Source organism: Lissotriton helveticus, chromosome 10 (assembly GCF_964261635.1).
Source record: "Lissotriton helveticus chromosome 10, aLisHel1.1, whole genome shotgun sequence".
Lineage (NCBI taxonomy): Eukaryota > Metazoa > Chordata > Amphibia > Caudata > Salamandridae > Lissotriton > Lissotriton helveticus.
In genome coordinates, this window is record NC_136071.1 from 327216747 (window position 1) to 327288835 (window position 72089).

Consider the following 72089-nt stretch of genomic DNA (forward strand, 5'->3'; position numbering starts at 1 on the left):
ACTCCTTCCACCATTTCAAACACTCCTGAATGGGAGTTTGAATCTTATGCCCTGGGGTGCAGGGACATTTGGGCCTCATTTATGAGGTTTTACCATAGATAAGTGCCACAGCCCTTCCTGCTGCACTGCCCTATGGTAAAAAAAAGGGCAGGAATGTGCTATATCTATAAGATGAGGCACATTCCTACCCTTTTCCCCTCTGCCAGCGCACAATGTGCAGTCGTGCGCCAACGCAGGCACCTTTGCACCATGGTGCAAGAGTCCCTGCGTTGCAGGGATGATTATTTTTGTGCAGGAAGTGAAACGTTACTGCACAAAAACAATAAGAAGAGGCTTTTTCCTCTTTCTATGTGTGCTGTATTCTGTAGCACACATAGAAAAAGGAAACACAAGGAGAAATAAAGATAAAGATATTTCTTTTAGTTGTGCCTCCCTACATTTTTGGCGCTGCCTCAGATTTATGATTTCTCCTAAACCTGGTGAAGTGTCAAAAACTCATGGATGTTGCTGAGAAGGCCCCCAGCAACACCCATTGCAAGCCCCTTTAACACAGAAAAATGTGTTAAAGGGAACCATATTCATGAAGTAGTATTAAGCCAAAAAAAGTGACTTAGTGCGGCCTTGTAAATATGGAGCAGGTTCCTGCGCCACGGAACGTCAAAAAAAGTGAAGTTCCGGCAGCACAAGAGGCCTCATAAATGAGGCCTTTCTTTTTATGGCCAAGCACTGCTATTCTAAGTGAAGAATATCCAAAAATAACTACACTGTCTAAAAAATATTAATGGATTCAGGGCCACTGACTTCACTTACATATGATTATTAACTATGCCTTTTCCAGTACAAAAGATGGAAAATTCTTTAAAGATGTGAGACAGTCCCTTCAGAGTCTTTGAAATGATAGCTGGATCATCAACAAACAGGAGCGATGTCACACAATAGCCTCTACTTTTAGGTGCTTTGCCCATCAGAGCCAAAACTAGAGGGTTGGTCCTTTAGGGAGAGACAGATCAGGGATGGCTTATGCAGATAGTCCTGTGTGCCTTCAATGCGGAGGACAAATGCTTGGTGACTTTTCCATTGGAGCCCCGTCTTACCCTACCAAAGTTATCTCTAAGAGCACTCTTATTGCTGCAAGTAACGATGGTGGAACTACCACATATTCTAATGCTGCCCATAATATTGTTTTAGGAATACTGTCAAAGGTGCTTTTCAGGTTCTCTAATGAAGGGCCAGATTTTTCACCACTTTGCGCCACTGAAAAATCACCAAATGTGGGGAGAAGGGCTTCAATACCAGCCCCAAATTGATGTTAGTGTATTATTAGAGTGCCAATTCAAAATGCCAGTGAGCAGGGAGGTAGGGAAGAGCACCTTTCAGCTGACATCCAATGCAAAATCCTTTTCATTACTTGTAGTGTCTTGCGAGTTAATGATGGTACCCTTTTGGCACCTGATGACCTCTGTAGAGCTATGATGTAATGGATAGAGGTTGCTTTAGAATGTTGAGTTCTCAGTTACACGCTGATGAAAAAAGACTTGAGACCAAGCTCCGTGTGTGGAGTAGTCATTTACAGGTACCCCGGCTTGGAAGACTCTCCAAATGGTGCCAAGATAGGTGAAAAGTAACCCACAGACTGACAGTGCTCCGTCAGAGGATTTGCCGTGGTCCAGGCATCTGCTTGTGCATGCCCTACGTGCTGTCGAAGGATAGTATCGACGTTTAGTGCATGTGGAGTCAAAGAGCAGTTCCAGCCAATGTGAAACAGTTGGAAACAAAAGCATCATTGGTCATTGGTCGAGAACCTGTTGGTCAGGCCAAACATAAAGGTATCACGCAGCCATCCATAATACAGAGTGATTAATACTCTGATTACTAGTGCTGACAAGTAGACATCAACCAGGTGTCAAGAAAAGTAAAAAACGACAGCCAAATGCACAAGAATGCTCTGGTTGGAAGCAGACAATCACATACTTTCAATGTACTTACCAGAGCCTTGAAAAGTGGTGGTGAAGAAACCCAAGAAGAAGCACATGAGTTGTGCTTACTGAGCCATCTAATACCGGTAGTGGCACAGTATCAAAGCTGCTGGATGCAGCTGAGAACAAAGCCACAAGTCTCAGAGAAAGTGAAGTGCTCCTATTGAGAAAAAGAGAGAGGTAATCATTCCACAGACTGTCCATGATGACCCAGATGCCAGCACATTACAGGGCCTCAGTGATGGTGCGGATAACCCGGGTCCTAATGGATGGCAGGCAATGTCAGAGAGAACTCCATCCTCTATGCCAGCTGCTCCCACAAATGGTTACAATGCTGCCACTTTCTTGAAACCCCACCATCATCATTCGATACTGCCAAAAAGCAAAATATTAGTAACCAATGGACTACGTGGATAAAGAAATTTGAAGATTTCATTGATGCACTTGAAGAGACTAATAACAAAAAGACTATCAACTATGTCAAAAATCTTGCTGGCATGAAGGAAGTCAAACAGAAAATGCCACAAACTGATGAATAAATAACATACCATCAGATTTAAGAAACTTTGAATCTCAAGGTCATTGCAGCGCTAAATGTTGACTGTGAAAGATATATTTTCAGTCAAAAATGAAAGAAAGTTGCTGCAACCATCAATGAATTTATAATAAAGACTTGACACACTCTTCAAACAATGTAATTTCAATAATTTAATGATGAAGAAGCCATATGTCACAGGGTCATTGGTTGATGATTGTCTAATTCATTTGAACAGCAAATGCTGAGAGAAACTCTGGAATCAGTGTTAATGGCTGCTAGGGCTGAAGAGTGTGGCAATCAACAAGCAGCTGACATGGAGGCTTCAGGTGCCTAGAATGAATCAGTCATGGGTGTGAAAAGCAAGTCAAAGTTCAAGACAAAAGGACACTAGGGGATGTCTACAAGTAAAAAGACGTTATACTTAGATGTGGATTTTCTTTACCACATGACAACATATTTCCACCATTGGACAGATATGTAATGGCTATGGGCAGGAAAACCATTTTGTAATAGTGTGAAAATCAAAATAAAAGACAAGTGCATCATGGCGTGAATCCAAATGGCTGCCGGAACGTTGCAGAAGCAACATTTGACAATACCCACAAGGCCCAGTGTAGACGTCAAGTATGACAAAGCATCACCAATAGTTTCTCTATATCAGTATCAAGTGAAAATCAAGAAGATGGGTTTGCCATGTCAATGTTTACTTCAGAAAAGCGTCTGCATATTGGACTGGCTGCATATGAAGAAAAATGTCAGTCAAAAAAAAGTTGATATGCCAAAGCACCAAATTCATTTAAACATTGTCCAAAAATTACAATGAAAAGAAATGGTATTTTGATACCTTTCATCATCAACAGTGGTGCGCTGATAAACATTGTGCATGAGGAAAAATATAATGACTTGCATCCCTTGCCACAACTTATGCTGATGAAATCGAAAGTGTGTACAAGGGCTGTATCGACACCCTTAAAGTGTCAAGATTAATTTGTAAAGATGATGAAACACAAGAAAACAAAGGTGCAATCAACCATCCATATGCTTCACGGGACAGAGTCAAATACCTGTCTACTCAGCTTCAGCACAGCTGCTGATATGAGACAGATTTCCGTGAACTACAACATAAATGCTCACTATGAAATAGTAAGTCAGTTCCCTTCAATGTGTCATGGTTTGGGAAAGGTGAAGACTAAGAAAGTAAAGTTGCAGAATAAAGAGGACGTCCGTTCTGTTGCTCAGAGACATAGGCGCATTGCGTGTTATTTACAAGATGCTGTTGAAAAAGAATTTGAATCGTTACTTAAGCATGATATCATTGAGTGCTCTTGTGGTCAAACGCCATGGGTTTCTCCCAACATGGTAGTGCCCAAAAAGGACAGTGAAGAAGTGGTTTGCAAATGTGTTGACAGGTGCCAGGCAAACAAGACAAATGAAAGAGAACGACATCAAAGACCACACATTGCTGATATGATAACACAATTAAATGGTGCAAAAGTTTTCTCTTGGCATGATTTGAATAAAGGTTATCATAAGTTGGAACTTGAAGAAAACTGCAGGTACATTGCAATCATTTCAACACATGTTGGACTGTTTCAATATAAAAGGCTAAGCTTTGATGTGTGATCAGCTACAGAACTTTTTCAAGACGTCATTCAACGTCTCACGCAGCCTGTCATGAGTGCTTTTAATGATAGTGATAACATATTGGTTTGTGGTCTTAACCCAAAAAGAGCAGGACAAGGCTCTTACACAAGTATGTAATTTAGTGGCTGATGCAGGTTTGAATTTGAATGCAGATAAATGTGAGTTCCATAAGACAAAGTTCAAATTCTTAGGCCATATATGTTTATGACACCAGATCCTGCCAAAGTATAAGTGCTGTCAAATTCTGATCCCCCAAATGGTGCATTCATTTCTTGGCATGGCCACATAGTGTTATAGATGTATATGAGACATTGACACTGTTAGTGCTCCATTGAGAGAGTTGACGAAAAAGAATGTTTCAGTTTAGTGGTCACATAAATATGAGAACAGTTTTAAGAAAATCAAACAAGCCATTGAGATTGCTACTGAAATGGCTTATTTCAATCTGAAACTTCATACAGAGGTTTTTGCTAAAGCTATACCAGTTGGGTTATGTGCTGTCCTTGCAGAGCACAGCGGATACCCAAATGCTCAAACACACATTGTGACGTATGCATGTAGGAGTTTTTTCCAACCAGAACGTACTTACTCACAACCTCAAAAAGAAAGTTTAGCCATGATATGAGTGTGTGAACACTTACATTTATTCCTGTATGGTTAGCCTTTCATGCTGGTAACTGATCATCAAGCTTTACTAACAATATTTGGCAATCCAAAGACCAAGATTCCCCTCGCATTGAACATTAGGGACTATGGCTACAAGAGTAAAAATATAACATTGTTCTTCATCGAGGAATGGATCAGAACCCTGCTGACTACTTTCCAAAGGGCCCTTTCAAGGTCATGGCACTCCAGCAAAGTCAGCTGAGCCTTCTATCAACTTTATAAAAAAATCACACACACCAGCTGCCATTTCGTTAGCCCAGATAGTCGCTGCCACAAGCCACTTTAGTGACATGCTAAAGTTGAAAGATATAATTACACTTTAGGTGTGAAACCAGCACACTCTGCCTCTCACCAGTGAGGGTGAATATAAAAAATACAGCAATGCCAAAGATGAACTGTGCATAACTCAAGAGGGAGTTATATTGCGAGGGTCAAGACTCTTCATTACAGAGAGTGTGTGGCAGAAAATGATTGAAGTGGTCCACGAAGGACATAGAGGAATCATTGCCACAAAACGAGCTCTCTGAGACTGAGTCCCATTTCCTTATCTTGATCACAGGTTTGAAATGGAATTAAAGGCTTGCCATCTATGCAACTACCTGTCTTCTAAAGTTACTGAACATACCCTAAACATGTTAGAACTCCCAAAGCATGACTGGGAGAGAATAGCCATTGACTTTCTCAGTCCACTTGATATTGGACATCGCCTGATGGTGATTGTGTATTATATATCAATGGGGATACCCAATAGGCTACTAGACCTGGGTTACAAAAGCGGTATAATACAAAGGCGGTCAAGTAGCAAGAATTGCTTATAGTACACACACAGAAAAATGTTCTTGCATTCACAATTAAGATTCTGGTAGTCACTGTTGCAATTTTATGCAGTTTATTTGCATTAGATTAAAGATTCTAGTTAGTGGGAACGCAGTTGCTCCTTCATATTGAATGTAATAAAAACATTTGCAAAAAAGAGATCGGTGCTCAGGTTTAAAGAATGAGGGATAGAAAGTGATGGTGATTAAGGTGTGGGGGTAGTGGACCAGGACAGGGTAGTGTGACATATATACATCAACATCACATATTAGTACTGGTCCGGCCTTGGAGCAAGGTCAATTGTTCCAAAGGGAACACATAGCAGTCTATGGACACTATCACATTAATTTATAGTTGTCCTGGCTTATGTGTTCATTGAAGTAAACGTTTCGACCTCTATTGAATACACTAGGTAAGTCCAACCTTAGAGTGGGGTCTTCATCAGGACTAGCAGTGTAAAGAGTACCTAAAAGTTAAATGAATAAATGGCATTATATAAACTCCAAAGGGTTACAGGGATGTTGAACGCATGTAAAAATGGGGTAATAGGATTTACCTAAATTGGCCTCCAGCCTAACGGGTGAGTAGTGTGCTTTCCAAACCCCTGGTTGATTGATTGATTGAACCAGCTCTCTTCCAGGTACACTGCTCTGTAGTCCAGGAAGCCTTCTGGAACAGGAGTAAAATAAGCCCATGATCACCCAAATCAGCCCAATGTGGCCTTTTTTATGGCTATTTGTATGTTGGTGACCTTTAACGCCCCTGGCAAAACAGAGCATGTAGTGTCCTGCCAATTTCTTTAAAATTAACCTCAGTCTGGGCAAAGGGCCTGGGTTGGATTTCATTCACATGGGTCACCCCCAACTCCGGGCCCACACTTCTGCAAAAGAAGTGTTGAGCACCATCATGCCTCTGAGAGTCGAAGGAGGGTCCTGAGATCCCCAACTCCAGGTCCCAACAACCAAGAGGAGGAAGGGGGAGCATTTCTCCCACCAGCTGTGGTGAGCTTGCCCGCTCCCAAGTCTTGGAGGAATGGCGGCCACCACCAAAGGTAAGCGCTCTACCCAAAGGACTAGGCAGGAGAGAAGAGCTTCCGGCTCCTGCAACAGCAAGAGAGAGAGATGCAGCATGGGAGCCAGCGGGGCAGTAAATAGTGGGGTCCCGGGACAGCCCCCATAGTTGGAGGCACCTTGGGGTACCCGCTTGGTACCAGGCACCCTAAGAAAAAACAAAGTAAGAAAGGAACAGTAGGCATGCAGCTTCAAAATGGAAAAACAGCTATCCCTGATGCAGTGAGATAGTCACTCATATGATATTCACTGTTTCCCAGCAGGAACACTTCAAAATGCATTGCCAGACTGACTTGCATATGTTTTTCACTTCTTGTGGTGGCCACAGGTGAACAGGGTAACTACCAACAAATCGAGGAAGTGTTGTGGGAGGCTGTAGAAGTTACAGCAGCCCCCCTCCCCAAGTACTGTCGGTAAAATTGACCCTATATTTGTTGGGTCAAAATATCCATGACTAGGATTGTCTCACATTTTTAAAGCACTCCAAGGATGGAGATTTTGCCCTACAGCTGAGAGTGCAGCACACTTTAGGGGCTGGTTCTGTGGCTGTATTTTATGTGGCTGAGGTGTCTAAAGAAGCTATATAGAGCGCAGCGCTGTCTAGGGGCTGAATCTATAGTTGCATTTTATGTAATCAGAAAGTGGTGTCCTCTACGGGCTGTTTTTATGATTACATTGTACATAGTATGTAAACATTAGGCCTGGGTGGAACTTGTCTAGATTTGCTCCGTGGAATTCTGCAAAGTTCCAAAATAAATGCTCAAGATTCCATGAAACTCCATGAACGGGTTGAAGGTTGCTTGCCTGCCCATTTACACTGCTTTTCGAGGACAATATAGTGTTCTGTGTAGAAAAATCTGTGCAAATGGCACCACACAGTCCGCATTCCCTGCTGTTTTGTGATGGTGCTGGGCCTATCTCTCAATCTTCCTCAATCCTCCTCCAATCCCACCCATCCACCCCTCAACTACAATTTTCTTTTCAGTGTGTGTTTTTCTGTGTGTGCATTTTACATTTTACATTTTTGTCTTTTTCTTTGACTTTTTCCGTTACTTTTAGTACTTTTTTGTTTTGCCTTACTTCCTTGTGTTCCATTTCATTTGGTTCTTCCTTTCTGCAGAGTTCCAAAATAACTCTGCAAGGTTCCATGAAACTCTGTGAATGGGTGGAAGGTTGCTTGCCCACCCAATTGCACTGCTTTTACAGGCCAATACAGTGTTCTGTGATAAAATATCAGTGCAAATGGCACTACGCAGTCCACGTGGGCTCGGCCATTTTGTTTTACCTGCTTTCCCTGCTGTTTGGTGCATGGTGCTGGGCCTATCTCTCAGTCTTCCTCAATCCTCCTCCTATCCCACTCATCCACCCCTCATTTACTTTTTTCTTTTCAGAGTGTGCTTTTCTGTGTGTGCATTTTACATTTTTGTCTTTTTCATTTACTTTTTCTTGTACTTTTAGTACTTTTTGTTTTCTCTTTCTTCCTTGTGTTCCACTTCCTTTAGTTCTTCCCTTCTGCATTGCTGTTTTGTTTTTCTTACTTTTTTTCACCCAGTGCCATATCAGTCAGGTAGCAAGCAGCAGCACCATTGGAGCAGCAAATGTAAGGGACACACCTTATAGTCACCGGCGCCATCAAGGGGTGCCACCCTCCCCCATTTTATCAGAGTTGGAGGTGGCAGTGCTTGTTTTTTTGTGCAGCGGCACCTCCCCTACATGCTGGTAGCAGGCCTGGTACAGGGTATGCCCTGTGGGAACATCAGCTGTTGTGGGGGAAAATGTGTGGTGCGTGTGTCGTAGCACTGGGGTGCAGCACGTGACACAGCAGCTAATGCACCGCTAAGAGGACCTCATAGGCCACATACAGGACCTTCTGGGTGTCAAGGTTGCAGAGCTCAGTAAGTCATTTATTTATTTTTTCTAAAAAGGCAAATATTTTTTTTGCAAAATACATGCTGCTCACACTCAGAAGTAAGTTAAGTTTCCATTATGAATAATATCTGATCCGCTTGAGTTAGCCAGGTGCTGGGCGCTACCTACTGGTACTCGCCAGCACTCGCTTGGGCTGATTATTTTAAGAAATCGTGCAGACTCCTCTGTCCTTTCTCTAAGATAGTAGTAGTATATCAGGGAGTTAGCTTTCTCTGTCCCTTTCTTTATATAGCTCAGGCAGTCATAATCTCCCAGTGATGTGTAGTATATATGCATTGAAAAGGGAGAGTGAGTTAAACCTTCAAAGGGGGGTAGGAAGCAAAGATCATTTGTTGCAATGCACTAGTAGTTCAAAATTTAATTTAGGTTTAAGAAATTAGGTCAGGGCTTAGGTTTAGAAAATTAGAAACAGGTCAATACTAGTATTGTAGGCAATCTGATTTAGAAAGGTACAATACCCCGGCATATGCCTGTGAAAATATTTTTGGGGAGATTATCTGTCCCACTGATCTGTATTTTTTAAAATCTTATTTCTTACATTAGCATCCAAAGGCAAGATGACATCACAGGTGGCTGAAGGGGCTGCCACCACCACTACCAGTGCAACAACAGATGGTTCTGCTGGCCCCAGTAAGTCCTATTATTATTATTTCCCTAGCATTTTGTCTCGCCCCACAATTAGAATAATTTTGCCTTGATTCTTGTATTATAATGTCTCCTTTATTTTCAACTCCTCTATCTAATGTTTGTTAAGTTCTTGTTATCCCTGCATTATCTTCTTGTCTATATTTCTTGTTTCTGTAGCTGACTTCCTCCTGACTTCCTTCTGTCTGTACTATGTAGCTGTCTTGTGGTCCTGTTAGACTCAGAGAACAGATGTTTGGTGCTGTGAAGATTGCAGGCCCAAGTTAGCTATTATGCACCACACATGTTTGTTAATAAGGCTATCTTGCTCATGCTCAAACAGTCATAACACCAGGGTGGCCATGGACCCGCAAATGTTGTCTTATCATTCATTTATACAGTATACCGGAAGTTTCCATGATAGTGTAGCAAGGCAGGAATTTATGAGACCCCATTCCATTTGTCAGCCAAGACCGTATGTCCTTCATTGACCATTCCACCCCTTCAATGCACTTCAACAACTCAGAGTCATAATAGATCTACCCCTCCAGTGTGAAACGTTTTTGGTTGGCTTGACTACCTGGCTTTTCTAACAGTGTCAACCAACACAACTCGCAAAGTAATAGTTTCAATAGAAGATACTGCTAACTAAACTGTAGTGAAATATTGTGGTTGTACTTTGTTCAAAAACAATAATAATTACTTTGGAGGCGAATCCGGCATCTAAAATGTGTATTTTGTTTACTAGTCACACAGACCACTAGTGCCGAGGCTGGCAGTGTCAGTACCAGAGTCATGGAGGCAGCTCAAAGGGAGTTGGAGGGGGGAGTCCCAGAGGTGGCAGGGACAGTAGGTGGTAAGTCACATTGCTTGCTTATTGACAAATTAAGTATACTGTATTTGTTAAGTGAGGCAGATATCCGTCATCATCATTCATCACCTACCTGCCCCATGTATTTTACCACCCATGACCTAACTTGCAGCATGGTTAAATTTGGCACTGCAGTGTTGTCTGTGCAATGTGCGTCTGATCAGTTAAAGTGTCATTACAAAATTTTCAAAGCATTACAAACCGAAAGCAAGGTGTGTTTCCCAGTGCCCACTCAGTCAGTGGCCTACTAGCACGTTGCTCCATTATTCTTTCCTAAGTTCTGTCCCAACCTACCAAAAAAATATATATATATATATATATATATATATATATATATATATATATATATATATATATATATATAAGCTCGTAGTCCCTTTCACCTCCAGGAAAGAAGAACTTAAGCACTCCGGGTGCGGTAACAGGAAAATTTATTTCAGGTCTACAACAAAGATGACAAACGCGTTTCCGACAATAGTCCTTCCTCAGTGTCAGCACCATGTTGCTTGCAACTCGTTTAAGTAAACGCCCTCGTAGAGATTGAGGGCGGACATGATTTTAGTACATATACCTTGTATGCACAACACTGGTAAAACGTGGCGGCCATATATACATATTTACAAATGCGGTCATTCAATTTTACCTTTCTTCATAAAGCAAATGCATTAAGTTCATGGTTACATATTATCCAGCCTACCAGCCACTGCCAGAAATTAAGAAAATACCGCCGTGTATCGGCACTTTACTGGCTAAATTTACCAAAAAGAGTCATTATTTTTCAAATGTCAAATCTATAACTCTTTGCACCATAAATTTAAATGAAATTTAATTAAACCGGAAGTATTGTACAATCTAGCCGTGTATCGGCATAGCTCCGAAAGAACACAAATACTGTCTTCCGGAGATGATTTTTCCACAGAAAATACATAGAATCAACTTCTGGAATAAATCCTATTTCAGAAAAAAGAGCATGTTCACAGTTGTATCCCGACATGACATAAAATACCAGCTATCATCACTCTATCTGCTATAGACAGTCTACATACTGTTGCAAACATATCATCCTCAAAAATTGGTCTGTGATATAGGAAAAGAATTGATAAAGAATTAGAAAATTGTTCAAAGAGATTGAATAGAAGGTTCATCCATGAGCCAAATTAATTACGGGAACCAGAAAAATGCATTGATTAATGTGACATATCAGTTCTAGTAAGCCCCGATTCAAAATGACATTAAGACATTTCATTATGGCAATAAATCATCGGACATAGATCCTGGGTTATTGCTAACAGAATATTCCTAGTATCTGATTGAAATCATGATCAGTATATTCAGAGTACATTGAATCATCTCCCCAGATGCACTGTTAATTCTTCTCCTATGTTGAGTCCAGATGGATTCCTAGTCTGCAAGTCTATTATAAATCTTGACTCTAGTCTTCGAAGACTCAACAGTCTGTCTCCCCCTCTCGGATGTAGGGGCAAATGGTCAATGCCATAGTATCGTAATAATTCTCTGTTACTGCCATGTGCTTTGGCAAAGTGCCGGGCAACCGGATAGGTTGTATCTTTATTAGTTATTGCCCTTTGGTGTTCCAATATACGGAGCTTAACATTATTGATTGTGCTACCGATATATTGTAATCCGCAGGGGCAGACCAGACAGTACACGACATAGGGGGTCGTGCAGGTTATGAATTTGTTGATCAATCTAGGTTTACTTAGACCAGGAACATTGTAATTCAATGTCCGTCTGCTATTCTCACATGCACGGCATTTCCCGCAAGGAAAGAACCCCCTCATGTCTTTTAGGGTCCCCGTAGATTTAGGGCGAGGTGGCATGAGGTGACTCTGTACAAGATTATCCCTTATTGACTTGCATTTTCTAAATGTCAACAAAGGTTTTTCAGGGACATCAGTGCCTATTATTGGATCCGTGCGGAGTATATGCCAGTTCTTAGTGAGAATTTGGCACTGCGGTGTTGTCTGTGCAATGTGCGTCTGATCAGTTAAAGTGTCATTACAAAATTTTCAAAGCATTACAAACCGAAAGCAAGGTGTGTTTCCCAGTGCCCACTCAGTCAGTGGCCTACTAGCACGTTGCTCCATTATTCTTTCCTAAGTTCTGTCCCAACCTACCAAAAAAAAATAAAAATAAATAAATATATATATATATATATATATATATATATATATATATATATATATATATATATATATATATATATATATTCACTGAAAAAAACCATAGGTTTTACACCCGTTATAGTTAGGAAGTAGCATTTACAAAACCTATGAAATTCACTGAAAAAACCATAGGTTTGACACCAGTTATAGTTAGCTGGAAATTTTACTGATATAAAACCAATGAAATTCCACGTTATAGTTAGTTGGACTCACTATAACTTGCGCGTGTAATGCACTGCTGATGACGTCACATATTACATCACTCATGACATCACTGATGACACCATCCAGTGAATGTGTGTCTTTCTGAAAATATATATATGTTATATATGTATATATTATTGAATATCTTAGTGAATACATATATTAGTGAGTAATGCTTAAATATTTAAATATATGTATTAGTGTTTCACTTTGTGTATAAGTGGCTGCATGGGTTGATGAGTAGGTACATGTGTACGTATATAGGTTATTAGATGTTTTTCTTAGTATCAGTATAAGTGTTTGCATGGTTTGGTGGGGGTATTACTTAGTACATAGATGCAAGAATGACTGAGTCTCTGTTTGTATGTGTTTTGAAGACAGCATATGTGCAAGACTGTATGGGAGTATTAGTGTGCATATGTCTGTGTTAGTGAGTGAATGACTGTCTTATTAGTGTCTTTATCAGTAACTACATATGATTTAATGTAGTATATGTGAATATTGATGTATATAAGTGACTATATGTGAGAGTGAGGGATTATAAGAGTTCCTCTTTAAATTAGTATGTGTTTCTATAAGTGATTTTTTAAGAGAGTAAGTATGTGTAAGTTTCCTTGAAGTAAAGTGGTAGTGTGTGTATAGCTGTTTATGTAAATAAATGGATGTTCAATAGTTTATTTGCATGTGTGAGTATGTGTGTGAATAACTTTTGGATGACTGTCGGTGTGTAACAGGATGTGTAGGTGTATCACTACATATGATTAGTGAATATATGTATGAGTGACTATATAGAACTGTTGGTGAATTAGTGCATGTGTATATAGATGGTGGAATTATTGAATTGGTTGTTGTAACTGGTATGGGTATCTCCATTTTTTTCAAAATTTTAGTTTCTATTTTTGAATGTGTTTCAAGGGTTAGATTACAGTGAAAGGAGGTCTGTCACTGTGTCACAAGGATGGTGTCATCAGTGATGTCATGAGTGATGTAATATGTGACGTCATCAGCAGTGCATTACACGCGCAAGTTATAGTGAGTCCAACTAACTATAACGTGGAATTTCATTGGTTTTATATCAGTAAAATTTCCAGCTAACTATAACTGGTGTCAAACCTATGGTTTTTTCAGTGAATTTCATAGGTTTTGTAAATGCTACTTCCTAACTATAACGGGTGTAAAACCTATGTTTTTTTCAGTGAATTTCATTGGTTTTTAAAATGCTAATTCAGAAATATCTCGTGTATACAACCTATATTTTTGTCAATAAAGTTCTGGCAATATTTTTTTCGGAAACAAGCCGTTTTCTTCACTGTTCAAGTTGCATAGAGACTCCTTGTAAAGCGATACAGAATTAGAAAGTCTGTACCTTGCCTTTTTTTCAACGCATTAAAATTTGTCTGTAAATAAAAATAGCCTTTCTAAACTTTCGTGCACGACCCGGTGTGCGCACTCTCGGCAACAGTTCTCAATAAAATGGATAGCGCATTTCCAGGCTTTCGTGCGTGACCGACTGCGCGCACCCGCCTATATATTTCGTGAAAACTTTGCAATCTGAACTTATTGAATTTCTTCATAGACCCATCAAAGAACTTAGAATACGTCAAAGAGACTAAACCTAGGCTTCTTTTTTAATATTATGAAAATTTTCATTATATGGAGCCGAATGTCTTTATAAACTTTCGTGCGTGACCGAATGTACACACCTTGTTATTTTAAAAAAAATTTATAAAAGGTTTTATACTTTAACAATTGTATGCTTGATTCGAGCTCAGAAGATATATTAAATCCGGATGTGTTTGGATTTACTCCTTTTCACATTTTGAACTTTGCTGAATTAGACCGCTACTTCCAAATGGCGTACGTGACCAGATACTATCAACGCGTACACGTCCTGAGACGCGCATGTGAAGTCATGTGACTTGAAAACAACACTTCCAATTGGTTCTTAGTAGTTTCTATTCTGCAATTTACACGGAGCACTCCACCCACTTCACACACTATCTTTTCTACTCTCAAAAGAGAACAACGTTCAACACCCTTCGGAAGACTTTGCTGAAATGGCTGCCACCCCGCATTCATCTTCCGAATCTGAAGAAAATGAGCGACTACCTTTAAAAAGAAAAAAGGAATCTTTTATTTGGCAATTTTTCACTTATCCTGAAGAACAAAAGAAAGTGAATGCGCCAAAAGTTACCTGCACGATATGCAATTCGGTTCTCTCAAGAGGAAATCCAAGAAAAAAATATTCCTTTTTCATACATACCATGGTGCGGCATGTCAAACAAGTGCACCCTGTTGAATTTGCAAAGGCATCGACAAGAGCCCTGGCCACGCTATTACCATCAGAGGTGGCCAGCATATCTTCTGGTGGACGACCTGTATCTCCATCGAGTGCTGTGATGGACTTGAGACCATATCTTGCAAAGGTGCACATGAAATGCAACGAGTGTGGAGAAATTCTTCTGTACGGAGAGCAGAGCCTCATTCTTACTAAACTAAAAATTGAGAGTCATAAATGCCCCGAGAAAAGATACATTTCTTCATTTTATTTCGATCCTGTGTCACACATGAAAATGTTGTTGCAAGTTTAAAAAATCAAAAACAACATAAAACTTGTTTTAAAAAAAAAAGTTCTTTTCAGAACTAACTCATTCTACCAAAAAGAGCTCCAGGAGCATATTATAAAGGGGATTTATCTCCGCTTTTTTGGCTGTCGTTCGTGCGCGACCGTGTGCGCGCACTCGCCTATATATTTCGTGAAAACTTTACAATTGCAACTTATTAAATTTCTTCATAGACCCATCAAAGAACTTATACTACGTCAAAGACACTAAACCTAGGCTTCTTTTTTAATATTATGAAAATGGATAGCGCATTTCCAGGCTTTCGTGCGTGACCGACTGCACGCACCCGCCTATATATTTCGTGAAAACTTTGCAATCTGAACTTATTGAATTTCTTCATAGACCCATCAAAGAACTTAGAATACGTCAAAGAGACTAAACCTAGGCTTCTTTTTTAATATTATGAAAATTTTCATTATATGGAGCCGAATGTCTTTTTAAACTTTCGTGCGTGACCGAATGTACACACCTTGGTATTTTAAAAAAAATATATAAAAGGTTTTATACTTTAACAATTGTATGCTTGAATCGAGCTCAGAAGATATATTCAATCCGGATGTGTTTGGATTTACTACTTTTCACGTTTTGAAACTTCGCTGAATTAGACCGCTACTTCCAAATGGCGTACGTGACCAGATACTATCACTGCGTACACGTCCTGAGACGCGCATGTGAAGTCATGTGACTTGAAAACAACACTTCCAATTGGTTCTTAGTAGTTTCTATGCTGCGTCAATACCTACGCCTGCTTCAAACACATGCACAGTTTTGAAACAGCATGGGCCTGAAAGTCACTGAGTGAAATATCATACATTACAGTCAGCCACTTTCAAGACGCATTCCTTCAGAGGAACACTTACCGTTTATTAGAGGTAGATCGTCCGACTCCACCGGAGGACACCCCTAATAAAAAAGACATATATATATAAAATGCGGACTAGCCGCTGTATCGTACTAGCAAACTTTAACTTAAAAATCGTTAGAGAAAACAAAAGGAATCTTGCAAAATCAGTAGGCCACTGATAGGATCTCTTTTTGACCTTGCTAAAATAGAAACATTAGGAACAACCCCTCATGAGAAATATGAAACTAGTGAGAGAAACCGAGCTCGACGCCATGATGGCTGCAACATAGCTCGGCGCCGCCGCCCACCCCGCCCAAAATAACGACAAACCCTATGCAAATATTATAAATAAATACAACACACCAGCAAAGTAACAGGGTAAAACGTTTTATTAAATAACTATTTACATGGCAGCCTGCTGCAACATGAAAACAACACTTCCAATTGGTTCTTACTAGTTTCTAATCTGGAATTTACACGCAGCACTCCACCCACTTCTCTCATTATCTTTTCTACTCTCAAGAGAGAACAACGTCCTACATTTTTCGGAAGACTTTGGTGAAATGGCTACCGTATCTCATTCATCTTCCGAATCTGAACAAAATGATCGACTACCTTTAAGAAGAAAAAAAGAATCTTTCATCTGGCAATTTTTCACTTATCCTGAAGATCAAAAGAAAGTAAATGCACCAAAAGTAACCTGCACGATATGTGACTCGTTTCTCTCAAGAGGAAATCCAACAAAAAAATATTCCTTTTCCATACATACCATGGTGCGGCATGTCAAACAAATGCACCCTGTGCAATTTGCAGAGGCATCGACAAAAGCCCTGGCCACGCTATTACCATTACAGGTGGCCAGCACATTTTCTGATCGACGACCTGTATCTCCATCGAGTGCACAGATGGACTTGAGATATTTAACTATATATGGTCTATAACCTATGGTTTTTTCAGTGAATTTTCAAGGTTTTCTAAATGCTAATTCCTAACTATATATGGTCTATAACCTATGGTTTTTTCAGTGAATTTGCTCCGCCGCCCACCCCGCCCACCCCGCCCAAAATAACGACAAACCCTATGCAAATATTATAAATATATACAACACACCAACAAAGTAACAGGGTAAAACGTTTCATTAAATAACTATTTACATGGCAGCCTGCTGCAACATCGATCCAAAATGCATGACACTGTTCCTGTCAAGGTAGCATAGCTGGCGGCCTAGGGGTAGAGGGCCGTTGTGCAAATACCCCGGGGAGGACTCTGGATATGCTTGGTCCCTGAGATTCTTCGATGTCACTGCCTTCCACAAATGGCATAAGTCCTGGATGTTCAGTGCCATACTTGAGGGTTTGACCTAAAGACACGTCCTGCGGTGCCCTAGTCCAACCATCACATATACCTCCACCAGGAGATGGCGTGGGGTACACTGGAAGGGAGAGGCGGCGCGAACGAGCCTCCCCCACCTCCCCAGGTGGAGGTTTCTCAGCTACACCCCTAAAGACACGTCCTGCGGTGCCCTGGTCCAACCATCACATATACCTGCGCCAGGAAATGGCGCGGGGTGCACTGGAAGGGAGAGGCGGCGCGAACGAACCTCCCCCACCTCCCCAGGTGGAGGTTTCTCAGCTGCACCCCAGCACTTCACTCGACATAGGCGGCTGGCTCCCGGGGTCCGGCGGAACTTTTAGCCTTTTGGTGACTCTTCCATTCTGGACCTTGTCCCACAATCCGTTTGACCTGAAGACACGTCCTGCGGTGCCCTGGTCCAACCATCACATATACCTGCGCCAGGAGACGGCGTGGGGTGCACTGGAAGGGAGAGGCGGCGCGAACGAGCCTCCCCCACCTCCCCAGGTGGAGGTTTCTCAGCTGCACCCCAGCGCTTCACTCGACAAGCTGAGTTGCGCCCGCTCCTGCGGCACAGTGCCTCGCTCGGCCAGCTCAATTACGCCTGCTCTTGCTATAACAGCGTCTCACCCGCCATCCGGCTGAATTGCACCCACTCTTGCAGTACAGCGACAGGCGGCTGCCACGGAGCTCAGGAAATGGCGGTCGGCTCCACAGACTTGGGCCTGGCCTGCAAGGATGGCTCTGGACAACCCTGGAACTCGGACGCTTGACTGCTACGGCATGGGCCCCATTCCCAAAAGCGTCCCATCAGTCTTGAAGATTCTACAAGAGTCACCGGGGCCCCCGACTCCCGCAGAGTTCCGGTGGGGAGCTTCTGCCATGATTGCTCGCAGAATGGCCACGACGTAGCCACGGGGTGCTCTCATGCTAACGCCAGCTTCAGTCTGAAACTTCCAGAAACACTGTAGACTACCAATTCAATCAGTTCCGGTGGAGTCCCAACGACGTATCGCGTTGTTGCATAATGCGTCATATGACACGCCGCGTTAGCGCACCCGGAAGTGCTCCGAGGCGCGAAGCGCAGCTTCCAGGAAGCAATCCGGGGCGCGGCGCGGAGCGCGTAACGTAAGCATAACAGGTCATGTGACTTGTTAATAAAACTTTTCATTGGTTTAGAAATATTTTTATGAGCATATTTGACTATTTTATTAAAGACACTACACATAACCTGTTTTCAAGTTATGTTTAATTTTAAATGAAACGGTTTACATTTTCACTTTTTATTTCCAGTAAATTTTAAAAATAAATGTTTATAGTTCCATATGCTGAAGCACGTCAGCTTGCCACCCTATGTCATACAATTCTGACAAATCGGCATCCTCATCATGTTCATCATCCTCAGGATTTAAATCATCTAAGGGATCCACTTCCACTGACGTTTCAATGACAAGTTCAACGATAAGATCGAGATCAACGGATTGCTCATTATCACTCATGGTTAATGTTGTCGTTATCTTTAAAGAAAGAGAACAACAATGAGATGTTGCAGACTAAGAGCCAAATCTCAGAGACTATAATAGTAAAATTGTTTAACAAGAGTAACATTTTGCAGCTATTATTTAGCCATGTCCAGCGATGCTGAGGAGGTGAGTCCTATGTCCAAGTTTTCAGTGAACAGGACTCATCTCTTTTTAACCTTGGATAAGCCTCACCAACTCTGTGTCCCCTGCTCATACTTAAATGTAAAGGGGCAGATTTATGTTAACTGGCGCATCCCCAGAGATGCACCAGTTAATGTGCACCGCTGCTCTGCCACCCATGGTGTGCCGCATTTACAATGTGCAGCACCATTGAGCAAAAACAACACAGATGCGTCACGCATCTGTGCCGCAAAAGCAGCACATTGCAGGAATCACGTCGTAAGCGCGACATGTCTACTGCAATGCACAGGAGCAAACCACACATTGCATGGTGCATCACTCCTTATGCCTGTTTCAAACAGGCGTAAGGATTTGATTCAGGAATGCTATAAAGCTGACCCAGTGAAATCTTCTAAATTTCACTGTGTTAGTTTTACAGGGCTTTCATGCAAATGAATGCCCACCCTGCAACAAAACGCCTATATGAAACCTGACGCAGGTTTCATGTGGTGTGGAAAATGAAAATGTATATGTACATAAGCGGCGTTCATTTGTGTTCACCCTCACCACTATTGGAGTTAAAGCGAAAGTCACGGCACAGTGGCCCCGCCATCTTGCCCCCTTTTAGGCCCCATCACGAAAATAGATATCAGCCATTTTTGTGTGCCATTTCCTCTCTGATCACTGCCAATAGCCTACATCTCTCTTTCTCTCTCCCCCCCCGCACCCCGACAGCCCCCGGCCTCTTCTAATTGGGCCCTAAAACGCACCTCCAGCGCGGCCCTGCTTCCGAGCGACATCCCGTGCGGAACCCCCCACACCCTTTTCATCTCATTCATAGAGCAGGCCCTTTTGGTAACCTCTTCCTCCCTGCCCGATTGCCCGGCCTGATCCCAGGTCATCACCTACTCCAACAGATGCAGTTTATTGCTCCCTACAGTTGGACCTCGCCTCACACTAGAGGAGCGGTGATTAATTAAGACCTTCACACCCCTAGATCCGACCGACACCCCTGCTTTCCTCCCAGGAACATCCTTCCTCTCTTCTGATGACACCCCCCCCCCCCGGCTACACCTGGCCTCTCGACCCAGCCCCATGTCATAAACCTAGGTCTCGTGGATGTACCCCCCCGGCCCCACATAGCAAAGCGTGATCTTATCGCCTGCCCAACTTCAGATCTGACCCCCCCCCCTTTTGCTCTCATGTCCTGTCGGAATGTCCGGCTGTAGATTACAATCACATGTTACATTTGGGAGGGGAAACGACATCAGAGCGACAAATATTAGAAATATACCACACGACAGCAAAATAACAGGTTAAAACGTTTTTATTCTTGAACAAAAATATTTTAAAACAACTATTTACATGACAAACGGCCGCAGCAACAAACCCACAATGCATTTCGCCGTCTACTTGACGCCGTCCCTGTCCCTCCTTCCCCAAAGTAGCAATGTTGGGCTACTTTTGGGCTGCTTTCTAGTAGGGTTTTTGAGCGTCAGAAAGTCTACAAAAGCCGTCGGCAACGGCCTGGGGTGGAGAACCATTACACGAATAGTCCGGAGGCGACACCACGCGCCAAGGCCTGTCCCCAGGATGAACCAAGGGATCCGTTCCTGGGGCCGTGGCAAAGAGCGGCCGACCGCCATCGGCCGGAGAAGGCATGGACCCAACCCGAGATGTAGTGTCTTCCCATTCCCTTCCTCTTTCGGTGCCTTGCAGGCCACGAGGGGGGGATGTCTTGCATATGACCTCCCCCCCTCTTCATCGCCTGGTCCGGCCATAACAAATGTCAGCAAGACGCCTTGGGGTGCACTGGGAGGGAGAGGCGGCGCGGATGAGCCTCTCCCGCCTCCCCAGGTGGAGGCCCCTCAGCTGCACCCCCAATGCCCAACGCTCCACGCACCCAGCAAAGGGTTCCTCCACTCTTGCGGTGCAGCGACGCTCCACGCACCCGGCAAAGGGTTCCTCCACTCTTGCGGTGCAGCGACGCTCCACGCACCCGGCAAAGGACTCGTCCACTCTTGCGGTGCAGCGACGCTCCACGCACCCGGCAAAGGACTCGTCCACTGTTGCGGTACAGCGACGCTCCACTCACCCAGCAGGGTCTCGTCCACTGTGGCGGTGCAACGATGCTTCGCCTGACAGGCTGGAGTCCATCTGCTCTTGCAACCCAGTGACTGCCGGTGGTTGCAGATCTCCTAAAAATGGCGTTCGACTTTGCAGGAATGGGCCTGGCGTGAAAAGTTGGCCTGGTCGCCTGTTAACCAGAAAATGGGCCCCTGTCCAGAGGCGTTCTCCTCAACTTTGAAGATTCTACGAGAGCTGCGGAGGGCTCTGGGCCTCCGACCGCCCCCGATGGGAAAGGACTGCCATGATTGCCCGCAGAACGACCAAAGCGTACCACGAGACGTTGGCGCTCTCATGCTGACGCCAGCCTCAGTTTGAATGACCAAAAATCCTGCAGACTACTGATTCGATCGATTCCGGTGGAACATCAGTATGACCCGGTAGGAAAGATTGTTGCCCCTCCCTTTTCTTTGATTGATGGTTCATGTCACCGGTCCCTACTGTTTCCCCTTAACGGAACTTCTGGACTGCCGAAAGAGATTCTGGTCCAACCCCGAGTTGGTGGAGACATTTTGACTATACTTGGGCCCGCCTGACCCCACCCAAAATGGCGCCGGTATAAACGAAACTCGCAATTCCCCGTTGTGTTCCGGATGCTCAGACTTCAGATCATGAAATATGGATGCAGTTCTTGAAGCACATGGCGGGAGGGGATGAGTATTGCTTGAACATTCGGACAATGAATTGATATTAAGTTCTGACGCATCATTAATTACAGCATTATTGAAAGGTCGATTTTTCAACACTGATGGTACTTGCCCACAATGAATTTTCGATATGATTCTATTGCACTTATCGTACCTTGATGAAATAAAATGACCACCGACTCAGTTATGTTTTCCTCAGATAAATATGCCCTCATATACAGCCCCAGTCTGCTCCGTGGCTGGCCCACGTGGTTTTAGGCCTGCATTTGTGCGTCATCACTTACGTGGTTGTATGCCTGCATTTGTACGTCATCATTTTTGAATAAAGATTTTGTGAAAACCAAATATAATAGTAGCTCTTGCATTGGTAAGTTCGAATACATAGCCATTGTTTCCGATCTACGTAAAATACAGGCGAAATAAAGCAAGTCGGTTACTGAAAGGTCAAAAAGCAAAGTACCCAGAAATAGTGAAAATGTAAATGATCCAAGTCTGTTACGTGTATTTTTTTCTTTTGTGCAACATAAGGCAATCGATAAAGGTCCCAGGGTTCTGTTTTACCTTGTATGCCACATATCTCAGGGAAATTGTTTCAGATGTCCCTAAACTAGACCCGGTACCACTGTAGACCGCCCCGCCTCCTCGAAGGAGAACACGAGTTCAACCCCACCCTACACTGACTGCCCTTTTGTGTCGAAGACCCCCCCCCACACAAGATCCGCAATACCACACGTGGACGATCTATGCAATGTACAGTCCATCAATGATTATGCCCCCCGCACTACCAGTCCCTCTAGGCTTAAAACGCCGAGATGGAAGGGACTGCACCCCGGGGAGATAGGTCGAGTACGCGGTAAGTAAAAACCTTTTTGGGTTTATGCAAGCGGATGTGTCTTAAAACGCTGCCCCCAGCCCCTCTTGTTCCCCTTCTCACTGCAGGTCACATCGGAACATCGACTAAGGTATGGAGAAGACCTAAGCAACGAGCCATGGTTCCGCGGGGAAAAATGATACATTATCCATGGGGACTGCCCCTGAGGACATGACGATTTTGGGTGATATGAATGCACGCATGTATGACCAAATGTGTACAACTCGACAGGCTATACGTTGCACGCGTTGACTCGATAAGAGAGATGTTTTTGTACGACTTGAGTGATGATCGAACGACCGATGGAATGGGGAAAGAGGGGGTCTGGACATGGTGCCTCTTTGTTTACGACGAACAAGCATAGATATAACACTCCCTTACTTAGAAACGACTCACTCTCTGAACCCAACACTGATTTGCGAACGATCCAACACATTACATACATGCACCTCTCGCCATTTTGTCGTTTTTGGCGCGTTTTTTTCCCCTTACACAATACCATAACAGAAACGTGATAGTGCTTTGCATGCAGAGAGCTCATTGATAAAGACATATTGTCTAACCACTAGCATTTTCATGTATCGTTCCTAAACTGAAAGGCCAGAGACCTTCATCCATTTATTAACATATAATGAGCCTTATTTATGTTAAAAGTGACGCACCGGCGGCGCAAGGCCTTCATAAATCTGCCCCAATATACTTCCTCATAAGAGTGTATAATTAATTTTGCTAAACCATATTCATTTTACATCAACTATACCGTTTGTATTTTATGTACTAGTGGCTATACCGATTACTTTGTTTTTTGCAATGTCTGCACTCGTATTAGATAAGAAACTTGCCTTGAAAACAGTGCATTTCTGAATAAACATTTCAAATATACACGTTCTCTCTTTTAATCCATAATCTCAACTAAAATGATTGTATATTGAAACATTATTCATGTGTTCCACGTAACTTCAGCTGTACTAACTTGGGCCCGCCTGACCCCACCCAAAATGGCGCCGGTATAAACGAAACTCGCAATTCCCCGTTGTTTTCCGGATGCTCAGACTTCAGATCATGAAATATGGATGCAGTTCTTGAAGCACATGGCGGGAGGGGATGAGTATTGCTTGAATATTCGGACAATGAATTGATATTAAGTTCTGACGCATCATTAATTACAGTATTATTGAAAGGTCGATTTTTCAACACTGATAGTACTTGCCCACAATGAATTTTCGATATGATTCTATTGCACGTATCGTACCTTGATGAAATAAAATGACCACCGACTCAGTTATGTTTTCCTCAGATAAATATGCCCTCATATACAGCCCCAGTCTGCTCCGTGGCTGGCCCACGTGGTTTTAGGCCTGCATTTGTGCGTCATCACTTACGTGGTTGTATGCCTGCATTTGTACGTCATCATTTTTGAATAAAGATTTTGTGAAAACCAAATATAATAGTAGCTCTTGGATTGGTAAGTTCGAATACATAGCCATTGTTTCCGATCTACGTAAAATGCAGGCGAAATAAAGCAAGTCGGTTACTGAAAGGTCAAAAAGCAAAGTACCCAGAAATAGTGAAAATGTAAATGATCCAAGTCTGTTACGTGTATTTTTTTCTTTTGTGCAACATAAGGCAATCCCAGGGTTCTGTTTTACCTTGTATGCCACATATCTCAGGAAAATTGTTTCAGATGTCCCTAAACCAGACCCGGTACCACTGTAGACCGCCCCGCCTCCTTGAAGGAGAACACGAGTTCAACCCCACCCTACACTGACTGCCCTTTTGTGTCGAAGACCCCCCCCACACAAGATCCGCAATACCACACGTGGACGATCTATGCAATGTACAGTCCATCAATGATTATGCCCCCCGCACTACCAGTCCCTCTAGGCTTAAAACGCCGAGATGGAAGGGACTGCACCCCGGGGAGATAGGTCGAGTACGCGGTAAGTAAAAACCTTTTTGGGTTTATGCAAGCGGATGTGTCTTAAAACGCTGCCCCCAACCCCTCTTGTTCCCCTTCTCACTGCAGGTCACATCGGAACATCGACTAAGGTATGGAGAAGACCTAAGCAACGAGCCATGGTTCCGCGGGGAAAAATGATACATTATCCATGGGGACTGCCCCTGAGGACATGACGATTTTGGGTGATATGAATGCACGCGTGTATGACCAAATGTGTACAACTCGACAGGCTATACGTTGCACGCGTTGACTCGATAAGAGAGATGTTTTTGTACGACTTGAGTGATGATCGAACGACCGATGGAATGGGGAAAGAGGGGGTCTGAACATGGTGCCTCTTTGTTTACGACGAACAAGCATAGGTTGGTTGATTGCTTTATTTCAATATGCATATATCATAAAAGCATTACAAAAGATAAAAAAGTAAAACAGCATGTCGAAAATGTGACTGTACATTAAAAATAAAAGGAATAAAAGCACAGTTGATTGGGATAAATTATCTAAGACAGAATTAAATTGATACGGACAGACTTTTTAGTCGAATCAACCAAGCCCATTTTAAAAACTTGGAAACAGCACAAACAATGGTGGGGGCTGTATTAGTTAATAAAATCCGGAGGGCGACCTTATGCTGGCGAGTGCCCAGTTCTCTGCAAATAGGTTTGAGCCATCGTGATCTAGGGCGCCCATAGTCCGGGCATTCAAATAGAAGATGTGGCACAGTCTCAGGTTTGTCAGAGCATAAGGCACAATAGCGTGATGCTGACTGTGAATTGTTCCACCTGGAGCAGAGGTCGGCAAGGGGTAAAGTTCCTAATCGGAATTTAATGTACAAAGACCGGTCCATGGCGATGGTGATTAAGTCCATGTAGGGCTCAAAGGCAACAACATCTTTTATTAGCAAAAAAGCTGCGGTGGCATTGCAATGCTGCTGGCTGCTGGAGCGCTTCGTACAGACCCATTCCCAATATAGTTTCTTTAGAGACTCCTTTGGGGGAGCGGAGTGGCCAAGCCAGCAGGATTCCAAACCTAGATTCCCTAGAAGTTGATTAATGTCCCTGAGCCATTTAATCTTTCGCCAACCAACAGAGCCCATCACCTCTGCTAGCCCGTCAGCATAGGGTTTTAGCTCCGGAACCCTCCACAGACGAGCCCAAAGCAGGAGAGGGCAAAGGCGTGCCTGATCCCCTATTGCTTTGCAGCCTACATCCATTAGCACCGGGACTGTCGGGGTGCTTATCGGGATAGCAAGGAGATCTTTTAAGAATTTGTTCTCAGCCTTGCTCAGGGAATCCAATTTGCCTTGGCCCCATAGTTCAGCTCCGTAAAGTGACGCAGAAACAGCTCGGGCTTTATAGATGTCTATTAATGGAGCAACACAATGTTTGGTTGAGTTACTGTACTCCTTGAGAAGGGCCCCCCCACCCTTTTATGGCCGATTATCATTTTGTTAATGTGGGCAGACCAATTCATCGAATCGCTTAAACGGATTCCCAGATAGTCAAATTCTGCCACTCTTTCAAGGGGGGTTGAGTTCAAAACAGGGGGACGGCCAAGTTTGCGAGGAGGGTGCATGACTAAATACTTGGTCTTGTCCACGTTAATGACAAGTCCTCTGATGGTGCAGAAGTGCTGGAAGCGATTCAGGAGTTTCTGGAGTCCTTGGGGGGTTTTTGAGATGAGGAGGGTGTCATCGGCGAACAGCAATGTTGGAATTTTTACGCCTCCCAAAGTGGGGGCGTCTGCTGGTTCACCGAGCAGGTGCTCTACCACCCCATTGATGTAGAGGGAAAATAGGGTGGGAGCCAAAACACAGCCCTGCCGCACTCCCCTCTCAACCCTGATCTTTTCGGTCATTTCCCCATTAAGGCCCCATCTAACCTGGGCATAGGTGGCATTATGCAATTTGATAAGCAGGTTTAGAATATACGGGGGCATCCCTAGACCGTGCAACACCCTCCAGAGTTCCTCCCTCGGAACCAGGTCAAAGGCAGTCTTCAGATCTATAAAGGCCAGGTAAAGACTGCCTTTGCCTAGTTCCACCACCTTCCAGTGCAATACCATAAGCCTGAACACTTGTTCTATAGTTCCAGTTCCTGAGCGGAACCCGGCTTGCATGTCAGACAGAATGTGGTTGTCATCCACCCATTGTAAAATCCTCCCCAAAATAGCTTTCCCCGCCAGTTTCTGGCTCGAATCTAATAGGCTTATGGGCCTATAGTGCCCAGGTAGGTCCCTACAACCCTTTTTGAAAATTGGGACTACCACGGCCCCTTTCCAGGAGTCTGGGACAGGTCCTCCCTTGATGATTGCATTAAGAAGGGCCGAGATCAGTACCCCCCATTCATCTGAGGAGGCTCGAAGAATATCTCCTGGCAGGCCATCCGGGCCAGCTGCTTTTAGAGGCACCAGGGTTTTGATCTGCTTTGTGACATCCTGTACAGAAAACAGGTCCAGGGCTCTATCTAAGGTGTATGGCGGAAGAATGAAGGGATCATTAAGCTGGCCTTCTATGGCGGAATTGAGTGTTTGAAAGTGGGTAAACCATGTCTGGGCGTTAATGCTACACGTCCTCAGTGTATCCTCGGGACGGTTCCTATTTCCCACCAAGTCCCAGAAGCCTTTAGCATCTCTCCCTTGGCTGGCTGCCAAAAGGTCCTGCCAGTAGTTGTTCTCCCACTCCTTCTTGGCGTTTTTTTGGCAAAGGGAATAGTGCCTTCTGGCCCCCCTAGTCCTAATGGGTATTTTGGATTTGACTGTTTCAATAAGGAGCGACTTCGCCTCCCCACACTTCTGGTTGAACCAGCCCTGTCTAACCCTTGAACGGGGATTCCTCCTGTTGGTACTAGCTGGGACTATGAAAACGTCACTAATAGCCTGGATTAGGGTACAGAATCCGATGGTCACATTCGACAACCCACCCTCGCAGGGGTCAAGGTTATCTAAAGCTGCTATGAGGAGCTGCCTTATGGCATTAGTCTTCTCCTCTGAGAGTAACAGCTTTGCCCACTTTAGTCGTCGACCGCAGTTAGAGACTGCTGTCAATTCCGGGGTGGGTTTGCAAGCAGTTCTACTCACAGTGCCAGATAGCCACCTATGGGACAATGTGAGCGAGAGGAGATTGTGATCACTATCCACGGAAGGTAAGATCACCATGTCATTAACCATGCTCCACAAATTTACGTCAAGAAGAAAGTAATCAATTCTTGACGAATGTCCAGGCCTGTTGTAAGTATGGGCTCCAGCTTTGTCGGAAACAGTCCTGCCATTAGCGGCCCTCAGACCAAACTCCATAGTTATGGAGTTAATCTGAAGGGCCACCTCTGTCCATTTTTTAATTGGGCTAAGTTCTAAGGACGGTATCCCCCACCCATTATCATGTGCCTCTTGATCTTGTAAAATTTCGGGGCCCAGGGGCTCGAAGGTGCAATTAAAATCGCCTGCCACCAGAGTGCAATACTTAAGTGGGGACGAACGAAGCAGGGCTTCCAGGCAAGCTATAACTGGGGATTCTCTACCCCCCTTCGTACCTCGGGCATAGATATTGAAGATGTTTAGAATGACTCGACCCTGAGGGTTTTTCAGGGAAATGTTGAGAAGGTCCGGGCATTTAGTGTCCCGCTCCACCACCCTACAGTTGAGTTCAGAGGCCACCCAGATGAGGAGGCCGCCAGAGGGGCGCCCCCTACCAGTTACTGAGTGGACGGCTGGTAAGTAATGGGTAGAGTATCCTGCCTTATGTAGTGGCTCCTTGCTCCAAGTTTCCTGGAACAAGCATATGGAGTATTGCTCCACAAGCGAGTTCCAGTCGGGCAGTGCCAACTTTCTCTCAAGGCCTGCCGCGTTCCAGCTGAGAACCCTAATAAGTGGGTCCGCCACAGCCGCAACGCCGCAGGTCTCGACAAGAGCAGATAGGTCCATGGCACCCACAGCTGGTGAGCCAACTGGAAGGTCAAATGGCACCCTCGCCTCCCCTGGTGCCCCTGAAATCTCAACAGTGACCTGATCTTCTGATGTGGGTGGAGGGCTATAGGTTTTAGCAGAATGGGGGGACACGACACCGGGACTCCTAATCACCAAAGTCTCCTTGGCAACGCCACGAAGTCAGCAACCCCAGAAGCCCCAATTCGGTGGAAGGGGGCATGTGTACGCCCGCGCAACAGTATTTCCTGGGAAGAGTTGGCCATGGGCGTTGATGTTATGAGGGGGGAGCCCGGATTGGATGAAAGGAGTAGTCGGAGTCGTCCGCGGGTAGAAGAATGTTAGATCAACTGCATCAACACCCGTGCCGGCCGCGGATCGCCCTTGGCCGCATATTAAGTGGGCAATTCTTGCGTCTTGGAAATTAACCACCACACAGTCACCTTCAAAAGGTTTTTTCCCGTGTCCAATCCAACCCACCCTACGTACGCCAAGAATCAGGCCATCCACCCCCAGAGGAAGGGGTCTATTGGTTTTCAACCAGTGGATGACCTTGTTCTTTAGCGCCTGGTGAGTTTCCTGCTGAGTATCTTTTATGGGGGGAACTTTAATAAGGACAGCAACATACGGGTGGCACTCAGGGGGAAGGTTGACCGGGGGGCACTTACGTGTTGGTTTCTGCGGGATTGCCACTGGAGAGGGATTTTTGGGCGGAGGGGTGGTGGGTTTGGCCTTGGAAGTTAAGGCTGCTCCGCTAGTTTTGACGTATGGAGCAGCCGGGGGTTGAAAGTTTGGGCCAGTCCCTCCCTTCTGTTGTTTCTTATGAGCAGGATTGAGCACGGGAATTGTCACTACTGGGGAGGGAGTAGCATGCACTTGATCAGCATGAGTAGAAGCACTCGACCTTGCCTGCCTCGCGCCGGCCTGGGAGGCTGGAATAAAAGCATTCCCAGTGGCCGGTGGCTTAGCTGGCAGTGTCGACTGATCTACCAGAGGTTGACTCACTAAAGCCCCTTTTACAACATTCCTATCTGTCTTGTCCTCGCTAGGCTTTGGCTGCAGTTTAAACAAGGCTTTCAGGGAAAGAAAATTGTCCCTGGTAACCTGTTCAAATCTGTAAAGCCTGTCCCCCAGACTTTTAACTTGGTCAATGAGTGGTACCAGAAGAGACTTTACCAGTTTCTCAAAGGGCTCAAGTGAGGAGCCCTCATTTATTGAGACAAGTATTGCTGGGACCAAGGGGGGAGGTTGCGGGATGTCGGCTACTATCTGTGGGGAATTGGGGTTCCCAGGTGATTCAGGCCCTCTGGAGTCTGGATGTATGAGACCCCCTTGGGGCTGAGACCTAGGACACTTGTAAAACATAGAATAACAACCCTTCCGGATGCTAGTCGCCCTTTTCCTTTTCCTATGCACCCGGATGGATCGAGTCTGGGACAGTGGTTTTGGATCAAGTGTAGGAACATTGGAGCCGGATAGAGACATAGAGCCGGGAGAGCTGACTATGGGATGAGCGGGGCGGGACTCTACTACCACAGTACAAGGACTGGTGGGGAGAGAAACAGATATCAAACTTTCTATCGTGTCTGTTCCAGCCTCTAGTGCTACAATATTTGGCTCCCCCAGAAGAGCCCCAAACGGAGGTGCGTGGGAATGGAGGAAGTTGAGGACATGACATGTGCCACAGCTCCCGGAGAGGAGCGATTGCAAGGGAGAAAGTCTAGTGAGAGGCGGCGTTCCGATATTGCAATCTCCTTGTCAATAACAGCCGCCACCCTAGTGATGAATTTGTCCATGGAGCCAATCATCATTGCACCCCCTGAGGCACTTTCTCCACCGGCCCTCAGAGCCTTACCAGAGCGGGTTGACATAATGGCTTCGGGGCCCGCAGATTAACTCCAAAGTCTTGGACCAGTAGCAATAGATGTAAGGGGGGAGGCCCAGCCCAGCCTCTGTCATCCCCTGACTGCCACAGACTGCCCGCCCTTTGCTCGGGCTTCGCTCGGCGTCCCGCTCGCGTCCCGCTGAGTGGTCGGCTGTTGTTTATGAAGAAGGCGTTGCAGCCGGGGGGCATGTCTTGCTGGGGGCGCGGCCGTGCACACCTGTGCAGCGCAGGGACTCCTGGTCTTGAGAGTCCCTGCGGCGCGCGCGCCCTCGGTAGACTTTCGGTGATTCCTCCTCCACTCACGGACTGAGCAGCGCCTCTACAACCTCGACCCCACGCCTCACGCCGCGCAGCAGCACCCGCGAAGCGGGTGCTGCAAGCTGTTACCGGGCGGCAGGGCGGTCAATCCCTCCAGGGATACAGGGAGGCTGAGTGGCAGAACAACCAACAACACCCAGGTAGGCTTCAAGGAAAGTGGGTCCCGCTGAAGATAGGCAGACTTCCCGCTTTTGTGCCTGGACAGCCGGGGGGCGTGTCTTGCTGGGGGCGCGGCCGTGCACACCTGTGCAGCGCAGGGACTCCTGGTCTTGAGAGTCCCTGCGGCGCGCGCACCCTCGGTAGACTTTCGGTGATTCGTCCTCCACTCACGGACTGAGCAGCGCCTCTACAACCTCGACCCCACGCCTCACGCCGCGCAGCGGCACCCGCGAAGCGGGTGCTGCAAGCTGTTACCGGGCGGCAGGGCGGTCAATCCCTCCAGGGATACAGGGAGGCTGAGTGGCAGAACAACCAACAACACCCAGGTAGGCTTCACGGAAAGTGGGTCCCGCTGAAGATAGGCAGACTTCCCGCTTTTGTGCCTGGACAGCCGGGGGGCGTGTCTTGCTGGGGGCGCGGCCGTGCACACCTGTGCAGCGCAGGGACTCCTGGTCTTGAGAGTCCCTGCGGCGCGCGCGCCCTCGGTAGACTTTCGGTGATTCCTCTTCCACTCACGGACTGAGCAGCGCCTCTACAACCTCGACCCCACGCCTCACGCCGCGCAGCGGCACCCGCGAAGCGGGTGCTGCAAGCTGTTACCGGGCGGCAGGGCGGTCAATCCCTCCAGGGATACAGGGAGGCTGAGTGGCAGAACAACCAACAACACCCAGGTAGGCTTCACGGAAAGTGGGAACAAGCATAGATATAACACTCCCTTACTTAGAAACGACTCACTCTCTGAACCCAACACTGATTTGCGAACGATCCAACACATTACATACATGCACCTCTCGCCATTTTGTCGTTTTTGGCGCGTTTTTTTTCCCTTACACAATACCATAACAGAAACGTGATAGTGCTTCGCATGCAGAGAGCTCATTGATAAAGACATATTGTCTAACCACTAGCATTTTCATGTATCGTTCCTAAACTGAAAGGCCAGAGACCTTCATCCATTTATTAACATATAATGAGCCTTATTTATGTTAAAAGTGACGCACCGGCGGCGCAAGGCCTTCATAAATCTGCCCCAATATACTTCCTCATAAGAGTGTATAATTAATTTTGCTAAACCATATTCATTTTACATCAACTATACCGTTTGTATTTTATGTACTAGTGGCTATACCGATTACTTTGTTTTTTGCAATGTCTGCACTCGTATTAGATAAGAAACTTGCCTTGAAAACAGTGCATTTCTGAATAAACATTTCAAATATACACGTTCTCTCTTTTAATCCATAATCTCAACTAAAATGATTGTATATTGAAACAGTATTCATGTGTTCCACGTAACTTCAGCTGTACTAACTTAATATTTTCTTTTGTCGACCTGATTTACTCATACTTGAACCCACAGGCCTATAACAGCCAGTGAACCCTTTCTTTTACGGTACATGACAAAACAAACAGTTACAGACTTACCTTTACCAATGCTTTGTACGATGTACAACAGTGACAGTCACAAGATAGATATTCGTTTGACGGAAGTCTCAATTATGCTGCTATCACTGCAACCAAAATTCAATGGCACAGATATCCAGTCAATACAGACTCATATATGTCTCTTCAGCCAATCATATTTCCTCCCGCAAAATTTTGTATTCAAATTTACATTTCAGTTGGTTGTCCCTCACAATATTTTCAATGTCACATAAAAGTCACCCATCACCCACTGCCATCTCTGGCTGTTTCCATGGTAACACCTCATTCTGCACCTGGCTGAAGGCACAGGTCAAAAGTTCATATCTCAACGTTCTACAGCAAACTAACAACACTGTTTTCCCTCCAGAAACACCTGCCTATCCACAGCTCTGTTACATGTCATTTTTTTCACACCCAATACTACTTTTTCTTTTACATAACATTAACATGCAACGTAGTCTTCAATCTTCACGTATTAGAAACAACCAATCATTTTTTGTTTTTCAACCACACCAAGCCTCATCCATTTTTGTATCCTGACTTTCAGCTTCTAACTGCCATTCCACTTCCAGAACCCATCGGAGTACGAGTGCATCTGCCTTGAAAATGAAAAGACGTCTATAGGACAGATGGTGTTCATTTCACGGATGAGGGAAACAAAATCTTCCTCTGCAACATCAGACTCTGCATCGGTACTTACTTATAAATGCAGAAACAACTCAATTAGCACAAGGGCTCTTTTCAGAGCCACCTTATATCAAAGCACTCAAACTTCTGATTTATCTCCATTTTCACACTCTTGTAAATAGCTGTGCGCGCACCCCGCAACTTTTAAAAAAAAAATAAATATATATTTTCGCCTTTAAGGACCTTACTGCACACCCTGAGAAAACCTACGCAGCAAAACAATCTCTACCTTCTCCCCTTTCCATGTTCCAAGGCTTTGAAATGACAATATATTTACTCGCAGTGACAAAATGGCGGTCAACACTTCCTGATTTCCTTCGAATCGAACGTTAACAGACGTCACGCAGCAAAAAAAAAAATCCGCTCGCACGCAGCCACTTGAGTGCGCGCACCCGTGCGCGCGTATAGATATATAATTGACTTTAACTTCAATTTTTCTCAGCAACTACTGAACGGATTTACACCATTCCAAAAAAAGCGTAATCTGCGAGCCGGACTCTACAGTTTTGCCAAATTTCTTATAAATCCATTCAGCCGTTCGACCTGTAGCCGTGTCTAAACGTCCTATGGAAAATAACATGGAGAAAACACGTTTTGGGACCCCCCTTTTATCTCAGCCCCCACTTCACCAATCCCCCCCAAACTTTCAGGGAAGGAGCGCAGCGGACCGAGCCATCTTCTTCGAGAAATTCGCAAAGATTCATCCACCAGGGCCAAAGTTAATCCAAATAGAATGTTGAGGATTTCCTATGGAAACTAGGTCCTAACTATAACTACCTACTGGCGACCGCCAGTAGGTAATATATATATATATATATATATATATATATATATATATATATATGTTGGGCTCCAAATTCTTCCCAACTTGTAAAGAATTATCCACACTCACAGGGCTGATTCCAGAGGTTGTTTATTTTCCAACAACAGACAGACGCGTTCGCGTTTCGGCACACAGCCTTTCTCGATGTCAGTAGCCACTAGACATCGGCATGCATTTAGAATATTTTACCCGCAATAAAGGAAGGACTATAGCATACTGACATTAAGCAGCGCCATCTTGGAGTGATACATATTACCATGAATATGATCGATCTTATGCATGTTTTTTGTTTTTACACACATTTTTGTATACTCCATTATCCAAGTACAATCAACTATTTGAGACAAAAGCAATTTATCACTGTCCCACCATTTCAAACTTCTCCTTATTTTATTTTTCAAATTACTTGGTCTCAAAACAGAATGACGCCCTGTATCGGCCATTATCCTCCCTTTTATGTTATTCAAGTCTGTGTTTAAACGATTCAACCATTTGTTTGCCATCTTTTTTATATATACATTTCTATACATTTTTTCTTTACATTTTTGTATTCTTTCATTGCATGTTCACCATAGCAAGCAATATATAAACAATATTTATATTACATTGCCCACTTTTTTCTTTTTCTCTTTGCAATTTCTTAAAGCCCCACGAGAGACACCTCTTGATTTAAAATTCAAATTGAAAATCGAAAATTAACGTCAAATCCAAAGAAATAACCTTGTTTCATCAAAGTTGTATCATACACTGTTCTTTACAGAGCTGTCACAATCACTGCATCCCTTGCAATATCACAGTTTTATCATTACCAAATACTTACATTCGAATATGTACCATGAGATCTTCCCCACTGTTCATACCCCATGGGGTGTTGGTATGGAGGTCAATAATATACCTCGATTCCAATCTTCCAAGTTTTCTTAATCGATCCCCACCTCTGACACTATCAGGGACTTGGTCAAGTCCTAAACAGATTAACTGATTCCGATCGCTTTTGTGTTTCTCAGCAAAATGTCTTGCGACCAGATACGCTTGGTCCATCTTATCTATTGCCCTCATGTGTTCGAGTATTCGTATTTTAAATGGGTGCACAGTGCTGCCTATGTAGCGCAACCCACAGGGGCAGATGAGACAGTACACCACATACGGTGTGCTGCAAGTGATGAACTTGCTGATTTTCTTGACCATGCCAGTGTCTTGAATGGTATATGAAAGCGCTCTTTTGCTGTTACAACATGCTTTACATTTGTTACAGGGGAAAAAACCCTTCATATCTTTGAGGGTATTCGTTTTTGGTGGTATCTTTTCCAAATGACTTCGTACCAACTGATCTCAAATGGACCTGGCCTTTTTGAATGTAACTAACGGGAAATCGGGAACATCCCCACCTATGACACTATCCGTTTTGAGGATATGCCAGTTTTTTTTCAGCCAATATTTTAAATGATTTGCCTGTGCTGAATATGGGGTGATAAGTCGGAATTTACCTCCTTCTGTTTTCCTGTTCTTACTTTGGCCCAATAAGGTATCTCTTGTGATTGCTCTTACTTTACACAGTGTTTTATTCAAGGTTACAGGATTGTAGCCCCTTACAATGAATCATGCTACACTTTCGGATGCTGCTGTTTTAAAGTCACAATCGCGTGTGCATTTCCTCTTGAGTCTAAGTAACTCCCCATAGGGGATACTTTGCACTAGTTTAGGGGGGTGGCTGCTCGTTGCATACAATATCGAATTGCCAGCCGTGGCTTTTCGATATAAGGAGGTCTCAATTTTCTCCCCCTCAACGTGCACTCTCAGGTCCAAATAGTCCACTGCCAGTGGACTAATTGTCCCCGAGAAGTGCAAGTTGTAATCGTTGTCATTTAAATTAGCGATGTAGTGACGTGCAGTCTTCTCTGTCCCTTGCCAGATGATAAATAAACCATCGATGTATTGATGCCATTTTATCACCGAGCCACTTGATATGTCATCCTTGTAGGTTCCGGGCACCTGCTCCTCCCACCAGCCAACGGAACAAGTTTGCGTAGCTGGGAACAAAGCAGGTGCCCATCGCCGTACCAGACACCTGTTTGTAGTATTCATCTTCAAAAAGGAAAATGTTGTTTATCAGGCAAAATTGCAGAAACTCAATCAACATACAATTATGTTGCGCATATCTTAACTGTCTTCTCTTTAGATGGACTGTGACTGCTTCTATTCCCTTTGAATGTTCAATACAGGTGTAAAGACTCGTAATATCGAGCACTATAAGTAGGTAATCAGATTGCCATTGTACATTTTGAATTTTATTCAGAAAATCCTTGGTGTCTTTCACATGGGAATATAACTTAGGTACCAATGTTGCAAGAAAATAATCAAGGAACTGTGAGATGTGTTCCGTCAGTCCCTGAACCGAAGAGTCAATAGGTCTCCCAGGAGGATGCAGGCTGTCTTTATGTATTATGGGAATATGATAAAATGTTGGGCAGGTAGGGTTTGAGCTGTGTAAGTATAATATATATATATATATTTTTTTTTTCATGGCTTCCATGATGAATATACACCTGTTCAAATTTATCTATTTTGCCATTTGTAAACTACAGTGACTGACTAATCCAAAGTTTAGCACATTTCACCCCACTATTCGATAGCAAAACCTCTACCTTGCCTGATTCCTCTAACTTACCCTGCAGTAGAGTAACTTTCCTGACTGCCAAGTGAAGGTATTTGTTGAAAATGATTTGTGGTGGAGGGTGTGGCTGGGGAGTAAAGTCGGACTAAGTGCCTGATTTAGAGTTTGAAGGACAGGCTACTCTGTGACGAACCTGCCAAATAAAATGTATATCACATTCCTTTCCCTGTACTTCACTGCATTGTTTTTCCTGCTCTCTACTTATGGCAGACAGGATTTATGCATTATATGTGGCATGTGTGACATAGTATTATCATTATTCATCTGCTACTTTGGAGTAGGATGGAAAAGCTATCAGAGATGAGCAGGGCAACTGAAATTAAAGTAGGATAAAAAATTGCCCATTACAGCTACCCCAGCTGCAGACTACAAGAGTAGCAGAGTACTCAAGGCTAGAAGGCCTCCATTAACATTGCACAACAAGAATAATAATAATTGCGCTGCATAATGCCTTACTTGTTAATGAGAGGTCATTTATTTTTATTTTTACACACAAAGGGGGTCATTAGGATGGCGGGCGGATTTGCCTGCCCGCCATCCTGACGGGGATTGGGACCGCCCGCCATAAGGGCGGGGGTCCCGTGGGGGGCATTAGGATGTGCCCGCTACAGTGGCGGGCACATCCTGCATTTCTAGCATTGTGGCGGCCGATGCTCTCAGCACCGCCCGCCACAATGCTAGAAATTCATTTCAGCATTTGCATAAACAAAGCGGCAGGCACCGCGCGGTGCCTGCCGCTTTGTTTATGTAAATGTGGGGGGTACCACAAGTGCCCCCTGTGTGCAGCCCCCACCCCTCCTTCACCCAATCCTCTCAAATATCATCAGTAAATGAAGAGTGGGCACTCCCGGAGATAAAGTCCCAACACCAACGGAAGGAAGCCAATGGAATAAAATTGGCAACAAACTTAAACCAATCCGGCCTGCGCACTCTTAATGGAAGGTTAGTCTCTGATTGATCCAGCTGCATATACCCAGATATCTTCAACCCGTATGGCTACTTTAGATTACATATGGATATCTCTTACTGCTTTCCACCTGGCGCGTCAGCTCTCGATAATACCATCCTTAGACAGCGATCATGCCATTCTAGTATGCAAGATTGCCCTTAGGCAGCAACACCGCCCGATAACTCCCCTGATTGGAAGGGAATCAAACCTTCAGAATGTAAGAAAATTAAGATGGTCTGAAAGGAATTGTGAAGCAATAGAAGCGGAAGTTGACAATCTTCTCTCCAGACAGTGTCTGGATGGCACTGATTACTTGACAGGATTCTCCTGGGAGACAAGACTGAGCGAATTTAGAGACCAATTAGCATTAAAACGAACAAATAGCCCTCCGAAGGACCTTCTGGTCCCAACTACTTTGTTAGAGCAAAAGCAACTTATAATTTCCACAAAGAGTAAATTAAATAAGTTGCAATGAGCCCATGCAAACAACGAAAGTGAATATAAATCCCTGAAGAGTGACGTATCAGCTGCCAGAAAAGATTACAGGAAGGCCAGATTCGCCCTAAAAAGACAGGAAGAAGAGCTCCGTTGGGCGACAGTCTTTGTGATATTCAAAACAAAGGACCAAAGGAAATTTTGGAATTGGGTAAATGAGGCAACCAAAGCCACTAAACCACCCACTGCAGCTAATATCTCCCCCATTGATTGGGAGAACTACGTAAAAATATTGTACACAGCACCGTACACATCAAATAGCAGCAGCAGTACCCAACTTACGCTCGATCAGCTCATCACCGAGGATGGCATAACCACCACCATCAAGATAACAACAGAAGAAATAGTAGGAGTCATTAAGAAAATGCGCTCCAGTGGTGCCCCCGGACCCAACGGAATCCCCACACAAGTACTCAAAGCCTCCACACAAAAATGGGCCACGATACTGACCCCTCTCTTCAAGGATGCAATACTGGGACACACCATCCCGCCCTCCTGGCAAGGATCATTCTTCTTACCCTTCCATAAAAAAGGCTCGCGCTCCAACCCCGATAACTATCGAATGATAGCCCTACTTCATGTGGATGGGAAAGCCTACGCAAGTGTACTTTTAAAAGAACTTACAAAATGGGCGGAAACGAAAAACGTAATCCCTTTTAGTGGAGTGGTGTGGCTCACTGGTTAGAGGCGGCAGACCTGTAAGCAGAGAACGGCCCGGGACCAGGGTTCAATTCCTGACGCGGCAGGGTCTTAGACCAGGGTTAACGGACTCGATAATTCTCGCCTCAGTGCCTACTTCAACCAGGGAACACACTCGGCAACTCTGGGCATTAAGCTTGCCTCATCTCTACAACGGCCCCCCAGAGACGCCGGGGATACCTGGTTTCACCCTGGAGATACCCTGAAAGGGACCATCTCACAGGGAAAAACAGGACGGGTTCCCCAGCGGTCTACAGCGCCAGGACACTCGGGTAGAGTAACAGAGCGCTTTACAAGAATCCCACATTTTAGTCAAACTGGCTTCCGAAAAGGCTGCCACATCGAGGACAACTTGATTTCCTTAGCCCACCTGATGGAAACAACCCTAGCTGCAAAAGGCAAATCAATGTACATGGGATTCATCGATTTCCGTAAAGCCTTTGACAGCATTAATCGGCCCAAATTGTGGGAAAAACTGGCAAGATGGGGCATCCCACGGGCGCTACTAAACGCACTAATAGCCCTACACACGGACACCGGGGTTAAAGTCAGAGTAACATCGAAATGGTCTACCTCCAATAAAATTTTTACAAATAGAGGCCTAAAACAAGGGTGCACTCTTGCACCATTACTTTTCAATCTGTACCTCGCCGACCTACCTGAATGGTTGTCCCGATCAAGAGCCTTCCCCCAGGAATCGGTCAAAGTAAAATCCAAATTCTGCAATACGCAGACGATACCATTCTTCTAGATAAAACCCAGGTGGGCCTCCAAAGATTGTTCAACTCCCTCGACCAGTATTGTAACAACAATATGCTAGAGATAAATGTTAGTAAAAAAAAACTATGGCAATTTCACCCGCGAATGGAAAAAAGATCAGGTGGTTTATAGAAGGGAAACCACTGGAGACTGTCACTGCATATAAATATCTGGGCGTCTGGATTGATCATAAATGGAGATGCTCGGTGCATACAACCGAGATGCAGGCAGTGGCTCGTAGTCTAGAGGGGGCCTTCATGAGAACAAAGAGCGCTCTGCATTCCCAGGACATAGTCCCTTTGATAAAACTGATCAACGCAAAATTCCTTCCTACAATCTCCTTTGGCGCAATAATTTTCAAAGACAAAATTAACAACTGGCTAGATAGAGCACAACCATCATGCTATCGCCGGGTCTTTCAATTGGCAAACTCGACTTCGCATGCCCAAATCCGGAAAGAATTTTCCTTATCCTCTGGATTATGGGTGCAAGATACGTCTCATACTGTCTGAAAGCGAAATATGCTAACCCCCACACGCTGAAGAGCTGCATATGGCTCCTGCTTAGTAACCCAACTACAACAAGGAATAAATATTTGACATTCTGCCTCAAATCCCTCGAAGCGGGGGACATATGGTCCTCTTCCTTGCCCAATGAAACGAAATTGAAGCTTTTAACCAAGCAAGCTAAAATCCTATCAAATCAATCGGACATGCAACAGGTTCTCCAGCTTTTTCATGGCACTTGGGCTGCCAAACTATATGCCCCGAAAACACTACCATCTTATCTCGCATCAGCAATGAAGCCGCATATCAAACATCAATTAATGAGATTTCGTTTCGGCTTAATTCCGTTGAAGGCATAGAAGTTTGGCCAAGGATATAAGAAAGAAGCCTCCTCTCAGTGCCGTTTCTGCAACCAGGGAGATGAAAGCCTAATTCACACTCTATGCATTTGCCATCGCCTTCGGGCGCAAAGAATATTCTGGCTGAGACCAATTTGGCTTCTTCTAGGCATCAGGACATGTCAAGAAGCGCTCGAGGCATGTATGAGGGGGAATTCGCCACAGGTGGTGACTCGCTTTGTAAAATTCATCACAGAAATTAACTCCTTGACTATGAGCAAGCCTGAACTTTAACCCCCCTAAGTGACATTCCCTTGGCTTTTCTGCTCTCCCTTCCCTTCACCCTACCCATCAATTTTATTGTCTTTTTTAACAGACTTGAATACATCTTTGTTACTTAAAAGGTCATTTTTATTTGTGTATATTGCAATGATTTTAATTAATTGTGCAATAAAAAATGTGTACTTTACTTTTTACTTATCTCTGTGACTAATCACATCAAAAATTCCAATGACCCTTGGGGTCAATTAATGTTCTGCTGCTGTGTCACTATATAAACAAGTGTTTGCACTGAGCACTATTTACAATTTGTCTTTTTTAGGGCTCACAAGCGAAGTGAAGCGAAAAGCCCTGTAGTAGGCGTTTTAAAAATGGACCTGGAAATTCCACACAGCTCGTGCGTGTTATTTCCTAGGACCATTTTTATTGAGCTTTGAGTGCGTGCTGTTTTTGAACAGAACACGCAATAGGCCATATGCGATCGCGTAGCTCCGCCTATGGCCTATTGGTGTCTGTTACGCGCACCAAAGCCCATATGTCTTCAATTATCCCGCTCAGACAAGGGCATGATAATTGAAGACATATGCTGGCGCGCGCATGAACCATGCGCTGCCGTTTTCTTTTTCACAGGACCTTTCCCCAGCGCCTGCCCTCCTCCCCTCCGTCCTATCCTTCGGTCCACCGCCAAAACAGCAGACAGGGCACTCCGGCGCTCTAGCCCGGAGCCCAGGAGCCGAGGCGGCGGCCCCTTCCTTTTGTGCCTCTGAGAGCCACGCAGTATAATTAGAGTGGCCATAGGTCAGACGTGCCGCTTTCGGATTTTGTCACCGATGACGTGCAGCCATTGAGCACTACATTCAAGGGCAGGCTGCTTGAGCGGACGGTATGCACTGGTTCAGCTCACTGCTTCTTGGAATGAACTACCTATCATGCTCTTTGATATAGACCTAGCACTCACTGCTCTCTCCTATTGTGTTGCTGTTTTATATAGCGCGGACTCCACGCGAAGGTATCGTAGAGCTATATATGAGCACCAATTACATTACAAAAGGGCGCATTCGTTTTTTAGGCACGATGAGATTATGGGATTTGCTCAGAATCACAGGATGGTGAGCAGGCGCAGAGACTTGAACCCGGTTCCCCAGCTTCAAAGTCGGCAGCTCTGGCCATTAGGCCACGTCCCCAGTACAGACTGCAAGCAGACTTCTCTCAGGACCTAACACTTGTACGGTTGTCTTTCTGAACTGCTCTCTAGAAGACTGCTGGCAGCTCACACAGACAGACTGGGCACACTGCTCCCTAGGCAGACTGTTCCCCAATACAGTCTCCTCACACTGCTCCCCAGTACAGACTGCTCACACTGCTCCCCATTCCAGACTGCTCACACTGCTCCCAGTACAGACAGTTCCCCGGAAGAGACTGCTCGTGCTCTGGTGATGTAAGAGCCCACCTCCCCCCAACCTCCAGCTGCCCCCATTGTACCTGGCCTCACCCGCTTCCCCCTCCCTTCCGGTGTTACCCCTCCCTCTTGCTCTGGTGACGTCAGAGCCTCCCCTCTGCCGCGACGGCAGGGCCTGGCCCGCTCCCTAGGCTCAAACCTCTGGCTCCCCGCCAGCTCGTGGCCGCCATCGCCTGATGTTTATGACTATTGCCTCCTGGACTTTGAACCCACCACAGTAACTGTGAATATGCGCAAGTGCCCGGGAGAGGTGCTCGCGCTGAGAGGCGGCCCTTTGATCTTCACTGGTCCCCCGAGGGGGCTGAGCGGGAGGGGGCAGGAGCAGGGACCGTAGGCTCGGGTGAGGCCTGAGGCTCAAACTTTCCCAGGGTGTCTGACCATGCAGTTGGGGGTGGGAGGACCGTGGGAATGAAACACTGCGCCTAAAAACATATTTGCAATTGTTCCCACTCGCAGCAGTCTTCATCGGTCTGGAATATCACAGAATAAGCAACATTGGTAATACATCAGCTTAATAACGGCTTTAAAAAAATGCAGTTATCACCTGTGCAAATGTCTGCAAGGGGAGGGGTTATTGCATGGGCATACCATGCGGGGGGAGGGGGAGCTGCTCTTGTTAGGGAGGATTCTGACACAGAATCCAGTGTGATGGACAGGCTGGGGATGTAGGGAGACCTTATATCAGGGAACATTTACACAAAAGTCATTACCTCTCTAATTGGGGGGGAGAGCAGGCAACGGTTGGGGGGGAATGACACTTCAGGGAAGATTTACATATGAGGCATTACCTAAAGGAATGGGCATACAAGGCCTGTGGTGAGATGTCATTACCAGAACATATCCATTGCAGACATTGTCCAAAGCAGTGATACTCAGAGTAGGGCCGGGTAAGGGGGTGGGGGTTGCCTGCGGCCCTCCTGACCTTCACATGCAGTCCCCGTGTTCACAGCAGCACTGTTCACTTCAGTGAGCACTGACATTCAGCAAGATGTTAAATACATGGGGGAGCTTTTATTTACAACCAAACTGAACTTCACTAAAATATTCTAATGGAGAACCCTGCAACATTAAACCACCCACAGTTCCCCACTCCCATCTTGCTATCATCAGTGCTGCCCTTAGGCTCACCACACACCACACTTTGCAGCCCCTCCGAAAAACGTTAGAGAGTATCTATGGTCTAAAGGGTCAGAGACAGACAGACAGACGCACAAACACACACACACACACACCCCACCCACCCCAGGTACTGTAGCTATAAAACAAATGTAGTCCAACAACAAAATGTACAGATCTCAGTCAACACTGTTTTGCCTAGCTCAAACATATCCCAAAAAATGCTGCAAGAAAATCTGCTGCATGATGCCACATAATTAGCCTTTTCCTGCTGCATAGTTTAGAGAGCCATGCTGCATAAATGTGTTAGATCAGCTGTCTAATACTAGTGTCATTGACAATGGTAACATGCTGAAGAGGGTTTAGGGGCTGTCAGTTTGGTGCTGCAACCCATATTTCACAGGGATCTATGAAAGATTGGCCATATTTCCCGAGCCACGTGGCAATACAACAGATACAACAAAGGGCCAGTTAGGGCTCGGGGAGGAATGTTTGCGCAGTTGCAGTGCCTGCGTGTATTCCACGTATACGGGACCTGTTGCTATTGCCATGCACGTGTTTTCAGAAACAAATGAAGCTTTCCATACAGCTGCTGTGATGGCCGAGTGGTTAAGGTGTTGGACTAAGCATGGGCTGAAAATGTGTTCCGCTCGCTGAATTTGCGGATTTTTGGCAATTTCCCGGTCCGCGAATCGCGCTAAATTGCCAAACAATCCGCATTTCGCAAGTTTGTGAATTTGTTTTTGCTTGTTCGCGCTTCAAAAATACAATCTTGCGCGCGCTGCAATGACTTACCTTGATTCTGAGTTTGCCGAGTTGTTTTCCTCCCGCGAACAAGATGGCCGTGCCTAAAAACGACGCATGGGTAAGTTTGTGGTAGCCGCGCTGCAAAAAAAACCAGCGAACACGCAAAAATAAAAAAATCCGCAAGTTCGCACAATTTTGTGGATTTTGCGGACCACGAATTTGCTTTCGCACAAATTCGCGTACCACGAATTCGCAAATTTCGCCCATACTTACGTTGGACTCGAAATCAAATGGCGTTTCCCCCCGCAGGTTCAAATCCTGCTTAAAGCGTCTAATTTTATATAAAAATATTTCGGGTGAGACAGTGATTAGACACAGGGCAAACTGTATACAGTCCATCTCTATGCGTACATATGAGAACTACAATGGTTAATACGTCAGCCATGCGTGTACTTATCCACCAATCCGTACGCTTCAAGGCGTAGAATTAGGGTTAATGCTTAAAGTATATATGTACACAAGCCCTTGGAGGCACCACGTGTCCTAGAAGTGCATTTGGGCTACTGGGTTTAACCATGTGCTGTGAGCACACATCAGAGTGGCAGGGGCATACCTATCAATAGTGCGGTGTGTGCACACACAACCACACACACACACAACCACACACACACAGCCACACACACAACCACAGACACACAGCCACACACACACAACCCCAGGCACACACACAACCACACATACCATCACACACACAACCACAAACACAACACACACAACCACAAACACAACACCCACAACAACACAAACAAACACAACAACACACACACAACCACATACACAAACACAACCACACACACAACCACACACACACACACACAACCACAACCACACACATAACCATACAAACAACCACACATATAACAACACTCAACCACACACACACAACCACGCCATCAGTGCACACTTTCACCAGGCACAGACACCATCAGTCCTCACTGCACGCTTTCACCGGGCACAAACACCACCAGCCATCAGTGCACGCTTTCACCGGGCACAAACACCACCTGCCGTCAATGCACGCTTCCACCAGGCACACACCACCAGGCATCAGTGCACATTTTCACCAGGTACACACACACCACCAGCCATCAGTGCACGCTTTCACCAGGCACACACACACCACCAGCCGTCAGGGGTGCACTTTACTTTTAAACATATTCATCTAAAGCGCAGCATGCCACCATTGCTACAAAAATAAATAAAAAAAATTTTGCCCTACAATTTATAGACTTTTGCTGCAATTGGTGCTGCAATATTTAGCAATGCCATTAGCTCAAACTTAATTAATGCGAGACCTATTGCATTGTAAATGCTTGTTCTCTTTTTCTTTCTTGATATATCTACTCATGTTGGTCCACCATCTCAGAGGGAGATAGCAGCCTGGCTGTGGTGGCACAGGTTGGAGGCCATCAAGGCTGAATGTCACTGAGTGGCGTCTCCGGGGAAGGAGGAAGAGGTGGCATCTGCCTCCGTGCCCAAAACCACCAGCCAGCTGCCAGCACCTTCATCCCGGCAACTCAATTGGCAGTGCTGCCAGAAGCTGGGATCCACCATTCCTGCCACCCCATCATTAATCATAGATTACTTCCAACTCTGTATCCTACATGAGCTGGCGCTGTTTCGCCAACTGGTTGCACGCCTTCACGCCTAGATTAATGCCCTCTAAAGTAAGCCTGGGTGGTGAAATCCACTCCTTTTGTAGAGTTTGTGGAGTTTTCTGCACTTTGCGCTCCTAGATCTTGTGATGTGCAGAAAACTCTGCTCCGTGTAGTGCAGCAGAGTTTTTTCCCCGCTCGCGAGCGAGAGTGGCAGTTCAGGTAGAATTTCTTCCCGAGTGGCAAGAAGACCAGAGCTACTGCAGTTCGCACTGCACTCCACCTCTTACAAAACTCCATAAACTGCACCCAGCCCTGCTCTAAAGCCCTTTTTTAATATATTACCTTTGGTGGGAGTGACTTTTGCTGTGGGTAGAGAGGGTCGGAACATTGGGAAGGGCTATTGGGACAAGGAGGACTTTGTTGAACTTTAGGCTTTTTTTCAAAATTGGTTGGGGTCATTTATTTATTTGTTTGTAGAGAGAGGTAGGGTGGTTGTGGGTGGAGAGGGTAGGTTTTATTGTTAAAAAATACATGGGAATTGTTTATGATGGAAATCTGTCTTTTGTGTTTTACTTTGCAATGCTTTTAGCACAGCCTATTTTTGTACTCCACTCTTCAAAGTGTATACCAGTTAATTTTACCCTTGTTCTACCTCTCGCTGTACCTATATTGACCAGTAGGAAGGCTATATCTAGGCCTATATTGCCTACAACATCATATCAAAAAATCGTAATCTTCTGTAGAAGTTAGTTGCTATCTAAACTAGTTCAATTCACTTCATAGCTCTCTTACCTGAATATATGAAGTGATGGCTGCTACCTGTCTCAATCTTCCAAAACCTTATTGCAGGCATTACCAAGATGCCTTCTTAATGGATGTAGTAGTAGCAGCAGGGTAGCGTGATAACAGGGAAGACATCACAAACGAGATCCCACTCCTACCTAGATGAACTCCAACTGTAGGATTAATCAGAAGGATTTTCCATCTCAGTCAACCAGATTGAACGAAAACACAAAGTTAGTCTGTTATTTGTTTGTATCATAACTTATCAAAGACTGAGACAAGACCACCATGACACAAAGACCTGATATTCTAACAATAAACTACCAGTAGTAACTTCTTCTGAGCAATGGGAATCTAGTATTTAATTTATTAAATCTTAACTTATGAAATCCTTGAGTCAGGAGTAGTGGACTCCGGACAAGGTTAAGCGTTTATGTAATGTAAGGCCTGAATGATCATGTTGACGAATGATATTATAAATATAAATTGTGGATCCCTTTTATGCGTGAGAGGGTAAGCGGGCTGGTGTGGGCTATTCCTCAGGTAATAGAAGATCCTACAGCGAGCTGGTGTTGCTTTCCCCACATACGCACCACCAAGTGTGAAATTTATTTCAGGTGTAAATTCAGAAGTCACACCTTAACATATCACACTACCTAGGGGAAAAGGGTTAGTGGTTTGATGAATTGATGCGAACAAGTAGTTGGGGAAAGGTGTGACAAAAACAAACACTACACAACAACATTCATCAGGTAGATGAACAGCACTTCATCATCAAAACTGTTGTGGAAGGAAATGAAGGATTCATAGTTCAATTAAGTGTATTGCAAACAGTCCTTCAGCACCAGAGACCCAGGTTAATATATATGTAAATGTTCTATCATCTAGCTTTGAAAAATACAAATGTATGGACTCATGAACCCACACAGTGCTGAAAATTGTGATTTTTCAAAGAAAAATGATACTGTATATAAATGCCAAGTTAAGTGGTGCACCTGCAATCTTCTGGCTGAAAGGATCCGGTAAAGTAAGCAAGAGTGTTATGGAGCTTTCATTTTTCATGCTGGAAAAAAGAAGTTTCTGGATTGTAAAACATGAAAGATACTGGAGAATCAAGGAGAAGGACAGGGAAGGTAAACTGCACATTGAGTGAACCAAGAAGAGGCAGACCAAGAACGTATACTGCTGCAAACACTCATGATGACTCATGTGTGATTCACTGAAAAGTGAGAGCAAATTTGCAACCATTCCCAGACAAGTATCTACATGTACCTGGCTGATTATACACATAACTGTCATAACATTTAGCCAAGTGTGTCAATCATGTGATGATGTGACATGATATCATGTCTGTCTCCAGTTATAGCCCCTACCGACCACAGCCACATAATAGAGGAGTGGGCCCAGCACACCACTCAGCATTTCCAAAAATCAATGCATTTCTCCAATCAACCCACAGGACTGAGGGGGCATCTTAGAGTCATCATCATATTGGTTTCCCTTTGAAGTAGATAACTTCCTTCTTCTGGCTGTAGAGGTGGCCCCACCCTGAGTCCTGACTCTGAGTAACGAATCAGTCTGACTCCTGACCCAAATGTGATTGGGAGAGATAGGCCTGTAGTGTACTGTTGAACAAGAAGAGCAAAAAAATGAGCATTTTGTGTACATTTGTATTTCTTAACTATACTGACTGGTCTCTGAAGAACCAGAAGAAAGTAAATCAAAGATTGAACCATGCAAGTAAACATAGCTAAGTGTTAAAGGGACAATCACCTTCAAGCAAATCACCCACCTGCCCCCAAACATAGTAAACAATTAAATTAAGTTGAAAATTAGAGAAAGACACTCATTCTCTTCCACTACATGAATCATCATCACTCACACTCACTCAATTGTGTATCACTCATTGGTGTAAGAGTTACCTGTTGCAATGAAAGTACGGTGGTACACAATTGTCATATTGTTGTGTCTCCTATTTTTCCATGGAAAAAACACATTTGCAGGCTTGTATAGTAATGATGTTCTTTACTGGGGCAGCTCTGCTACGAAATAAAATAATAAGGATAGGCATGGGACGGAGGCAGGCATTGTCTTCAATGTCCTTGAAGGGAATGGGGATGCTTCTTCACCGCACATTGGTTCACCTCCAATCCTTGCGATTCATGTGAATAAATGGTGGGGCTAGATAAGTCATACACAAAATATATAATGTTCCTCTAGTTAGATCTATTTTTGTCTGTTTTGTTTTTAGCAGAGCAGTTTGATGATAATCTAAAAGTTCTATGGTGGCCTATTCAGTCAAGAAAGTAGAGTTCCTCCTCATACTCAGGTGGTTCGCCCAGAAGTTGATCAGTGAATGCACTTAAGTCTGACCAATCGCCCTCCTCCTCCTGTGGTGTGTCAGAAACAGTGGAATTAAGTTGGTGTGAAATGTTGGCTCATTTTAATCATGTTCTATCTCTCCACATTTTGAGGCAAGAGACTGGTCCCTCTGACTGTCACAATTGTACCAGCTGCACAGGGCACACGCTCCGCAGACACCCCGACTACCGGACAAGCCAGATACTTTATTGCAAGCCTGATGAACTATGGATATTGCTGCATCTTCCCATATCAATAGACCAATGGGTTTTGGTCCACGTCGACCCCCTTTGGGCCATCCAGGTAGTCTTGGACCACCATCTGAATGGTCATTGGTGCTGCCATTTGCTCGACCTCTGTTGCCTTTACCTCTGCACTCTACTTAAGCCCTACAACCTAAAACCAAGCCATTCCAGAGGTTGGGTCCAAATCGTCTGTTGCTGGTATTGTTGTTGCCAGTGTTGTGGTTTCTGCTGATGTTTGCTGCTGTGAGACAACAGCACTGCCCTCTCTGGATTTGGAGGTTGAAGGCTGCATGCCAGAACACAGCCCTGCCAAGTATCAAGCATCAGGCGTGAGACTATCGCATTTCAGTGTGGTGATCTGCATCACCACACTGAAATGCAAAGTCACACATTTACAGCACCCCCTCAGGTGTCTGGAGTGCTCTTATGTGAGTAGAGTGAGCAAGGTAGTGGCAGCGCAGTCTGTTCTTCTTGGGACAGGCTTGGGGGCTGGGTTAGCTGAGTGCGTTCTGGCATAGGCTACAATGTGACCTATTCACCCCACACCAGCGCAACATCAGCACTGACGTTAGGAGAGTCAGTTTCGATTTTGCCCAATAAGAGAGCAAGAACAGACTTGTGTCAATCAGAACCTCACCTATAGATGGGCTGTGCAAGAGCGAGGCACTGCAATGCATACGTTTTAAACTGCACAGGCAGCTCCTGCCGCTGCTCACATTGAGCGGGTTAACGTACTACTACTATTTTCTGACCCGCTGGAGTGGTGTCTCAACTGAGCCTGCACTGTAGTCAGGCAGTGCACAGCCATTATGCCGTAATGAGTGAAGAGTCCTGGCCCAGCCAGGGCCAGGGAAAGTCTATTGTCGCGGCTGGCCGGCCTATTCCTGAGGCTTGCACAGACAAATGTCACTCTCTCAAGTGAGTGTGCGGCTGTGCAGCACCTGCCTCAGTCTCTCCTTTGAAGTAAAAACAAGGTAAAACACAGGAACTTGCCGTGAAGTTCCGTGCTGTAGACCAGAGGAGGCTTGGCCAATCACTCAGGAGTAGTCCAGTGATTCCCAGCTGAAGCCGAGCGTCTGCCTGCCAGACACCAACTTTGGTCCTGCTTGACTTGCAGTCGGTGCACCTCTGCAGAGACCTGCAACCGAGTGACACCCTGTGCGCCCATCCTCTCGCTGTACCTGAAGACACACCCTTTCCCGTCCCTTTCCTGCCGACCGCAAGCTGAACTGCGAGGACAGAGTCACCCCTGCTGCCAGGCTGGGACAGGGAGCAGGAGTCCTACTCTCGGAAAAGGTGACCTTTATTCATTTACTGAGTGAAAATAACTTTATTCTGAATGTTGTGCTGTGTGTTGCGGTGTGTGCATGGCATAGCTGTCAAGATCATCAACTGGCTTACGTGTCATATTTTACAAGTTTCAGGAAACATATGTGTGACACTTCAATCAGTGCCTTATGTATGACACTTTGACACTTTTTGCTCCATAGTTCATGATACCCTTCGGCCCGTGCTTGCTTTTATAGGGAATATGACATCGCATTCAAAATTGTAGTTTTGCTTTTGACACTGTATGCTGGCTATAAATCCAATGGATTCAGGGCTCCATGAAGACGATCTATAGAAGAAACATTTTTTTATTCATGCCTTGAACAAATGTTGTATCACTCTCATTTCATGGAGCATATTGCAATGTTATCCTCCTGCTTGCTAATCGTAAAGAAGTCCCAAAATGGGGAGGACAACCTTCTTTGTGTGCCAATGCTTGAAGAAGAATTGGAGGTAGGTGGGTGTGTCATTGATTTGCCTTTCACAGTGCGTACTACAACTGTGGTAGTGGTGGATGCAGGCCTCAGCAGTGTTCTCACAAATATGGAAGCTGGTGTTGGTGGAACAGTGCCATATCCCTTGGAGCAGGTTGAATAGGAGACGTAATGTTGGTGTACTCTGAACCAGCTCCCATGACAACGACTAGCTTGTCCTCCTCATCCCCTTCCATAATTCTAAGGCTATAAGGAACTTTCCTTTTCCCTTAGGTCATGTGGCAGATCGTGGACTCAGCCGAGGTCCAATTAATGTCCAGATCATCAGAAGGGGGGTTTGGAGTAGATGGTGGAGTACTCTGTCTTCTTCTTGGTGTTGATTGGGAAGCCAATGGTTCAAGAAGAGTTTCATCTTGCTCAGCAGGAAGCTCAGCCTCCTGTTCTGCTCCTGATTCAGGAATATTTACTGCTAGCTGCAGCTCCTGTTGTCCACTTTGCTCAGTTTGTTGCGATGATTGGGTACTAGTTCGTAGCTGAGACAAATCCAATTCAGTCTCACTGCTCATCGCTATTATTGAAGTGGCTGCCTTGCTGAGAGATATTGCCTTAGGCTTAGGTTGCGGTGGTGCCGTTGATGTGGAAGTGCTGTTCTCAGCTTCCTGTGCGAAGGGCATTGCAGCAGGCACAATGCGTTTCTCAAAAATTATCATGGGTGGCACGCCAATAGTGGCAATGGCAGTCTACTTCTGCTTCTCCTCACGGGCACCATTTTTTGGGGGCCATCTTCAAACTCTTTCAGTTGGCGCTTAGCTGCAAAAGAAGAAGCACGCAGAGGAGGAGGACTCATGTGTTGTGGTCATGTCACTTTGTGCCGGCCTTTTGTCTGGCTGTACTGTGAGTGATGTCTCTTGGGCACCTAAAAGCAAACAAGCAAGAAAAACATGTAGTGAAACTGGGCATTATTTCAGTTTGAATCATTCTTACTACAGCCAATATAATTAAGTGAGGTTATCCCAAATAATTAAGAACAATAATGTATGATGCCCATCGGCAAATCACACCACCATAACATAATATTTCAATAAGGATAACAACATACAGATGTAACTGTTTGCTTTATGTACATCTAAGGGGATACACTTGTGACGGGCAAGGGGATGCGGGGGAAAATGGAATAATACTTAAAAATGTAATGCTGATGTGCACCTATGGCAGGCAGGGGGTCCAGGGTACAATGTAATAATCCTTAAAAAATAAATGCTGGTGTGTGACTATTGTAGCTGGGGGTCCAGCCGAAAATTGCATCATCCTCAAAGAATAAATACTGAAGTGCACCTATAGCAGAAAGGGTGTTGAGGAGAAAAGTGAATAATCCTTAAAAAATAAATGCTGGTGTGCACCTGAGGCCGGTAGGTGGTCTAGGGGAAATGGAGTAATAACAATCCTTAAAAAATATGAATGCTTGTGTAGCAGGCACCTATAGCAAGCAGGGGTGGCAGAAAATGTAAAAAGTATATAACAATTTTTTTTTAAATAACTATAGAATAAAATGTGATAAACAGTAAATAACTATTTATGGGAGTACTTGAGGACTGTGAGAAACCCAGTGGGATGCAAAGAGGTGCAGCGGAAAATGGAAAAAATGCATTTATTGCAATGATCCCAACTAATATTATACTGATATTGGGGAAAAGTACAATGAATGAAGAAAAACCAAAAGGCATAGCCCTTTCATATGAATCTCCCTAGAAAATGGATTTTAAAAACTGGAAAAAAAGATTGACATACTGGCTGGCGGCACAAAATGGCCGCAAGCAACATGGTCAACCAACAACAACAAGCAAGGAGGCATGGACAACAAAGAACACATGCAGGCCTGTAGCAATAGCACACTGGTTGGCTACACAAAATGGCCACTGGCCACACTGTCAACCAACAAGCAAGTAGGCATGGGCAACAAAGAACACATGCAGGCCCATGGCAGAAGCACACTGGCTGCACAAAATGGCACCGGCCACATGGTCAACAAACAACAACAAGCAAGGAGACATGGACAAAATAAAGAACACGTACCGACCTATGGGAAAAGCACAGTGGCTGGCTACCCAAAATGGCCGCTGGCTACATGGTCAAAAAACAAACAAGGAGCCATGGACAACAAAAAACACATGCAGGCATTGGGACACTGACTACTCAAAATGGCCCCCAGCCAAATGGCACGGAGAACAAAGACAAATGATGGCTTGTGGCAAATGCACACACACACACACTCACACACTGGCCAGACAAAGGAGGCATGGTAAATTATGAAGAAAACATTAACATTAATTCAGCAATGCAAAACACGAAAATTAAGTGAGATATATAAAATGTACAACAACGCACAACCTCTCAAGGCATCAAATATTACCCCACCTAAATAGAATTTTAGCAGAACAAAACATGAAATATCCCAAGAAAATAAAACCCACATTTTTAATTTAATCCAATGCCACCCTGGCCTAAATGATGTTTTAAAACAACATATACAGCAGAAAAGGTTGTTTCATCTACCCAATGACTAGTACTGACTGAATGGCCCATGGGCAGACTCAGTTACACAGTAAAATAAATGAATAAGGCAAATTTAGCAAAAATGTAGAAAATGTACTGAACTGTGCAACGTTTTTCCTTTTAAAAAATACAGAATTAAATGCAAAAAAATAACTAGGCCCCTACTGAAATTCAGGCCACTCACCAAAACCACAATCAGATTACAAATTTGACTAAAAGAACAAATAAATAATGGTGCCTGCCCTCTATCAAACCAACAGCACCCTTATACAAAAGGTTTTGAACTTACTTGTGATATCACATATATAAAGTCCTTAAAATCCAGTAGTATATACATACAGAGCAGGAATTGAAGACAAAGAGAGTTGCCTTTCACCACAAAATCCAAATGAAAAGTGACCTGGAGCTGGGAAGATCAGTGGGAGGAGCCTGCTGGACAGGAAGAGGAAGTTGGAGTCTCTGAGCACTTCCTTCTTGTTAAAAAAAAAAGTAAAATAAAGAATTGCTTTTCGCAGTAAAAAACAACCTTAAAGGTCCGTTGGAGTAGAATATTCACTTGAAAATATAATTTAGAGTTGATTTACCTTCTTATCGAGTAGAGAAACTGCTCGAGTAGCAGTGGGAGCTGCACACACTCACCAGCATCCCAAAAATGGCGCCAGAAGGCTCTGTGGTAACCGGAAGCTGCACTAGAGGCCAGTAAATCTTGCACTCACTCTCTAGTGGCCAACAAATCTCACAGTGCTCACCAGCATGCCCTAAAACCAGTCTTGCACATGCCAATGTAATTATAATTCTGCCATGCGCCAGAATGTGGCATGGTATGCTCAGACGTGAGTCCCTTGCTCACTTTGCCACTGGATTCAAGCAAGCCGGGCTGAAGACGGCTGTAATGCCAGAAACCGGTTCTCGGAAGCTTGTTTCCGGTCTAGGGAAGGCATGGCTTGGCAGTTCGGGCTGGACTGTTCCCATGAGGCATAGGGTCAGACTGATTTGCATATAGCCATGTCTGAACTGGGGTGGCATGGTGGGCTAAAGAACGGTGATGGATTAAACCCAGATCTTTTGACTGGGTGTGAGTGTTTGATTGGTTCAGATGCTCGGTCCATTACCACCCCTTTTTGTACTGCTTTTGGCCGCCATAAGTGTGGCAGGGTATGCTCAGACATGAGTCCCTTGCTCACTTTGCCACTGGATTCAAGCAAGCCGGGCTGAAGACGGCTGTAATGCAAGAAACCGGTCCCCGGAAGCTTGTTTCCGGTCCAGGGAAGGCATGGCTTGGCAGTTCGGGCTGGACTGTTCCCATGAGGGACAGGGTCAGACTGATTTGCATATAGCCATGTCTGAACTGGGGTGGCAGAGTGGGCTAAAGAACGGTGATGGATTAAACCCAGATCTTTTGACTGGGTGTGAGTGTTTGATTGGTTCAGATGCTCGGTCCATTACCACCCCCTTTTGTACCGCAGAATGTGGAATTTAGCAAGAACTCCATGTTACATGCATAGCGCGGAGTTCCCAAAGGCGGACAACTACGCAAGCGGATTTATAATTCCGCCTGGGCTTAACAAACATCACTCAAACATGTTATCCTTATTTTAAAATGTTTTAATGACATAAAATTGAGAGTGACTACTGATCAAGATGAAAATGCTTAATTAACATTAACAAGTGCATTTACACACTATTGGATTTATGCACACGTGTGATGTTTTTTTTAACATGTGGTTTATTGAACTTGTACCCTTAAAAATGCCAATAGGCATCCTGCACAATATGGCAGGTCTCATCAAACAGTTACAGTAGTACAAGCATGTCACCCAATCCTCTAGCTAGGTTTGTTCTCTATTAACGTGCATACAAACTTACCTGCAGGGGAAGTTGCAAGTGATAGATATGGATGTGAATGCAATGTAGCATCAGCAACAGCTTTAGGAACTTCATGTCACATGCCTACCGACAAGGGAGAACTAGAACTACATCTTCCAGAAGGCCTGCCAGGAGGAAGGGGCGGGGCGTCACGTTTTATCTCCCAGCATGCGCGAACCTCCCACGTGCGTAATTCTGATCTGCCTCTGTTCAGGAGGTTTCGATTCCCGATTCTGGCTTCCTGGATGTGTGAGACTGCACTGTGAGGAGGAATCGTAGGATTTTGGTTCCGACGCTGAAATCGCGTCTTTCTGATTTTGACCGTTTGTTCTTTGCGGATGTTGGTGAACACCGTTCCTGACTCACGCTGAGGTAAGCGCCCTGTTCGTTTATGGACTGGTTTACTCTCCGGTTTACTCGCGAAGGTCCTCTTCGCTGGGAGTTATCAGAGCTCATTGAAAACCTGCTACCGTTTAACGTCTAGTTAAACCTATTGTTTCTTCGCGCTATTGAACGCGCAGTATCACGTTTCAATGCTGTCCAACCCGCTATACTTCGGAATAGGGAATACGCTGACATAAGCGCCTTACTTTACTCTTATCCTGTTTTAGCTTTTCCTGGATTAGTTGTTACAATGCTGGCTGGCACTCATTATAGTTTCCAGTAATTCAGCATATTTTTCGAGTGGAAAACTACAGGAGTAGTTATTTTCCTTTGTTTACTTTCATGAACATATCCTTTTGGAATACTGGGGAATGCTGTTTTTTCTTTCTTCTCTTCTTCTCTTGAAAGGAATGTCTTGGGGTATGTATGTCGTAGTATGTCATGATTTATGATTGCTAGAGGTGGATATTTGTGTGTCTGATCATATTTATGCTTTATTGTTGTAGGTTGGCAAAGGTACATTTGGAGAGAAGTATCTCTGTGTTTTATGTACAAGACAACCGCGACATTCCAGCAAGTGTAGCAGGTAATAGGAGGCTGTAGTGGGATCATATGAGTGTAGTCTGTATTTTAGGATTTGTGCTAACCCATGTTCTTTTTGTTCCAGGTATCCCTCTTCCTGCTGTCCCTACCCTAATTCCTTTTTTTCCCTCGCCTGATTGCCTTAATACTCTGTGTGTATTTTATTCAGAGTTTTGGGGACGTCTGGAGTTGGACCCATTTCTGCATCACTCGAATCTCAAGGAGGTACCGTGGATCTAACACTTCAAGCATAATGAGAAAATTCATCAATGAGGTATGAGACAAATGGCTTTATTTAGAGCAGGGGTCTCTAAACCGGTCCTGGAGGGCCGGATCCATGCCAGATTTTTGGGATATCCCCATTGAGATACATGTAGTTATTTTAAAAATCTGGCATGGATCCGGCCCTCCTGGACCGGTTTGGAGACCCCTGATTAGAGTTTGACTGATACAGGACATCAGCCAAAATGTGGTGGATCTCCTGTCCTCCCCGTAAAGGACCCCTTTGAATTGTAAATGAGGAGAACATTATATCTGCCATAAGCATTTCTAAAAAAGACTTTAAGTGCTGCATTTAGCTGTAAAGTAGAGTCGCAACAAAGTCATAAACATAGTGACCAGTTATGAGACTGCAAAAAGGGTTATCAACACTATCATAAAAGACAAACAGCCTGGATTTTGAAACAGCAAGATTTTGACTGGCAGCAACAGCAGGCACCTGTGTATGATCACAAAAGGCAGCTGCCTTAAATGTTGTAGCTGCTGGAATGAAGATAAATGAGCCTGCTTTATAAAAAAAATCTGCTGGAGATGTGAAAATAAAAGTGTGCTTGCACATTTATGTGTTGTTATAATGAGTATGTGGAGTAGTACTACAGGTACCTAGTACATTGCCTCTGAAGTGTTTACATCTATAATGTTTGTTATGTTCTGGGCATCATTAGGTCCTCTTTCCATTGAAATTTAAAGGTATGGTTGAGCTTTAAACATTAATGCCATATTACAAAGTAAAATTACATCTTTTTGGTGTAGATTTAAAATGAAGCATTTTCAGCACATATGATTAGTCATTAGAATCCTTTTTCTGTTTTATTATTATCATTAGGGTGCACAATGTTTTAGTGAAAGGAGGTTTGCCAATGGTGATGATTTTTATCTTGTTATTACTGAGTTGGTGCTAGCACTTGAGACCTGTTGATTCTTCTTTCCTTCGGTCGGTGAATCTTTTTTTAGTTGTCTGACAGGTAAAGGGGAGTTAGCATCATTTTAACCACCATAACAAATGAATGCAATGTAGTCATGCAATAAGGCCAAGATTACGAAATGAAGTTAACGGATTTTATTACAAACTCGAAAACTAACTGATGTAGATAAGTCACAGAAGCATGTTATAAAAGTATACTATCACAAGAATAAATCCTAATGAAATTCAGCCTAAACATTAAGAAACACACCAAAAACTCAGTGGCAGCTACACAAAAGGTGAGGAAGAGGATCTGAAGATTATACTATAGAATTTGATCATCCTGTCTAATCATTAGTGAGTTTAAAGGAAATCTACCTAATCCTGCTCTATACTGAAATCGTGGACATTCTGTTAAATCTAGGGCAAGCAAGGAACAGGTGTCAGCATCAGGAGTCTTTCTTAAAAGTACCCCAAACCTAAAGAATGTATAGAATAAAGCAGCACAGTGAGAAAAATAGCAAAGAGGTCTGAATCTCGTGAAATTCTAAGAGTATCTGCTCTCTAGCTAACAATACAATACCTGTTAACACACAAGTATTCAAGGTAACCAGCGTCATCCTCTCCAGTACATTCCCATCTCCCTTAGTAGGGATTGGCAACTTTTGACTCTTCTTCCACACCTTCTACTGGGCACATTTGATTGACCTTGAGCATCCTTTCTCTGCCATGAGAACTCGTCTCCAACTTTGTGAATGTGTCCTGTTCTTGCCAGAAGTATCCTCCCATACCTTACTATCGCTACAAATAAGCAATTCCTTTTCACTGACTAATGAAGCCTTGAATCTGCACCTGGAGAGAAGAGAACAAACATTCAAGCAAAAGAATTCTCATGTGAAAGTTAAACTCTGAAAATCTGAGGCTTAAGGCCTTTAGTTACAGTTAGTTAGTACAGCACATAAAGTGCATTCAGAATTTAAATATATGTGCATGTACAGTTATAGTTGAAATATAGGAATGAATATTATAGGTAACAAACCATGGTTACATATGAATAAGTGTTATATCTCAATACATTCGGTTAACTAAGAACGAGAACTTTATTTTCTCTAGACATCCTTCACATTAGTACATACATACATTAAATGAGTCTATACTTCTAATATGGAACATTTCAGAAATACATTGAAACTCCATTACTCATTATATTGTTAGGCCACACAAAAGAAGTACCAATCATGCCCAAACCAACGTATATATGTAATGTATAAAGGTGAAGCCAAAATTATGCTCCTCCAATTCCCCCCCTGATTGCGAATCAAGCCATCACAATTAATCCCTAGATTTCATCAGTTAACTGATTATAACCTAGTGATTTTCATTGCCTTTCATCTAAGTTCTTCTATATATTTCATCTTATCATAATAATTGCCCTGTTTCTCCTCTAATTCCACATCCGTTCTCTTACATTTCGCCCTCTTCTTTCCCTTAACTTCTGTATACCTTAAAAGACACCATTACAACTATTGCACAAAGAACACAAATTATTCTCAAGACAGAACCCATTATTCCACTTCCCATGTTTCCAAACAAATTTTCCACTGCACTAAGTCAATTTACAATTGCTTCCCAGGCACCTGTCATTGTCAAACCACTCAAATCTCTCTGTATGTCAATAATATTCTTGTGAGTTGGTAACCTATTACAGACACGTAAAATAGGGTTTGCGACTCCCTATTAGGAAGGGGCGTGCCAAGGGCATCCCTTCCTAATAGCGAGTCCGAATTGTATATACTTTTGTTTTGCAACTGCATTTGCATTTGCAAAACACTTGCAATTTTCCACCTACTTCGTTGGTGGTCAGCCACTCACAAACGGGAAGGGGTTCCCAGGGGACCCCTTCCCTTTGTGATAGGCATTCAAAATATTTTTAAGAGCAGGCCATGGGCCACTGTCTTCTTTTAGAAAATGAAACAGTAAAGCTTAATTTTTCTTTTTTTAAATGCATCCCGTTTTCCAAAACGGACTGCATTTAAAAAAAACAAAAAAACGGCTTTATTGTGAGTCACAAGTCAGGACAACTGTAATTTATTGACAGTGTTCATGTATTGTGCTGTGATATTTTTGGAACTACTGACCTTTGTCAAGGCCGGATCAGTATCACCATGTGAATGTGATGGATATATGTCACACCACCCTGTCCTTGTCCACTAGCCTCACATCTCCACTTTGATCACAATCACTCCTCATTTCCGGCTTCCCAACTCTGAGCACCCAATAGTGTATATACTCACATTACCATAAGAGAATTGAGCACCTGGGTTGCCAAAACCAAAAGTCATAACCTCATTGTAAATAAATTGCACTCCTTGCACAATTGATTTTAAAGTTGGTACTCTGTATGCGACTTATTGTGTGTTTTCTTAAATAACTGTTTTGTGCTACTTGGCCATTTTTTTGTACTGTATTACTGACCCGGGTCTTTTAGCCTTTTGGGTATCCCCATTGATACACAACCCATCATGAATATTAATGAGGCAGGCAATTTGCGACCCCATTAGGAATCACAAACAGCATCTGAGACACTTTTGGACATTCATATTTGCGAGTTTCATATTGCAAGTCGCAAAACGATGCAATTTGTGACTTGCAAATTGGTAGGGTCGTACATCTGGACCAAAGCTCCTTCTGTAATAGTAGACAACCTATCAACTACAGTGGATAATTTTCTAATCTTAACGTCATTCAATATTACTGCTACAATTGAGATAATTGCACAAAAAATATCACATTCCCTCCAGTACTAGCTTTTGGGTCTATTCTCTTGTTCCCACACAGGATGATCAAAATTCTCTACATGATACATCATGAGAAAATCTACACCTAGGTAACGTGGGCCATACCATTTCTTGGGCAATCGAAATACACATTTTTCCCACAAATAAACTGAACTCCAAGAATCACAGGATTGACCCAATCACATTCACTCCTTCCAACAAAGTATCTAACTCGTATTTCTCGTTTTGTATACATAATGTTCATGTATGCTGCCAAGCTAAAGAAAAAGGGCTTCATTTATGAAAAGTGTTGCATCGTTGCGGGAAAACAACGATGCAACACTTTTCAGTGCGCCATCCTTGCGACACCTAGATGTGCCGTATTTACTGTACTGTGCTCCATCTCGCAAGGATTGCTGATGCATCTGTGGGTGCAAAATTGGCGCATTGCTGTAGTGTGTCTGAAAACAGACGCTCATAACACTTGTAATTTTAATGGAGAGTATGTTAATGAGGGAATAGATGAAACCAATTACAACCTTTTGCTAACAATTGCCGACACATGGGAGGAAGTTAGGAGGTGGCAAGAAGTCACAGAGACAGAACAACAGATTTGGGTAAAAGCAGGTTGTGTAAAGAGGGATGATGACATTTGGGTTTCAGAAGATGGAAGCCTAATAGCTTGTTGCCATCTGTAGGCAGATATGCCATGGTTCAGTTGATTCAACAGACGTGGTTTAATCCCAAATTCAGAATAATGGAAGAAGCTTCCTGTCACAGGTGTGTTGTTTGTCAACAGATGAATGTAGGAAAAAGGACTGCAGTTACATTGAGTCACATAGGAAGGTCAGGAGGTCCCTTTAACAGGATGCAACTTGACTTTATTGAGATGCTTGTGTGCCATGGTCTAAGATACGTCCTGGTAGTAGTGTGCATTTTTTCACGGTAGGTGAAGCCCACTCAACTAGGAGAAAGGATAAACTCACTGTAGCTAAATTATTGCTGAGGGAACTCATCCCTAGATTCTCCTTTAACCTCTTCTGCTTCATCTCAATCTTGTCACTGCAGTACTTGGCATAAGGCCAAAATATCATCAATGGACTTATTCTGCCAACATATCAAATGCTTTGAATCATCATAATTTCACATATCAGTCCTCTCACAAATCTGGACACAAACTGACCAATACCTTTAGGCTCCAATGTCTCCATTCTGCTGTACTGCTTAAAAGCCTGGAACAATCTCTCACAGAATGCAAGAATCGTCTCTTTAGGTTCTTGGGTTGTCATGTCAATCTTAACCCAATCAATATCTTGTGGTGGCCAAGTCATGACCTGATCATACTTTTTTGTTACCTCCTTTAGCATGCTCTTTTACTGAGTGAATGGCAGGGCTGTTAAAGACATAATAAGAATCTACTAAAAAAATCATCCTCAATTCACATTTCCTGAAGACAAATGATTGCTGACTTTTGAGACCTCAGACACTTTGTTTTTTCATTTTCAAACCAGCCATGTTCCATGAAAGAAGGAGATTTTTTTGCTGAACAGCCCTTTAAAATGCAGTGTTTGTTCATTTCTATTTCATTCAGTCAGTCAAACAAAAGTTTATTTGGACTACTTAGTCCTTAAACATTTAAAATCTCCATACATACAGACTCTTATAATCTAAAACCTTAAATAAATACTATCATAAAAAATGCACACATTTAAAATTCATTAAACTTTTCGGTGATCCGTATAAAATACTGTACATCTGTTAATATTTAAAAACAAGTATTTCAGTACTATTCACATATAAAGATTTTTTTAACTTTTTGAATGAACTTCTCCATTGCGCAAGCTATATCTAAGTTACTCATTTCAGTTAAAAGATGTACTGCTTGTACCCTATTTTTAATACCATACTTTTTAAAAATTGGACATAAAATACTTTCCGGATATCCAACATTTTCTGATCGTCCAATAAAATATGTAACATATCGCAAGTGGTACCCAGCATGCAAACACATTTCCCTTTACTGTCAATCATAGCTTTCTTTACCCCTTTGTTTGCATAGCAAGGGTTAACACCAATTCTTAGTCTTAGCAATTCTCTTCTTATCTGCTGACACTGTAGTCTATCAATATATGGGAAATATTGCTCATTTTGCCACGAGTTGGCCATAAAGCATACTGATTTTTTCCCCTTAAGAAAATCTTGATCATGAACTCGAGAGATTTCTTTCCCCCAGGCCTTAAGTTCCCTCTTATCAGCCTCGATTTGTAAGGTCTGAGGGCACAGCTTAATCTTCATGAATGTACAAGCTTTAGTTAAAGTTTCTCTTATCACTTTTGCCCATCTTAACTCGCTTTTCAATATCTCCTTTCTACACCACTGCAAGTTTTTGAGTTCTTTTCCATCGTCCAGGCGCTGCCAAAATCTTAATAGCGCTAAACATGTCAAGGTATCCCAAGACGTCATTCCTGTTTCTAATCTTATTGCTTGGATCATTGAGGACATGGGCAGCGATAATAAGTTTTTCAAACATTTCCTCTCTTCGACATAGCAATTGTTTTTGCTACTCAAATATAACAATTCTACTCCATATAGGAATTGTGGTGTTGACATGGCTGCATAAGCTTTAAAAACCGGTCTGTCAGACTTTTCACTGTATACTCTATTACATTTTTTTTAGACCACTGACTGAGGCTGATGCCCTCAGTTTTAATGCATCCAAATGCGTAAGCCAATTCAAATTTTTCTCAAACCACATCCCTAGGTGCCTATATTCATTTACATTTTCCAGCTATGTGGAGCCCAAATACCAGTTAAACTTTATGTTCCCTCTTCCGTAGCTTAATACCTTTGTTTTGTCCATATTTACTACTAGTTTTATTTTATTGCAATATTCATTGAACCTATTCATCTTTCTTTGTAGACCAATCTCTGTTTGATCTATTTTTACGAGATTGTCTGCATATAAAAGACAAGCAATGTGTTTTCCGTTTAGCTTTGGGCTAGCCCCTCTTGCAGTGCCTTAGACTGAAGGTGAGTCTGCTATGAGGGAAAAAAGCAGGGTGGGCAATATACACCCCTGCCTTAACCAACTTCCAATTGGCATTTTCTGCGATAGGCTCCCCTCTATATCCAAAATGATCTGCGCCCAATTATAAGTATGTAGCGCTTGTATTACCCTAAGCAGATCCATTGGGATGTTATATCCCAGCAACGTCTCCCACAGTGTTTCACGGTGTACCAGGTCAAACGCTGTGCAGACGTCTACCAAGCAGCAGAACAAATTGCCCCTCTGCTCAATATACTTCCTCACAATAGACCATAGCGCAAAACAGTGGTCGACTGTAGACTGCCCCTCCTTAAACCCTCCCTGTTCTGGGGTCACCACTTGGTTTACTTCAGCCCAGTCCTTGAGTCTTTCCAGGATTATTTTTGCAAATACTTTTTCTCCTTCATCCAGTAGGTTGATTAATCTATAGTTATTTGGGGCTTTGACGTCACCTCGTTTATGGATGGGCCTTATAATTGCTCCTTTCCAATTTTCTGGTATAAGACCAGTATTAAAGATCCAAAGGAACTTTTTTGAGAAATATTCTGCCCCCCACTATGGCCTATTTTTTATGATCACTGCGGGGAGGTTGTCTGGTCCTGCAGCTCTAGTCAAGGTAAGGTGAGATATTATATTTTTAAATATTTCTCGGTGTGAAGTATTCCTTGATCTCCTCTCTCACACAGGCCACAATATAGTTCTCAGTCTCTCTTTTGCTGGGCATTTCCCATACATTTCCCCCAAATACCTTACCCAATCATCTTCTGGGACTACACAGTTCAAGGACCCTAATGTTTTGCCTGAACTCTCTTGGACCAGCTTCCAAAATCCTTTTATGTCTTTGGATTCTATTGCAGGCAGTAGTTTTACACAGCAGCTCTTTTTAAATATTCTTTTTTTTATTTCTGATCATCATTTTATATTTTATCCTTAATATCTGGATGTTGTGGAGTGATTCTACATTATACCTTTCCCTGAGTCTTCTTTCTCTTTGTCTGATGTTTGCTTTGAATTTACGACATTCTTAATTGAACCAGGTCTTTTCTTTGAATTTGGTTCTATTTTTCATTCATTCACCAGATCTTCTTGATTTTATTTTAACCCTCAGGCATTCAACTACTTGGCTAATTATATTTTCATACCAGTTATTATCCTCATTATTCTGAGTGTTTCCTAATTTTTGATTCTGCTGTACTGCCGCTAATTTTACAATATGCTCCTCAGATATACATGTTGTTAGGTGCCTTGGGTCGTCAATATTGACCTGGAGAACTTTATCTCTTTTTTTTTCCTTGCTCCGTATATTTCGAGCTTTAGTGGATAATGATCGCTTCATTCCACTCTTGCCACTTCAAAGTTTCTAATTAATTGGAAATACCAACCATGTAGAAAGACATAGTCAATTGGACAGGGTTACTGACCTATCTTAAATGTACGATTTGCTGGTAGATCTGACTCCACTAAGCCATTTATACAGACTAAACCCATTGAGCCCATAATTTGCCCTAGGACCATATCTTGTGCTGACATATTCACCATCGGGAAGATGGCATCATGTATTTTGTATACAGTCAACAGCTTCGTACACCATGGGTCGATCCTCCGAGGATCTAATTTATGACTGTAATCATCCAACACAATAAATACATCCTTATAGTAATTGGCAGTTAAGGACAGCACATCTTCTTTAAATGTTTCCAGTTCTGACTTGTAGTGATTCTCTTTACCCTTCTGTATATACACATTTATTATGACAATGCCTTCGTATCGTGGGTCTGGGTTCATCAACAACACTCTACAACCCATTACCCATTACATTTTATTTCCAAGGGGATTACCTACCTGCCAATTTTTGTAGAAACAAACGTAATTTTCCCATCCTAGGGCCGTCCCTATTCTTTCTTCCTTGCTACTTTAGTCTGTTGGACAAACATTTAAATTAATGGGGGTTCGTTGCACAGCCAGGTCTCCTGCAAACACCCAATCTCATTACTGTTGATGACTTCTTTAAAACTTGCCAAGTTCGATATTCAATTATACCCAATTATATTCCAGGATAATATAGCCAGGCTGTGCGATGTCCCTAACTCCTATTCGATTACACTTAACCCTCCATCTTCCTTATATGTCGGGGATGTGAGAGTCTTATTCCTATGTCCCACAATTATATCCTCCTTAGCTCTCTCTGTTTCCTTACATCTTATCGTGATTTTAAGTTCTTCCTTATACCCCAGCCTGGGTCACTCAGCCTAACCTGTCTTAGACCCAACCCTGCATGATTCATCAGGAATAGCCTCTCGTGCTTGTTGTACTCTGGCATTTCTGTCCGCTATACTAACCTTATACCTCCCTTATGTAACTCCTGCTCTGCCTTTACTAATGCTGACTTTACTAACCAAGTGTATAGGAGAACCTTGGTTACTTCAATCCCTCTAATATTTACAGTAAATCCTACTTCTCTGAGGTCCTCTGTGCCAATATTTTGTAGACTTATACATTCAGATAAGGAGAATAACACTTGTGATGGTTTTAGTGGGTTTAATATGCTTACCTTTTTTCCTCCTAAACCTTGTCCAGCAGGTTCAAAGTATAGCTTTATTTTCTAAATGTTGTGGTCCCCCCTTTGGGTTATCATCACTTCGTCCTAGATGTTTTGTTTCCTTCCCTTTCTCCATATGACCTATATACCTTTTTGTTGCTCCTTGCACATTCTTCTCTATCCTTGTTTTCTTGCCACACTCTTCTTTTTTCGCAGAATTTTTTCTCGCCCTTCTTTCTCTAGATCTAGGTTTTCCTCCACCTTTTTGCCTCCTCTCCTCTTCTCTTAAGTTGTTTATAGCTGTTCCTTATTCAGGGATATTTCCCGGATCTACCATTACATTCCTTACTAAACAAATACACCCTTTTTGTGTTACTAGGTCCTTTTTCCCTTGCTGGATTATTGGTTGACCCTTTCTTGAAGTTTTCCTCCATCTCCTCAGTCGTGGTATATGCTACTTATAGCTCCTCCTCTCCCCCTGTTTCTTTATAATTATTGGGTCTCGTGAGATAAATATGCTGCGCTCCTCCTTCTGTGTTGGAGTACCCCTCCGTGGACCTCCCTGTCGGGTCTCTATCCCCCATGGTTGGTCCTCACCACCTGGCCTAACTATGGAGGGCATAAGATCCATGGTTTGTTTCAGTTCCCCCACCATAGCTTTAAACTGTTCTCTCTGGGATTTTAAATGTCATTATTCAGTACCGCAACCTCTAGCAGGCCTTGCAATGATTTTAGCAGCACTAACATTGCGTCCAGCATTGAGGCACTGGAAGTTCCTGTGACCTCGATGTTCACCACTGATGGCCCGAAGTGTCATTTACTCTGTCCTGCAATATATCCATTCCTTCTTTCCCTTCCAGCTGTTCCTTTATCTGGTAATTATGGCCATTACTATTCAAGTCACCTTCTATGTCTGACCCTTCACCCTCTCCCTCGGATTCTTTATCATGAGTAGGGGGTTATAGTGTAGGAGATGAGGACAGTCTTGGGTCCAGGAATAGTGCTGAAATATTAAGATTGGTTTGATTCGGTGAATCTAACCCCAGGGATACCAAATTGACTAATGATGTTTGTTGTTCAATGTCAAGCTGCAGTTCCTCTATTGCTTTATCCCTTTTGAAGTGTTTCCCCACAAAGTCTTTAATTGATTTTATAACTGCAGATCCTCCTTTTACCCCGCTCAGATCACTTTGCAGAGGGGTTTTATTCAAGGGTTGATTCTTTATTTGAGTAGTTTTCTTGCACACAGCTACTTCTCCTTGTGGGCTGTTGGCTTTTCCCTTCTCTTTCTGCTTTGTATCCAATCCCTCTGGCCCTATTTCTTTATCGTCAGTCTTTTTAAGGGTTTTAACCATTTGTGTGACTTTACTTTCCCAGGTGCCATGTCTTTTGTATCCTTTTTCTCCTTTCTTTATATTAGATATCCACCCAGCGCTTTCCTTTTAATGCTTTTCCTTATATTTATGGATCAATCCCTCGCTCCCTCCATCGCCAGCTGTCTTCTTCGTACTTACCTCTGTTCCCCAGCTACATGCTACAGAGTTCTTCCAAGTTCCAGCCATGGTTATATACATTAGCAATAGCCAGCTCCGGTAGTCTTGATATTTATTGCTCCTGTTCTTTTGGTTAGGCTGATAGTAGACCCTTAGACCAGCTCCTTTGGTGCCAAGTGGTGTCAGGTGATGCCCCACTTCGTGTTGACCCACCCTTAGGATACTGGGCCTAACACAGGGATTAAACTAGACACACTCGTTCCCCCACATACACACTTCCTACAAGATTTTAGTTGAGTCCCTGGTCCTAGCTGCAGAATTCTCCAGTCCTCTCCGCCTCTTCTTCACTGTGTGCGATCTCCGTGGTCTCCTCATTGGCTGCAGCCTTTCCTGCAGCTCTCTCCTTATGCCATTTTTCACTTCCTTCTTTATCCCTCAGAGTCCGGAGGCAGGCTGCTGCACACCGCTCGAGGTTGTCGAGGCTCAGGGGGGCCAAAGGGCCCGGGTAAAGTCTTGGGGCCCTCCGTTTGTGGTCGCGGGAAAAAAATAAATAAGAAAATGCCAAATACAAACTGACTGCGAAATGGGGAACTTTCAGAGGCACTCATTGCCCTTGATGCTCTGAATATAGAACAGACTCTGTCCATATGTTTACCACATGCAAGATACATGGGCTTTTGCTAACTAAGATACAAGGCTTTCTCAGGTTAGTTTTATCTCGAGATATACAGCTCACCCCCACAATGAGTTTACTGGGTATACAAGAATCTGTAGACAGGAAAAGAGGAGGGGCCTTAATTTTTATCGCTTTCGCAATCTATAGGTTGTGTATAGCATCTGCTTGGGTAGATCCCAACCCCCCTCTATTCTTACAGTGGTTGGCCCAGATATATTCAATATCTAACCTTGAAAAAGCTATTTACTCCAAGAATGGTATCAAGGCCAAAAAGAAAGGTGTGGTTATTTGGGAAACCCTCGCCAGACAAACCCTCAACAACCTTAGGGAAGGGGGTAAAGTTCCCTGCGTCCCATGCTTGGTTGGCACATCACTAGAGTGATAGTTAGTCCATTTAATTGAAGATTAGAAGATTGACATAGCCAGTTATGTCATTATTATGCACTTTTTGCACTGTTCTTCACATATTTTGCACTTTGCACTTTTGCACAGGTCACTTTACTTTTAATGAATTCATATCTGAAAACGGATGAACTGTAATTCTGATCCTGCCGACATCTATTCCCCCCTTTGTCTCACTGTCTGGGAGCAATACACAAAGACCAAGCGCTAGCTACACCCAGTCACGTGGCCCAGGATACAGGATTCAGGCACTAAGGCCCACATGCATCAAGCATTTTTGCGATTCCTTAAAATCGGCCGTTTGCGAATGCAAAAGTGCTTGTTGGGATGCATCATGCCATTTTAGAAGTCGCATCTTTTTTACGATTTCTAAAATTGCGTTAGCATTTAAGAAATCGCAATTGTGCGATTTCTTAAATGCTATGCATCATTATAGAAAAATATGCGTTTTTTAAAATTGGAAGTGCAAATTACCACGAAGTTCAACTTCGTGGTAAATTGCTAAATTGATTAAAAATGCACAAAAATGCATTTTTTAAACTGTAAAGTTACACACACACATGTCCTTAGGACATGTGTGTATGTAACTTATGCTGAAAAGTACATTTCAGGGGTGCATGGGGGGGTCCTTTGGACCCCCCCTGCACCCATGAAATTTTCTAAGTGCCACTCGCAATTTCCATTGACTCCTATGGGCCTTTTGGCCCATAGGAATCAATGGGAATTGCGAAAATTAAGTTAAGAAATCGGTATTTCTTTGGGATTCGGTAAAAAATGCGATTTTTACCGAATTCCACAAGAATACCGAAAATATTGATGCATATCATTTTGCATTTCTTAATTTGCCATTCCTTATTTTTCGCAAATTAAGAAATGCAAAAAGACACAATGATGCATGTGGGCCTAAATGTTTGGGATAAGAAAATGTCAACTTTCTAAAAGTGATACAAAAGGGGATGATGGACGGAGCGTTTGAACAAATCAAACACTCACCCCCAGTCAACTGATCTGGGTTTAATCCATCACCATTCTTTAGTTCACTCAGCCACCCCAGTTCAGACATGGCTATATGCAAATCAATCTGACCCTGTGCCTCGTGGGAACAGTCCGGGTCGAACTGCCAAGCCATGTCTTCCCTGGACCGGAAACAAACATCCTGGGACCAGTTTCGGATTCATAATCCTCATCAGCCAGGCTATCTTGAATCCAGTGGCCAAGTGAACAAAGCGATACAAAAGGGGATGGCAGTTCGGGCTGGACTGTTCCCATAAGGCACAGGGTCAGACTGATTTGCATACGGCCATGTCTGAACTATTGGTGGCGGAGTGAGCTAAAGAACGGTGTTGGATTAAACCCAGATCAGTTGACTGGGGGTGAGTGTTTGTATTGTCAACGCTGAGTCAATCATCACCTTTGGTTTTTCTTTGTTCGCCCTAAGTTTGCAGGGTATGCTCAGACGTGAGTCCCTTGCTCACTTTGCCACTGGAGTCAAGCAAGCCCGGCTGAAGACGGCTGTAATGCCAGAAACCGGTCTTCGAAAGCTTGATTCCCGTCCAGGGAAGACATGGCTTGGCAGTTCGGGCTGGACTGTTCCCATGAGGCACAGGGTCAGACTGATTTGCATATGGCCATGTCTGAACTGGGGTGGATGAGTGAACTAAAGAATGGTGATGGATTAAACCCAGATCAGTTGACTGGGGGTGAGTGTTTGATTTGTTCAAACGCTCCGTCCATCATTCTCTTTTGTATCACTTTCTAAAAGTGGCATTTTCACATTTGTGATGTAAAATCCAACTTTGCGATTAAAGAAAGTTTTAAATTACAATTCTTTAGACACCATTTTGATATTACTACCTACTCCCAATTGAAAGTTATCACTTATTAAATTTAATAAGGTAACTCAATGTTATCCTATCACAGAGGTAGGCTGCTGTAATGAATACTGATTTAAGAGTTTTTCACTACCAAGACATGCAAAAGTTAAAAGTACCTGCCTAGCTTTTTAAATACACTGACCCTGCCCTCTGGACTGTTTAGGACTTACTCTAGGGTGACTTATATGTATCAAAAAAGAAGGTTGAGGCCTGGCAAAGGGTTACTTTGACAGGCCAACATGGCAGTTAAAAACTGCACACAGTCTGCAATGGCAGGCCTGAGACATGTTTTGAAAAGCTACTTAGGTTGGTGGTAAAATAAGTGTTGCCTGCTCACTAACATTTATGTACAGACCCTGAGTACATGAAGCACTACTTTGTTAGGGACTTACAAATAAGTTAAATATGCCATGTTTTAGGGAGAGAGCAGTGGCACTTTAGCACTGGTAAGCAGTGGTAAAGTGCACAGTGTCCTAAAAGCCAACAAAAGCTGGTTCTGAAAACCGGAGGGTGAAGGCAAATAGTCCAAAATGTATTCTTTCAGTTAATTGGGGAACAAGAGTGATCGCCTAATTAGAATTTACCAGGCTTTGTAGCACAGGAAGATTATCTGTTACAAATGAAGTTAAGGAACATGATGCTAATTTAGCTTCTGTTATTTTTGGAAAGAGAGTAGCAATTTGTGGCACATCTTTAAAGCAACAGTATGCGGTGACCCTTGTGGAACGTTATTTGTGCATTTGAGTACATTTGTGGAACTAGATGTTTTCAAAACTATGTTCCTACTTCTTAATTTCCTGATAGTTATTTTAAATGTTCCCCTTCACTAGGCTCTTCCCAGGAATTAACCATTAACTGGAAGACCCTACCAAGTGCGGAATGTTCAATGGATTTGGAGTCACCAGCGCCTATACTCCCAATGCAGATAGAGGAGGGACCCCAAAAGAGGAAGAGGCCTTGCATAGAGTGTTAGTGATTATTAGATAAGACAAAGAACTCCTCTAGCATTTCTTTCCATTTCTACATATTTCTGTAATGCAGCCCATATACGTTAAGAAGATGAAATATGCCACACATGAGATGAATCAAAGTGAAAAGGACTTTCAGGAAGTTGCAAATCACAACCTGCACTGGGTGCTGCCACTTTCCCTATATGCCTTGACACTCTTTTTCCTTCACTTAAAGCCGCCAACAAGAGCCCGTCTCCTCATTCTACTCAATCTACTCTCCAGCCTTACCAGCAGCATCACTGGCAGAATAAAAAAAAACACTAGCCCGCCTGCCTGACTTCTCGAATGACAGATCAGACCACAGGAGGAGACTCACCGTCTACCAAGAGTCCATACAGAAAATTGCAAGAGGCCATGAAGAAGAGTGGTAAAACCCAGGTGTCTGAAAAAACAATGTGAGGTTGCCTAGGAGAAAGCAATGCATCTCATTGTCTATGAGACAAGCAAGGGCAGGGGTGCAAGCACAAGTGCGCTCAATTGATTTCGCGGAGTGCACCGCATGAGAGCCTACAGTGTCTCTGCTGTTCGAATTTCCAACCAGGCGGTCATCAGCAAGCTATATAATCACAAAATTCATACTTTCTGAGGCACTAGCTTGGGAGGAATTGACTTGGCCAACTTATAAGGTGCTTCACATGCATGATTATCCAGTGACATAATAAAGTCTCATGAGTTTACTTTATTTTGGGATTTCAAGTCATTTTTATTGAATTTCAAGAAATGAACAAATAAATAATGGAGATACAATAATGATAACACCAGAGCAAAAATGAGAGGTACTGACAAATCATAAGAAATACAAAGTAAGAAATACACAGTAAGAAATACAAAGTAAAAGGAAAGTAAATAAATAGAAAATTACAAGTTACTCAAGTGCCTTATCATGGTAGTCACAGTGAAACAGCACAGGTGAACAGATAAGCACAGTGCCCCTCCGAGTGATGTTAAAAGATACAATGCAATATATAGTAAAGGTGTGTCAAGCAAGTACATTTTTCATAGTTGTGGAAGCAGGAAATACAATACAGTACAATATTCTCACCCCAAATATAGCATTCAATA